The 60,948-nt window shown below is 34.3% G+C and overlaps 4 protein-coding genes across 7 annotated transcripts in view; all 4 read right to left on the bottom strand.

Annotated features, from left to right (window-relative positions):
• Window positions 1-902: 902 nt before the first annotated feature.
• Window positions 903-3,219, bottom strand: LOC141564852 (gamma-crystallin B). The gene is made up of 3 exons (XM_074307699.1): window positions 3,190-3,219; window positions 2,861-3,103; window positions 903-1,223 (listed from the first exon to the last, which is right to left on the bottom strand). Exons 1-3 carry the CDS (start codon window positions 3,196-3,198, stop codon window positions 948-950), a joined length of 528 nt encoding a protein of 175 aa, XP_074163800.1. The 5' UTR covers window positions 3,199-3,219; the 3' UTR covers window positions 903-947.
• An 8,361-nt stretch (window positions 3,220-11,580) lies between these two features.
• On the bottom strand, window positions 11,581-13,740 carry LOC141561883 (gamma-crystallin D-like). Its single transcript, XM_074301968.1, has 3 exons — window positions 13,732-13,740; window positions 13,399-13,641; window positions 11,581-11,856 (listed from the first exon to the last, which is right to left on the bottom strand). The coding sequence occupies exons 1-3, from the start codon at window positions 13,738-13,740 to the stop codon at window positions 11,581-11,583; spliced, it is 528 nt and encodes a 175-aa protein (XP_074158069.1).
• Window positions 13,741-21,207: 7,467 nt separating this feature from the next.
• On the bottom strand, window positions 21,208-24,582 carry LOC141564850 (gamma-crystallin D). Its single transcript, XM_074307698.1, has 3 exons — window positions 23,940-24,582; window positions 23,602-23,844; window positions 21,208-21,544 (listed from the first exon to the last, which is right to left on the bottom strand). The coding sequence occupies exons 1-3, from the start codon at window positions 24,075-24,077 to the stop codon at window positions 21,272-21,274; spliced, it is 654 nt and encodes a 217-aa protein (XP_074163799.1). The 5' UTR covers window positions 24,078-24,582; the 3' UTR covers window positions 21,208-21,271.
• Window positions 24,583-31,217: 6,635 nt separating this feature from the next.
• The window catches only part of C3H2orf80 (chromosome 3 C2orf80 homolog), a 32,217-nt gene continuing 2,486 nt past the window's right edge, over window positions 31,218-60,948 (bottom strand). For 2 of the 4 annotated variants that reach the window (XM_074298887.1, XM_074298888.1), the window contains exons 3-10: window positions 55,505-55,679; window positions 52,718-52,799; window positions 49,945-50,027; window positions 45,299-45,386; window positions 44,650-44,727; window positions 34,305-34,392; window positions 32,573-32,685; window positions 31,218-31,690 (exon numbers count right to left, since the gene is read on the bottom strand). In XM_074298887.1, the coding sequence (XP_074154988.1) occupies window positions 31,592-31,690; window positions 32,573-32,685; window positions 34,305-34,392; window positions 44,650-44,727; window positions 45,299-45,386; window positions 49,945-50,027; window positions 52,718-52,799; window positions 55,505-55,545 (672 nt within the window). In that variant the 5' untranslated portion in view covers window positions 55,546-55,679 and the 3' untranslated portion in view covers window positions 31,218-31,591. Of the gene's footprint in view, window positions 31,691-32,572; window positions 32,686-34,304; window positions 34,393-44,649; window positions 44,728-45,298; window positions 45,387-49,944; window positions 50,028-52,717; window positions 52,800-53,721; window positions 53,862-54,358; window positions 55,468-55,504; window positions 55,680-60,948 lie in introns of those variants that run through there. The other 2 variants (XM_074298890.1, XM_074298889.1) reach the window with 2 other exon arrangements.

Here is a 60,948-nt window from a genome sequence, read left to right as displayed (position 1 = left end):
TAGCAATTTTTCTCTGGATGGAGATAGTATCTTCCTTCATAGGTTTTTGTAGTTAATTTGTTTTTTTCTAATGGTCAAAATGATTTAGTCACTCAAAGTTGTTCTTAAAACCATTGTTGTGATTGCATACAACCTTCTCTTGGTTCTGCTCCTTTCAGTCTTAATTATTTTATGCTAGTCTATCCATGTTTTTTCTAATATCATCAAATTCATCATTTCTTATAACACAATAGTATTTCAACACAATCATATCCCACAACTCATTCAGGTATTCCCCACCTGATAGGCATCCTTGCAATTTCCAGTTCTTTGCCATAATAAAGAAAACTGCTTTAAATATTTTAGAGCATATGTGTTCTTTTCCTTTTCTGTGATCATCTTGGGAAATGGACCTACTATTGGTATTTCTGGGTCAAAAGATATGGGCAGTTTATTAACTCTTTGAACATAATTCCTGATTGCTCTCCAAAATGGTTGGAACAGTTTATAGTTCTATTAAGTGAATTAATGTCACAATTTCTTCCACATCCCCTCCAACATTTGTCACTTTCCCCTTCAATCATTTTAGCCAATCTGGTAGATGTTAAGTGATATTTTCAGATTGTTTTAATTTGCTTTCCTCTAATCAATATTGTTTTAGAACATAAAGAACTTTAAAAACAGAAAAATAATATGGCTTTAGTAACTAAACTTACACTAAACATTTCTTTAATCAAATATGTTTTTGTTATTATGACAGTGCTGGGAGCATTATCTCCTATTCCATTCATTCTACTCAAACACTTATTCCTATCATATGTGCATATTTTTAATGCTTAGCCAAATGTTATTCTTACAAATGAATAATTAATAAGATTGGAAAAAAGACAGGAATCATTTAGTGCTGGAAACACAAACTAAATATTTTATTAGATTTTAAAATGAAAAAAACTGAGAGTAACCATATCTCAGTAAAAATCCATGACCCGTCTAAAAGAACCAACTTTAGCATTCATGGCTCCCCAGTCCAAATATCTCCTGTACTCCCCAGGTCTCAGAAGGTACTGTCTTCCTCTGTAGCTGGGCATCTCATACATGATCCAGGAGCCATCTAACACATTGAGAGAGCGTATTTCATTCATATGGAAGCGGTCTTGAATAGACTGACAATCATCCATGAGTTCTATCATTTGTCCTTTGAAGTCATCTCTATCATAGAATCTCAACCTATAGGAGCCAGAGTGCTGTAATAATAGAAACAAGAAATAAATAATGAAACAGAAAGTAATCAAAAATTTCCTACTTAAAATCTTCTGGATTCCAATTTTATTAACAAGACAAACATTGTCTCCCCCACTTGCTGAATCTAGTCAGGAAGACCTGAGTTCAAATTTGGCCTCAGACATTAGCTGTGTGACTTTGGGTAAGTCATTTAACCCTGATTATTTCAGTTTCCTCATCTGTAAAATGACCTGGAGAAGGAAATGGTAAATCACTCCAGTATCTTTGCCAAGAAAACCACAATGATGTCACAAAGAGTAAGACAAGACTGAAAAAAAGACTGAACAACAACAATCTTCTAGTCGCATAATGATCCTTAAGCATGGCTAGGAATAGAGTCCAGTAGTCCCATGCATCCCTTATCAATTTGTCTTTTATGAAATAGCTTTCTTAAAGTAAGATTTACCACATCATTTTTATCCTTAGTATTAGAGGAAATTGCTATAAATGAATTACCATAAGTAAAGTGCTTTGCAAATCTTAAAGTGCTACATAAATATTAGATGAGGAAAGTGTGAACTGGAAAGCTAAGCATGATATATTTTCATTTTAAGATGAATCATCTTTAAACTATTTTCCCTAAGTCCAATTTTTATAAATTTTTCCAATCCTGGGATTCTTAAACCTTTATAGTCACATATATTCTCTTTTCTCTCCAGCCTTGTTCAGACCCAAACCACCTTGAACACAGGCTGTTCTATTGATTCCATTTCTAGAATTCTATGATTTCAACTGGAAAAAGCCTTAGAGATCTTTTCATTCAATATGTTCAATTTACAGATGAGAAATTGAGGCCAAGAGAGAGAAAATAATTTGTACAAGGTCACATTGATAGTAAATGAAAGAGTTACAATTTGAATTTAGCTCCTCTGATTCCAAATCCATCTACTACACCAAATGTGCTCTCTCTGTACAAGCTTATCATCTCCTTCTTATCCCACCCTCAGTAGCAAGAGATATTCTTTAAGCATTATTTTTATTATAATACATTATCTTTCCAGCAAAATATTCAATGACTCCCAGATACTTTCCCCAGAATCACAGAATATATCAAACGACTTTCTGACCATCTCCTCAATGTGCTACTGTACCAGCTTACCTCCTCTTCCTCCCCATTTTTTTCCTTCATTCTCTCACCACTAAGTATTAGTGGTATTAAGTATTAAATCTTCTGGAATGACTGATTGAATAGTGGGAAAACACAAAATACCTGAATACAATCAGAATTTCTAAATTAAATTTATGAAAATTTAATGTATTGGATTTAATTTTAACATGGACCAGAGCAGCTATTCTTTGATAAAACTTTTTAAGGCTAATTTTATAATCCTTCTGATTCCATGGTAGTTATTAACTCAAGAATCTTTGTACCTCCCTAATTTCTTTATTGCTTTTAAAATATTGACCCTGGAGTCCTATAACTAAAAGGCAACAGAACCAAAGAAAAATCAATAGATTGAGAGATTTTACCAGTCATCAGACTCCTGAGAGAAACACTTTGTTCTCTGAGGCAACCATTCACAGACTAGCTAGGTTTGATTTGAGAAAAGAATTAAGGTACTTGACTTTCCAACAAGGCTTCAAATGGGATGATGCTTACTTGAGGGATGATTCGGCAGGACCTGATGGAATCATTGAATCCCATCCACTGCTGGTAGTCTGGATACTCGCCCCTTCGTAGATAATACTGATGGCCCAAAAAATTGGGGCGCTCATAAACCATCCAGCAGCCGCTTTCTACCCGGATGGAGTTGCAACGGTTGAAGTAGGCCTGCAAGTTGGGGTAGTCGGTGCTGCATTCATAGGATCGGCCCTGAAAGCCGCGGTCCTCATAGAAGATGATCTGTAAAATGAAATATTGGGGAGGGTTGAGAAAACCATTCTCTTGTATAAATACACTGGTTCAGCGTTGCTTTCCTGTGGTCTTACCTTTCCCATTTTGGAGAGAGATTGAGTCGTTCACACAATGCTGTTTGCCGCGGTGGTGGAAGCTACTGTATATATAGCAACCCTTCCTGCTGCCTCCGCAGGAATAACACAGACGGAGCCCATTTTGGTGAGTAAGGGGATTTTCCGTGTTCTTTTCTTTTCTGTGATCGTGGTCAGGGGGAATCATTGAATGTTTCCCTTTCACTCTTTCTGGCGAGTTCGAATTGTCCTAATTCACTAACACTGTTGTTGCTTTTGAAGTGAGAGGGGTTTCCACTCAGAATAATTATATTTAGGAGAAGAGAAAGAATGAGATAGTTCTGTCCCATGACTTCCCTCTATGGAATATTCTGTACAACTAAATTTCTAACTGTGACTGAGCTAAGCAGATTATTTACCCTGGACTATGGAGTTTTTAATCATAATTTTAAAATGATCATAATATAATGTCCTGTAGGAGAGAGATTGAATAAGATCTCTGATTTGAAAAGTATGAGATTCTTTAATTCGTATAATTGCTATTATAATTACTATGACAATTATGTTTGCTATCAGAACTCATTTAGACAAATTTGCCAAGTTGATAAAAATTTATCTTTACTCTCTTTCTACCATGTTTTTTGCCCCCATCTCTCACTTCCTTCCCATTGCTTTCCACCAAGTTCCATACTATCTTTTGATGATTCAAAACCACTTTGGTATTCTGCTCATATCTTATCTCAACTAAAGAAATCTGCATTACATAACTCTTTCTCTTTCCTTCTGAATCCTTGCACCCCCTACATTAAAATTTCCAATTGAATGATGCTTTTAGCTAGATATTAAAACAAGATACTGAAAGGCAGTGTGGTGTAACGGAAAGACCACAAGGTTTATAGTCAAACGACCTAGCTTTGAGAACTAGCTCTGTTCCTTACTGTTTAAATGACTTGGACCAGTCCTCTCTGGGCCTCAGTTTCTCCATCTATAATATGATTCTGCTGGATGAGGTGATGCCTAAAGTCATATTCTGTATTAAATCAATAATTCTATGATTTAACTGTATGACCCTTGGCAAGTCACACATGAGGTTCAGTTTCTGCATTTAAAAAAGAATAAAATAAAATTTGTATTAGCTTCTTTACAGAGTTATTACAACCAGTTATATAAATGGATAATGATGACAATGATGATGAAGATGCTGATGATAATTAAAATATTTTAACAACCCTCACTATAGTGAGAGTGATTGAAAAATAAGTATAAAGAGAATAAATGCAAAATCATTAAATATAAGAAAAAGAGGGAAGGCACCAGCAGTTATGGAAATCAGAAAAGAAGTCAGGTAGAAAGTGGTTCACCAGCTTCACGTTGGAGGAAGAAATGAATTCTATTAAGTAGAATGTGCTCCAGATGTAAACAGCAGGTGTCACTGTGGACAGAAGAGTTTGTCTAAGGACTTTAATTTATTCCTAATGGAAAAAGAAGGAACAGATTGCCAGACTATTTCTATGTCTATCTCCTTCTTCAGCATAAGTTTTGGGCAGAGATTTCTCTTTGACCACTGCTTCTTTTTCATTTCATCCCTTCCCTTTCTCTGACCACCTCTAGGTGGTGATACTATTCCAGAATTAATGTGATTCAGGTTGCTGCAAACAAAAAGATTAACCCCCTATTTAAACTCAGAAGTAAATTTTGGCCCACAACCTAAATTGATTCTTTATTTTAAAGCTTATTAGATTATTAGTAAAAATTGTAGAAACACAGAACCCTCAAAGCTGTGACCCTTAGATGCCAGTAAAGATATAATCTCTCATCTATTAAATTCAGTGTATTCAAATAGTCACTGACTCCCCTGACCCTCCATCCATGCTTTCTATGCATGACATACATTAAGAAGGTAATTAAGGTTTGATCTTAACTTTTTCCTAAGCAAAAAAATTTAAAACTCTATCCAAACTACATGTAAATTATTTAAGAGAATAGAGAACACTTAAGACCATATGTAACAAAGCAGAGGAAGATAGTAAGTGAATTTGTCAACTCTCCAGTAGTGTCTTGGAGTAGGACAGTCAGTAAATTTTCAGACAATTTCTTAAGATTAGTGAAACAGGGAGCAAGTAACACTTCTGCTACTCAACTTTTAAAGTTGATTTCCATTTATAGAAACCTTCCATTTCTGTATTCTGTAATCATTCCCACATTGATCTTCATTCATTGGTTGCCCAGGCAAGTATAATCCTATTCATTCTGGTCCAAAGTACATGTGAGTGGCCATCTCTTCCTGAGTTGGTAAGAATGTACTATCTGAGAAACTGAACTACATTTCCCAGGGTGTTAATGCAGTTAAATCCTCAGAGATTCTCTCTGACTTCAGAGATTTTTTTTGCCCAAAGGCCCTATGCAACATGGGGAAGATTTAATACAAAGGTATGGAGATAGGAAATGAAGTTTCATGTGAGGAATGAAGGAAAGCCATTTGGGATGTATCAAAAAGATCTAGAAGAAAAATAATGTGTAATAATCTTGGAAAGAAATATTGGGGCCAGATTGTGAAAGGCTTTAAAAGGCAAACAGGGGAATTTATATTTTGTCTTAGAGAAAACAGAAAGAAATTTACTGAAAAAAGGTGAGTTCTGTACTTTTGAAAATTGCTTTGGCAGCAGTGTGGAAAATAGATTGCATGGGGGAAAACCTTTAAGAAAGGGAGACCAGTTTGGAAGTTACAGTTTTCCAAGCAAGAGTGGATTAGGACCTGAATTAATATGGTAACTGGGTGAGCACAGAGAAGATTGCTAGAAATCCACAATTAAAGCAGGTAAAAATAGAGAACACTAATCAAAACTAGCATTTCCTGGTCAAGTATGATTCAAGCCCAAAAATTTGTCAAGGGTCCAAAGAGGGAGTCCAAAGGAATTAGTAAAAGGTACTTTCAGTGTTATGGACATATTTTATCTCAAAGGCAACTCAGTTTATCTTAGATTTTTACAAAATCATCCAATCCTGGAGGCGATAATAGGAGCCTTTGATTCAACAGGAAAGGATATCCTCTCAAGGTTATGATCAAAGCATCTGGAAGACATTATTAGTTGACAATTAAGGACCAGGGGTTATCTTTGGGGCATCCATATCTTTGGAGGAAAAAAATAGTGAGATTTAATAGATGATTAGATATGTATGGTAAGAGAGAATGATGAATTAAGGATAATGCTGAAATTAAAAATCTGGGAGAGTGGGAGGATGTTGGTTCCTTTGACAGAAATTGAAGATGGTTAGATTTGTGGAAGAAAGAAAGTTTTCTGAGTTCTATTTTGACCTTGTTAAATTTGATATATGATGTTTTCTCCCTGTCCCATTCATTTCCTAGAGTTATTGGGAGGATCAAATGAGATATTTATTTGTAAGCACAGTGTCTGATACAATAGTAGAGTGAGGGACATAGAAGACCCTTACCCAAAATGACTACTCAGAGATCACTCAGTAGAAGGCAGAAGAGTTGTTTATTGAAAACCTCCGGAGGATGAGCCGTCCCATTGAGAGATAAGAAAGAGAAGGCTCGCAGTAGGAGGGCTAAAGAAGTAGTAAAGATACATAATTTTTATACAAGAAATTACATCACAAGTAAGAGAGCATTGAGAAGGGGAGGGGGAGGCATCTAATTGGTTGTTGCTAAGTTGAGAAATAGGTGCCCTCTCCCCTTAATTGAATGTTAGACATGGGTATCAACAGACCTTCAAAATTTAGATTACTAAGCTAACAACATTCAACTAATAGTCTAAATATTGATAACATTGAATAATGATAAATGTCATCATTTCAGGTCAAGTAAATATGATTATAGCTGGTCAAGGCTCAAGTAAATATGAACCTGCACATATTGTACAGGTCATAGAGGAAACACAGAAATAATGAAAATAAAATACAGAAAAAGAATTCACATATTCTTGTAAGTTCTTCACCTTATCGCTATTCCTCACAGTAGGCATAGATAAATGTTTGTTTCTTTTCTTCCTTTCCTAGGATATAGGCCAAGGAATGGGATCATCATATGAAGGTATATAAAGAACTTAGTGAATTTTTTTTTAAAAATGTAAGGTCCATATGAAGACCAGGGGGTTACTTAATCTCTCTGAGTCTTCTTTCACTTGGTACCTCATAGAATTGTGGGAAAAATTACTTTATTAACTTGTAGAGTTATATGAATGGCCAAGTGAGACTTGGGCACATGATTAAGCAATACAGGTGAGGTATATAATAATCAGGATTCCTCAGCATATTCCTTGTGCATGTGTTCATAACATCCAATTGTTCTGTTGTTTTTTGTTGTTTAGTTGTATCCAACTTTTCATGTTCCCATGGACAATAGGGTTCATAGGGTTTTCCCGCCAAAGATACTAGAGTGGGTGCCATTTCCTTCTCCAGTGGATTAAGGCAACAGGGGGTTAAGTGACTTGCCCAGGATCAAACAGGTAATATACGTCTAAGGCTGGATTTAAACACAGCTCTTCCTGATTCCTAGCCCAGTGCTCTACCCACGGAACCATTTAGCTGCCTCTCAATACCCAATATTTAAATATCCCATTGAGGAGTTATAACATCTAGCTCTGAAGTCAGAAAATGCTGTGTCCTTAAGGACAAACACTCTCTAAACTTTTTCCTTTTCCTAAGAATGTGCTTGTATAAATGCTAGTGCTAGTAGGACTTTCACCACCAGATGCTAGGGGATACTGATGTTCTTTTTATCAGAAAGATAGTCATAGGGTCCTATGGTTTTACATACATGCTGTCTAACTGTTTTTCTCTTTGAATTTCTGCACCAAGAGCTGAAAAAAGTAGCTCTGAAATAGATGGCAGTTAAAATTGGTGGGGAATTAGTTTCCCAACTGATAAGCATCTGCTATATTTCCAATGTTCACAAAAAAGATGCTGCCATGAATAATTTAATGAATTGTATAATTAAAAAAACATTTTAATTGAAGTGTGAATAAAAGCAAAGCATGGGAGAAGTTGAATACAGTAAAATAATTAGTGAGACATAATTTATCAGATTATCATTTATTCTTTTTTTAAAAATAGATTTAAATGATATTTTCTATTTTTTATAACATCATAGTTATCTCAAATATCTTTCCCCTGCCCTCCTCCCAGAGAGCCATACTATATGGCAAATAGTAGAGGGTAGCAATCACAGGAATCGTACTATTAAGTGGTTCTGTGGCCAGAGTTGTAAGGAACTGCAAGTATTCTTGATAGTCAGATGCTTGAAGCTCAAAGTTATGCCCATTTCCAGGAAGGATTATTTTTACTCTTAGTTAAGAAGTACAATCTAAATTAAAAATAAGTATTTTGGGTTATATACATTATCTTATTCTTATTGATAGTTCCTGTTTTTGCCTCGCTTTCATTTTTGAATGTATTGTCATTTCCTATAGGAAACCTTTCTTTATAACAAAAGTTAAAAACAAAATGAAAAAGGCAGTTCAGCAAAATAAGGCATAAACTGTGTCTAACACAGACTCATGGTTCTTTGCTTCTACAAAAAAGGGAATTCTTATTAAGCCAAGCTAGATCATTATAACTGCACAGAATTCACTTTCTTTTATTATTCTTTCTCTTTACATTGTTTTATTTTCTTTCTGTTTACATTGTTGCACCACTTATACACATTCTATTTCTGATTCTACTTTCTCCATGCTGCATTAGTTCATCTAACTTCTTGTTTCTCTGATTCTTCATATTTGTCATTATAATGTAGTAATATACCATTTATATAATTCTACAAGTTAATAAAGTGATTTCCCCCCCCCCCAATTCCATGAGGTGCAAGGTGAAAGAACTTCTGTGATCATTTCACAGATGGGAGAAAAGACTCAGAGAGGTTAACCATTTCATATGTTGTCATCTGTGCAGCCATTTCCCAATTGATAGGCATCTACTATGTTTCCAATGCTCACAAAAAAGTGCTGCTATGAATAATTTGGTGTATGTATTATTAAAGAAGCATTTTAATTAAAGTATGAATAAGATCTTTGGGAATAAGAACAAAGAATGGGAAAAGTTAAAAATAGTAAAATAATTAATGAAAAATAGTTTATCTGGTTATCATTAATTTCTTTTTAAAAAAAAATTTTAATTACATTTTCTTTCTTTTTTTATCACTATAGTTATCTCAAATATCTTTCCCCCCCCATACCATACAACAAATAATAACTTTTAGAGAGGAAAAAAAATCAGCAGAACTGATTGATACATTAAAAAAAAAACTGAAAAATGTGCAATGTGTAACATTTATGGACCTTCTATAAAGGAGTGGGTTGAGGTTATCTTCTCATATCTCCTCATTCGAATCTAGTTTAATCTTTATACTTTTGTGGTATTTATTTTTGTTTTTTGATATGATTATTTTTTCCATTTACATTGCTGTAGTAGGTGGCACAGTGGATAGCACACTGGACCTGTAATCAGAAAGAACTGAATTCAATTCTTGCCTCAGAAACTTACTAGTTGTGTGACCAGGGCAAGTCACTTAGCCTTGTTTACCTTAGTTTGTAAATCTGTAAAATGAGCTAGAGAAGAAAATGACAAACGACTCCAATATTTTTTGGCAGGAAATCCTGAAAAGGGATTCCATAAGAGTCAAAACAACAACAAAGTTCTATATATTCTTTTCTCGCTTCTGCTTGCTCTATATCATATCAATCTTCCCATGCTTCTCTGAATTAATCACACATTTCTTCCTTTCTTTCAGCAAGGCAATTGGGATTAAGTGAGTTGCCCAGCATTATTAAGTGTCATGTCTGAAATCGCATTTGAAGTCAGGATCTCTTGAATCCAAAGCTGGTGTTCTATCCACTGTGCCCACCTTGCTGCCCCCATACATGATTTCTTACAGGACAGTAATATTCCATTATATTCATATACTACAATTTGTTTAATTATTCTTCAGTTGATAGGTATCTACTTTATTTCTGATTCTTAACTATCACAAAAAGTGATGCTAGAACTAATTTGGAATATAAAGGGACTTTTTTCTTATTTCTTCCTTGAGGTATAAGCCCAATAATGGAGTTCAAGGAGTATGGACCTTTGAATCATTTTATTTGTATAATTCAAAATTTCTTTCCAAAATTGTTGTGCTGTTTCATAGCTCCACCAACAATGTATTAGTGTGTCTATCTTTCTACTCCAAAATTGATTGTTGCCATTTTGGGGGTCATTTTTGCTGATTTTCAGAGTGTAAGGTGAAACTGCAAGATTGTGTGTGTGTGTGTTACATTTTTTATTATTAGTAATTAGGAACATCATTAGTTCTAAATCTTCCTGTGTTTTTAAGTATTGCACAGTAATAACAATGATAATAGCATCTACATAGTGCTGTAAGTTTTGCAAAGCAAAGTACATGTTATCTCATTTGGTCCTGAGACAACTCTGTGAGGTAAGTGTTATTGTTATCTCATTTTTACAAATAATGAAACTGAGGCTGACAGAGGGTAAGTGACTTTTCCAGTTTCATATAGCTAGGAAATATTTGAGGGATATTTTGAACTTACATCTTCCTGACTTTAAGTTCTCTTGATTTAGCATTCTATCTTATAAAACATGACCATAGAAAAGAAAGCCATTCTTTCTGTCAGTTAATTATATTTATACTTAAAACTTGAAGGTTTAAACTTTGAGTCCACAACTCACTCAAGATCAATATATACTAATTAAATAAATTCAAATACAATGAACATTTGCTGAGGTCCTATTATATTCAAGGGACTAGGCTGGGTATCTCTGACTTCACTCTTCCCTTCCTTTCATTTCTCTAAGCAGTTGATTTTACAAATCAGTTACCCCTAAGTGAGGTCTCATCTTACACTAGTAAAATCCATGAAACCCTGCTTCTTCTGTTTAGCTACTCTTAAACCTATCAGTTTACACATGATTAGAAGTATAAAAGACATTGCCCAAGTCCTATATGATCAGAAAAGGTAATGGGGAAGCTATGTAGTGAGAATGACTTACAACAGAGAGACATCTCAAGTAGCATATTAATACCTAGCCCTGTGAGATGTTGAATAACAGGAAGGATTCTAATGCTTTGGATAAATTATCTGTGCAGGATTTATAGGAAATTTCTACCTAAGAGTTACCTAGAATGAGAAGATATAGAGAGATTGCTGTTTACATCAGTGGAGAGAGTAACTGCACAAATGAAATCACAGATTTACTGAAGGACAAGGGGATCTAAGTAATTTAGATGCCTAACAAAACTTCTGGGTTACAAAAATAAATATTCACGTAATTCCTTTAGACACTTTAAGAAAGCCTTAATCATATGAACAAAGCAAAAAAAGGTGAGCGAAGTGCCAGACATGCAAGGTAATTATTTTATTCACTCTGAAATAAATTTAGAGACATTGCATCTCAACAAAAATCCACAACTCTTTTAAATGAGCCCACTTTGGCATTCATGCTTCCCCAGTCTTGGAAGGTACGGTACTCTCCTGGTCTCAGCAGGTACTGTTTTCCCCGGTAGTTGGACATTTCATAGAGAATCCAGCAGCCCTCTAGCACGTTAAGGGAGTAGATTTCACTGCGATGGAATCGATCCTGGATGCAATGGCAATCATCGGTGAGCTCTGCTATTAGGCCTTTGTAGTTGTCTCTTTCATACAGCCTTATCCTGTGAGAACTGGTCAGCTGGTTTGATACACACAAGAGAATGGAAAAATAAATTATTAAACATCTTTCAGTTAGAACTATTTTATGCATTTCCTGGCCTTCCCAAATGGACACTGGCTTAATATACAATAAAATAGAGTCCATATTTGGACTATATATTCTATATATGCTTATATAGAATCCAGTGATCCTACAGAACAGTATTACATGTATTCAAGTTCAATGATAAAAAAAAACTCTGAAAATTAAAATATATATATATATAAAATAAAAGCATGACATAACTTAATTGGCCTATAGGCTAGGTGACTAGTTTAAAAATATCAACATTATATAGAATTATCCTCTCTATTTCTATAATCTTTTAAGCTCTCTAAGAGATGGTAAGTCACTAATCTTCTCTGTACTTCCTCATCTGCAAAATGAGAGGGTTAGACTTGGTAGACTCTAAGTTATATTTTTAGCTTTAAATTTATGACTCTATAACTATTTCACATTTGTCTTTGCATTACTTTGCATTATCTTTGCCTTGCACATAGCCAATACTAAATGAATGCTTTTGGAGTTGAATTAGATTCTTTCTCATATGGCTTGACTCAGAGGTTGATGTTTGTCTTTTGTTCTTGAAGAGGAACATGATATCAAGGAGGTGATGCTATGACATGCAAGTGAAATGACTTTAAATGGGAATGGACTGTGCAAGGTGATCTGCCTCACTTTCCTCGCCAGAGCCATCTGAGTCCAGTGGCAAGATATAGATCAGGATGACTGGAGATGGCTTGGATGCAATGGGAGACCTTGGCCTTTTTAAGCTAGAACTGCAACAACAGTGGCTGAGGCCACATCCAATTCAGTGATTAAAGCTAGGTAGCAATTAAGGTAAAAAAAAAATCTCCTCTTTCACATAATCCAAAAAAGAAAATAAATATATAAATAGATAGATAGATAAATAAATCTAGGAGGGGAAGACCCTCAGGTTTTATATATGTATACATTTTAAAATATGTACACATATACACATATATGTGTATATATATATATATATATATATATATATATATATATATATATACAAATATATATCTTCCACATGATTATTGGATTTTGCAATATAAATATACTACGATAGGATTATTCAAATATGGAAATTTTTTTGTCAGTTAAGCCTTTGGAAGTCCTCTAGTAAAGGCTAGAAAACCACTTATTAGGAATGAGATAGTAGGAATTATTTTCATATATAAATTGTATTATTTGGCCAATAGGTCCCTTCTAATTCTGAAATTCTGTGATTCTATGAATTGAATTCCTTCAAAAATGTATTTTTTTTTCCTCTAGGGTTCCCTATGGAATCATTTTGGTCCTTGAAGCCAGTCTGGCATAAACATGATTGATAAATATTTTCATATATCAGAACATGCTGACCTTGGAATTTGGTCTAAATTGTCAAATTTCTAATGATTATTTTACACTTTTGACTACTCAAGCAAATAGCCTATTACATATATTTATCTGTACCAACTGTATCTTTTTCTTTACAAATCAAGATGAGGTAGTACATACTTGAGGGATATTGCGACAAGATCTGATGGAGTCATTGAAGCCCATCCACTCTCGATAGTTAGGATACTCGCCCCTCCTCAGGTAGTACTGACAGCCTGAGTAATTGGGGTATTCATAGATCATCCAACTTCCACTGTCGACCCTCACAGAGTTGCAGCGGCTGAAGTAAGATTGAAGATTGGGGTGGTCACTGCTGCACTCATAGTAACGGCCCTGGAAATTTGGATCCTCATAGAAGATGATCTGCACCAAGAAAATGTCATTCAATAAAAAGAATCAATCAAAAAACACATTTCAATAAAGCAAGTTAACCGACCCATATTCTTCACTCACCTTTCCCATGTTTGATGCCCTGGAGATGCACAAATCAGTGAAGTAGTTGGCTGTGATGGGTCCTCCTATATATATACCCCACAGGGCTTTTGCTAGGTTTGCAATAGCAGCACAAAAGCCGCTGAATGTGGCCAGTAAGGGGATTTCTTCCCTTTTTTCCCCTCACTCTATATTATCAGTGCCATTCATTGTATGCATTGCTGCCATTCTCTCTGGTGCATTCGAGGCTTATATCATTGCAGACATAAGTGCTTTGGAGGTCATTGGAGATAGGTGGTATAGAAATGACAGGTTTAGAAAAGGGAATAGGACAAGGGAAATATTGTAGCTCTTATTGTATTACTTAAATAAAGAAATGGTGGGAATCAAAATTTTTTACTCTAAAAACTCTAAATTATTTTTTTTCTAAATTATTTTTAATGGTTAATTTTTGAGAGTTTATCAATCAAGAGGAATTTCTCCTATTTAGCCTACAAAGTAGTCAGTGCTTGATGTCCTACCAATGGAAGAAGAGAAATAAAAGAAGGAAAGAGGCCTACTATGTACCATGCATAGTTCTTAGTGCTTTACAAATATTATCTCATTTGATCCTCACCACAATCCTAAGCTATTATTATTATTTTCATTTCATAGTTGAGGAAATTAAGGCAGACAGAGGATAAGTGACTTGCCCTGGATATTACAACTAGTAAGTGTTGGAGGCAGGATTTGGATGCAGGTCTTCCTTAGTCCAGGTCCATCTCTCTAATTGCTATATCACCAAATTGCCTCTTCTGAAGGAATCTATTTCCCAGGATGCTCTCTGTGGTAGCAGCATATCTACTTGGGACCTTACTATGGAGACTAGACTAATTTTTTTTCTCTTAAAAGACAAGGAAATTATGTACCCAAGATTCAATCCAGGGGACTAAGGCTTGAGTTATTGGTGTGACTTCTTAGTTACTTAAGGATAGAAGAAAGGCCCATTAAATTTAGTGGAGGTCCTACTGTCTCATCATATTCTAATGCTTAGATGCATCTGTATGGAGAAAAGGGAGGTTGCATTTACCTGAATGAGCATTTTATTTGATTATTGATTATTGTTTATTGATTAGTTTGCTTTATCCTTTTAAAAAAAAAAAAAGCTTTTTATTTTTCAAAATACATGCAAAGTTGGTTTTCAACATACACCCTTGGAAAACCAAGTCTTCCAAAATTTTCTCTTTCCCTCCCCCTTCTCCTAGACAGCAAATAATCCAATGTAGATTAAACATATGTAATTCTTCTAAACATATTTTCACATTTATCATGCTAGTATGTTTTATCCTTAAAGAAGTCTCTTTTTATTAACTATTAAAGGCTTTAATTGTCTCATTTTTTCCTTTCAGTCTCCAACCTCAACGACCTGGCCTACAACTACCTTCTTATTCACTCTTTAATCTTCCTTAAACCTACCCAGCTTTTAAGGCCCAAGCCAAGTTCCTTCTCTTTCATGGTTTCTTCTGTTATTCCAATTCTGCATAAAATGATTATGGTGCTAATAGTCTATATGGCATCATTTAGTGCTTAATTATCAATTGTAGTGTATTGTATTGTTTGTTATCCTTTCATATGTGTTTTTCTTCTGTCATCAAATGAATTTTAAGCTACTTGAAGGCATGGATTACATCAGACTTACTTTATATTTTCCCACTCTACCTGACAAAGAGCTGAATATATAACAATTTCTCAATAAGAATTATTGGCTAATTAAATAGAAACTTGGATAATAGCAAAGAGATAAAAGAGGGAAAGAGTGCATGGAAAAATAAAATGAAATCCAGGGTGTGAAAGAAGAGTGAAATTTGATCTTAAAGACAACTATCTTATCTAATCTAATTCTGATTTTTCAGTTGAGAAACTGGATTCAGTGGGGAGGAATGACTTGCTCAAGTTCATAAAGTAAAAAGTAATAGAACCATGATCCAGTTCCATCCACTAAAATTGCAAATTCAGTTGTTCTTGTCATTGGATTATTCCCATTAGAGATTATTTTGGAAGATTAATTAAAAAAAAAAAAAAGGCTAAGTAAAGTAGTGTATAGGGAGCTACAATCAAGGAAAGTGGGCTCAATTCTATCTCTGACAAATAAATGTTATGTGACTCTGGGCAAGAAATTTAATCTCCATGTACCAAACAACTCCCTAGAAATTCCACCAACATCTCAATAGGATTTAAAATTGTGTGTGTGTGTGTGTGTGTGTGTGTGTGTGTGTGTGTGTGTGTGTGTATGTGTGGTCTTCAATTAGAGGTATTTTCATATCTAGACCCTTAAGTAATTATTATGGATATCTGCTTTTTTGGTACAGGCAAGTATACATTTTATGATTTCTGTTTTGTCATCAGTTTTTCATAAAACTTTATTCTATAATATTGTAAATGGTGTGAATACAAATAAGAAATCTACCTGCGTATAAAGAGAATACAATGAAAAAGTTGTCTTTTCCTGGTTTCCTAGGTGGGGGCAGTAAACTAAATAAAAATTCTGTTAAGAGTGACTGGGTCCCTCACGTCACAGGTGAATCAATGAAAAAAGGAATACTACTGCAGAATTTCCAGTCAAGTTTTGTTTAAGAGGAAGATTTCTTTAACTTAAGAATGCTTAAAACACACTACCACAAACTGTTCCTCTACACTGTTCCAAAGTCCTAGTATTGTCCTCATTGTCAGCAAATCTCTCAAATGTTGGGCTGGTCTTGTGATTTTCAGCATCTTTGGTTAATCGTTTACAATAGTCCTGCTGAAGCAGCAGGAACCCATGATAGTTTGGAGAGCAGTGTGTAGGATTGAACTCTGGTAACTCCTACAATCTATATTCATGCTTTACTTATACCATTTTGACTTGTTCTCAGAGCCTCCTTGTTTTATGTGTGGATCTTATCTAACTAGAATGAAGACCACTTCTGTCTTATTCTATTTTGTATTTTCTGCCCTTATTCATAATAACTCTTCACTAAATTTTTTGATCAATCATTTCAGTCTTTTCTGCCTCCTTCAGGGTTTTCTTGGCAAAGATGCTGGAGTAGTTTGCCATTTCCTTTTCCAACTCATTTTACAGAAGAGGAAACTGAGACAAATAGGGTTAAGTGTCCTAGGCCACATTTGCACTCAGGAAAATAAGTCTTCCCACTCCAGGCCCAGCAATCTATCCACTGTGCCAGCTAACTGCCATCCAATAAATACTAGATGATTGATTGCAGGCTAGTATACAACTATAGTTTCATTCATGTGGTTGTTAGACTGAGTGTTTTGGTTAACAATTAAAGTAATTTCTGGTTCTTAATTCATCTACTCATGATAGATTTTCCAAGGCAAAATCATCAGTATTTACTAGTTATATTAACAGCCAATATTTAGCCTTGAGTCAGAAACATTTTCCATAAGATAATTATTACAGAATCTAGATTTAGAACTGGAAATGACCTTTGACATTTTCCAGATGGAACTATTATCCAGAGAGATGAACTGATATAGGTAGTAAATAGTAGAGCTGGGATTTAAATCCAGGTCTTTGACTACACATTCAGCATTCTTTGTACATTGATCTCTAATACAGTTTTCTTGTTACACCTTTAAACATTACTATATGTAATTAAAAGGATAAAATTGGATAGGATAAAAAAAAGGACAAAATTTTTCTTTACCTTATGTCATGTCCAGCTTGATAAAATAAAATACAACTTCCCCCCTTCTTAGTTTTAAATAATATTTTATTATTTGTTAAGAGTGTGTAGAAATATATGTAAAAAGGTTAAATTAACTAAAATTATTTATTTTATTTTTAGTGGAAAAAATTTATTCTCTCTCCTTCCCACCTTTCCTTCATAAGAGTAAAAAATTTTAAAACACTTGTAAAATCTAAGCAAAACAAATTCCCATGTTGGCCCTGCCCAAAAGATGTATGTGTCTAAGGACTGAGTCAATATGGCAGAATAGCAGGGAAGAAGTGGAACCACATTCTCCACTACAACTCTTCTATAAAGAGCTAGCAAATGCACTAGATGTACAAAGTACTGACTGAGAAATCCAAGAAAACTCAGAAGCAGTCATTTTTCTGGTTCAGGTAAGCATAGGGAGACAGAATACAGTAGGCTGGGACAATAACCATGTCTAGCAAGGCACATATCACAAAGTATATTCCAAAGTAGGAACCAAAAAAGAACCAAGGCTATGAGCCAGGGCAAGAAGAAGTTCCACATGAATCAGCTCAACTTTGTGCAAGCTACAGGAAGAGATGTCAACTGGTAGTTCAATCACTCATTACCCAGTTCCAGAAACATGGACTGAGGGGGAAACTTATACTTTGGCTGGTGTTTTAGGATGAGGAGTGGTTTGGAGATCTATACTGAGGAGGATAAAGTTCACGAGTAAGCAGCAGCTGTGTGGCTGAAAACCTAGAACATTATTGAAAGTCCAAGTCAGGAAGTAGATAGGAAGTATGGTCAAACAAGAAAAGAACTTGATCATACAGAGCTGATGATGGGGACACTCAAGACACAAACCTGAAGAGAATGACTTTTAAACTTCTACCAACCAAGCTTCAATGAAAAAAAATGGTGGCTTGGACACAAGTTCAACTAGAATTCTTGGAAGAGATAAAGCAAAAGTGTAAGCAAATTTAAAATATTTTTAGAATTAAATGAGAATACTATAGGGAAAAAATGAGAAATAACATCAATGGAAGATGATTGGGTAGAGAATTAATAGCTTAGAACAAGAGGAACAAAACATGACCTAAGAAATAAATTCCCTGAAGATAATAACAGAACAAATAAAAATTACTGACTTCACAAGACATCAAGAAACTTATACAATATAATTCTTCTCCTTGTCCTCTTTTAAATCTTCTAAAGGAAGCTCATCCAATGTGTGCTGTACCTTCTAATAGATTTTTTGACAATATGTGAATACAACTGAAATATGTGGGGTGCTCAAGGATTATTCAACATATGGTTGATCTGCTTTCTAGTTTATTTTTACAGTCTTCTTTTATTTCATGGTTAAGTTTATCTCATTGACATACATAGCATTTATTGTTAATTTTGTACATTTCCTTCAACTAAATTCTTTCCCCCTGTCTATAAAGAAAAGAGTAATAAGAGAGGAGTGTGTACCCTACTCAAGCCCACCATATTTTTTTCCATTGTCTTTTGGGTGACCCACGACTTTATTCATAGACTGTAGTATTCCATGACTCAAAGAGAGTAAAATGGTATTATCAAAAATAATAGCATTACTGGAAAAAAATTCATACCAAGAATTCAGGCTTTTGATTCAGGGAGAAACCTAGAGTCATTAAGAGTAGCTTACATAATAGGTATATGCTACAAAAAAAGTCATTTATAGAAGAAAGTTTCTACAGTTATATGCAAAAAAACATTGATATTCCTTTCTAAAATTTTAAGTTCCAGATTCACTCCCTCTTCTCTCTCTCTCCACAAGGAAGATGCAAGCAACTGAATATAGGTTATATATGTGTAGTGCAAAACATTTACATTATTCATGCTGTTAAAAAAAAAAACAAACTTATACCAAAAAACCCCTCAAGAAAAACAAAGAATTTTATTCTTTATTTATTATTAAAGAAAATATTTATAAGATAAATATTTATTATTAAATAAAGGGGGAAAAGCATGCTTCAATTTGTATTGGATATGTGTAGTATTTTTCATCATGAATCCCTCACAGTTGTCTTAGATCATTATATTGCTGACAACAATAATCTCATTCACAACTGATCACCTTGCTATTCCTTTGTATACAGTACATGTCACTTTATAACAATTTATGGAAGTCTTTCCTGATTTTTCTGAGAGCATCCTGCTCATGATTTCTTATAGCACAATAGTATTCCATCACAATCACATATCACAGTTTATATAGCCATTCCCAGTAGATAGGCATTCCTATAATTTCTAATTCTTTGCCTCCAAAAAAGAGCTACTATAAGTAGTTTTGGTACATTTGGTCTTTTTTCTTTTTGTTTTTTAAAATCTCTTTTGGGATACATACCTGGTAGAATTTACCAAAATATTTATAGTAATACTTTTTGTGGTAGCAAAGAACTAGAAATAAAATAGATTCCTATTGATTTGGATAACTAAACAAATTGTGTTACATGAGTATAATGGGATGTTATTATGCTCTAAGAAATAATGAATATGATGAATACAAAGAAGCATGAAAAGAAATACATTAACAGAATGAAGTAAGTAGAACCAAGAAAACAAAATATATAATATCTAAAACAACTTAAATGGAAGGAACAATATCCATAAAAATTGAAAGCGAATGTTACATAAGTACAAAGAGAAGGGATGAAAAATCCAATCCATCCAATCCAATAAACATTTATTAAGCAACTACTATTACTTGTGTTAAGGATACAAGGAACACCAAGTTAAAAGAAAATGTTACTAATTTTTTTTTTTCAGAAAAGTGTAGTGTACAATTTAACAAAATGGAATCTAACCTTTTATCATGAGGGGTCCTGGAGTAATCTAAAGCTGACTGATTATGATGTTGAATAAAGTGTATTGTGACATTTTACTAACTTGGGTTTGATGTTAAAAGTCATTGTTGTTTTTTAATGCTTCCATATTTCATGAAACTTTGGATCTCATGGGATTCTGATCACTCATTAGTATATTTTAGTTATGATTAGTTATATAGCTGTTTTTATTGTTTTAGTAAAGTATATGTTTCCTTAATATTTTCATTTGTATGACGTACAGCTGGTGTAGTGTCTAGAACCCTGGGTTTGGAGATAGGAAATTAGCATTTGAGTCATACTTTATAAAAACACTAGTTTTGTGGTCATGAGCAAGTCACAACTTCTCAGTGCCTCACTCTCCTCTTCTATAAAATGAAGATAATAATACTTCTACTGCCTACCTCCCAGGTAGCACTTTGCAAATCTTGAAGTGCTATGGGAACATAAATTATCATATTTATCTTCTCTTCTTCTATTAAAGTCTATTTTTTTCCTAAAGATGCAGACTTTATCTTCTCCTTCCTCCCCTGTCCCTTCTTTTGCTTGTGGCTTAGTACAACAGTTTGTATGTTGTGAGTGCCCAATCAACACTGTTGCCCACCATGTATAATATACAATAAAATAAGATCTATAATAAATGTCTTTCACAGCTATGTTATCTTATGGTTGCAGACCAGTGAATTTTCCATTTATCTGGACTTATGCAGTCCACAAAAGTTCTATTCTAATGGCTTGTTGTGATATTGAGAAGACCATAAAGTCTTGATGTCTATGCTAATGAATTGAGAGTTCTAGGAGACTCTTGAAGCTGGTGATGCTTCATGTATGATCCTGCAGAGCTTGTATCTGAAGATCAAGAATAACACTACCTGAATTCATTACCAAAGGAATTGCCTTCTGGGTGATAATTTTCCCCCTTGGAGATCCATGAAATAATGCCATTAACAAAAGGACAAAAGTCAAGTAGTGCCAGTAATACAATCTACACATTTATTTTTTTATATCAGTGCTAACAAGAGACAAGTTGATTTAGTACATATCTATGACTCTTCTCAGAGAGCCCACTTTGGCGTTCATGGCTCCCCAATCCAAGTATCTCCTATACTCGCCAGGTCTCAACAGGAACTGCCTTCCTCTATAGTTGGGCATCTCATACAGGACCCAGCAGCCATCCAAGACATTAAGAGAGTATATTTCATTCATATGGAAGCGATCATGGACACAAGAGCAGTCATCAGTGAGCTCCATCATTTGACCTTTGTAGTCTTCTCTCTCATACAACCTCATCCTGTGGGAGCCAGTCTGTTGAAGGGGAAAACAGTAAGAGAAGATGAGAAATAAATTGAAAAGTGTAGTCTTGATTCAGGAAGGAGGCACATGATTAGCTTGTGCCTGCCTGCACATTATCTAAATACATTATCTTTTTTGCTCTCTGAAATTTTGCTTCCCTTCACATTATAATGTTGTTTTGCCTGAAGCTAGCATTAAAGATGGCAGTGGAGAGAATACAGGGCCTGGAATCAGGAAAACCTGACTTCAAATCCGGCCTTAGATTAGTAGCTGTGTGATCCTGGGCAAATCACTAAATTCTGGTTTGCCTCAGTTTCCTCATTTGTAAAATGACCTGGAGAAGGAAATGGCAAACCTCTCCAGTATATTTGCCCCAAATGGGGTTATGAAGAGTCAGACATGACTGAACAATAGCAATCTGTCTGATTAGGAACCATGATCACTCAGAAGACCTCTGTCTTAAAAGCTTTTCTTGATATAACAAAAACAAAAACACCCCCCCCCCCCAAAAAAAAACCCCACAAAAATACAAAAACAACCCATGAAATGCCTGGGCTAAATGCTTCTCTTTTTGCAGTATTGCCTGCTGTAACTACATATGCTGAGGGTTATAACCCACAGTTCCCTTGATTCAATTTAATGTTTATTAAGTCTTTTCTATGTAACAGGCAATGCAGTGTAACAGATAGCAAGCAAGCCTCAAAGCCAGGAAGGTCATGTGATTTTGGGCTAGTCATTTAATTTCTCAGTGTTCTGGGAAACTCTCTCTTGCAGAAATGACAACCTATATTAAAAAAGGCCGTTCCTCGTGGAAACTCCCTGCATCACAAAAATCACCAGTCTTGTCACTATCTCTTACAAGGGATCTGCTAGACTTCTTACATCCTATTTTTTTTACATTAAAATTCATGGTATTTATCTTTCCTATCCAAATGAATTATTTATATTTTTCTCTAGTCAACTTTCACCTATTTATATTAGCCCATTTTCTGACTTGAATTTTAATTTATTTCTCTAGTCTGTTGATACCTTCCATATAATCAGCAAATATAATGAGCATAAGCTTATTCTCATCAAAAAAAAAATGTTTTTAAAGTAACACTAGGGTGAGGCTCAAACTCTGTGGAACTCCAAATAAAAATAGATTTTTCTCCAGGCTGACACAATCCTTAATAACTACATCTTTAAAATAAACTCTTTACAGAATAATCCACTAAAGTCCAGACCTCTTGCATTTCTGCTACTTCATCTGAAACCCTGGTTTTATTTCTCTATCACAAATGGAAATTAGATGAATCTAGCATAACTTTTTCACCAAACCATAATGAACTTCACCTGTCACTCAGATGCCTTCTAGAGGCCTCTAAGTTTAACACTAAATTTTGTCATTGCGTGAGCTTCTAATGTTTTCTAGCCACTTATCTTTTCTGAACTCTGTCTCTTCATCAGCAAAATGAGGAGGCCTCTGAGATGTCCAGCTCTAGCTTGATATGAAGCTCATATTGGGTACTAAAAGGCTCTGCTAGCAGCACCCAAACTTCCACAGACATTCTGAGCTACAGAGACTTTGAGCAGAGACCCGAGAAGCTATCAAGATCAGCATCAAGGTCAGGAAGGTTGAATACCAGATGACTTCCTTTTTTATCATAGTAGTAACATGAAACTAAGACATGATGGAGTATATAATGCAGTTATGGAGGAAGCACCCACACCACTGAAACCATAATCTTTTGAGCATTTGAAATAAGAAGTATCATAATAGAATATTTATATATTTAGCTTAAAAATATCAGTATTTACTTAGTTATCATAGTTTTCTTTTTCAAATACTCAAGGACCTCAAGCAATTCATTTAATCTCTACGAGACTCAGTTTTCCTCTTTTTCAAATGAGGAGGGGACAGGTTCAATGCTCTCCAAAGCTTGTCAGCACTAAATCAATAATCCCAAATATTCTCACTACAGTTATAATCCCCTATAACTCCTTATTTTTCTCTAAATTTGAATAAAGAGATATCAAAATATGAACCCTTGACTAATGATATTAACCCAACATAAAATGAAACTCACATAAGGGATTGCTCGGCAGGACCTAATAGAGTCATTGAAGCCCATCCATTCCTGGTAGTCTGGATACTCTCCTCTTCTCAGGTAGTACTGGTGCCCAGAATAATTGGAGCGCTCATAAATCATCCAGCAGCCACTGTCCACCCGGATGGAGTTGCAGCGGCTGAAGTAAGACTGCAGGTTAGCATGGTCACTGCTACATTCATAGCAGCGGCCCTGGAAACCCCGGTCCTCAAAGAAGATGATCTACAAATGAACATCAAGGAGGTTATTGAACATTCTCTTGGGAATTGTTGTCTTCATTTAAGAACAACTTTATGACATCCTCCCGCTTTTCTCACCTTTCCCATGTTTAGCTGGCTAGGATGCAGAGCTCTGTGTAACAGTGGTGACCGCTTGTATATATAGAGCGGGTCTGTTGCTGCATCGGCAAGAACAACACAAAAGAGGCCCAGTGTGGATAGGGAGGGGATTTTCATGTTTTCTTTTTTTTTTCCTTCTAGTATCAGGGCAGGGGGTTCATTGGACAATTCCCTCTTGCTTTCTCTGGTACTTTCGAGTTGTCCTTGCTCTCCCCGTGAAAGCTATTGAAGTCAGCAGAGCCATTATGGTGTTAGGCACAATAGACCAGCTTCTCATCCTATGCAGCCATATAGAAACCCATGTTTTCATGAGTGAATTGACTTCATTTTGAGTTCTGTCCCTATAGAAACTGCTGAGGCTGAGCTATGTCTGCATTGAGGCTGAGTCAGGAGCAAAAGCACGTGAATGGACATATTCCTAAATAATTGGAGGGTTGACAGATGATAGGGAATCCCAGTGAGTTAACTCCTGAATTTGGAAAACTCCATTGTGATTCCTATGCTAAAGTTGTGTGATCTGGAGAACCCGGAAAGTGTCGCCTAAGCATATAGGAGATATGTAACATGAATTAGTAAGACCACAAAGGGAGATAAAATGCAAGGAGGAGAATGAATTGTGTAGTTTAAATTTTGAGTAGGATTTTTTGGACTTTAGGAAGGGAACTTGATATAGTAGATAGAAGAAAGGAGGAATTAGGTTCAAATTCTGCCAGGCAACTCTCTAAAATCATAAATTATAATATAACCTGCTTTGATAGAAGGAGTGGCCACCCTCCCCCACTACAACAAAATCATGAATTTGAATCTTTTATTCCCCAAACAAACTTATACTTTCAAATATCTAGAGGTTCCAAAGATGAGAGAGCATCAAGTCTAACCCCACTTACTATATACATTAAGAAACTGAGGCATTGAGAAATTATGACATAATCAGCATTAAATATAAGTATCTAAGGCAGGATATATCTTCCTGAATATATGTCTAGTAGTCCATTCTATCTATTCAATATCACCTTTAAAAAATAATTTATCATTTTATCCAATATCCTAATTGAAGTTCTAGTTTGAATTTGTCTATATAGGTAATGGAAATTCATCTATTCATTTGTTGATTTAACAAGCATTTATTAAACACCCATAATATGTTGGGCATTAGAGATATAAACCCCAAAATGAAATAAATAGTCCCTGACTTCAAGACACTGGCTCATTTTAATCAAAAACAACATGTACATAGTTAAGCTAATGAAAAAATAAATATAAAATGAGTTAGGGAGGAGGAAGGAGATTATTAGCTATAGCATTAGCTATAATATATTAGTATTACCTATGCAGACATAGTTCAGCCTCAGCAGTTTCTATAGCTATAGCTATATATCATGAGGGAAAGGGTAAGTTTAAAGTTTGCATAACAACTCTTTGGTAAGCAGCTGTGTGGCCCAGAGGATGGAACTCTGGGTAGGTATGAGGAAAATCTGAGTTCAAATTTGGCTTCAAATATGTATTAGCTGTATATATCTAAATAATGCTATTGGTACAACTTCTGTATGCTTTAATTTCTTTATCTATAAAATAAGGGCTAATAATGTCTACTTCCTAGGATTGTTGTGAGCATCAAATGAGTTAATATTTGTAAAGTGTTTTGTAAACCTTAAAATGATATATAAATGATACTTGTTATGACTATTAATATTTGATCTATTTTGACAGTTATCCTTCATAATTCAATTCTCTTCCTGCTATCCTGTCATACATAAAGCAATAGATTTTTTTTTACAAAAAGCAAGTTTTTAAAAATTGAATTATCTAAGTAGATCTGCTCTCAAATGTTCTTTTTCTAATATATCGGGCTCATCATAGGAACTTAATAAATGCTTATTGACTGGACAAACTCAGTCAGTCTCACTTCCTTTTAGATGGCATTACTTGCCAATGTAAAATATACATTGCCTTAAGACATCATTATTCATGTAAAGTCATTCTTGTTTCATAAAATAAAAATGAGGAAAAAATTCTCATTAATATATTAATTAAAATGTATTATATAGGCAACCTCTTACAATGATTAAACCTTCAGTTACAGCACTCAGTTAATTATATTCATGTTATGAATTTAACAATCCAGCAATTCAACCCTGCAAAGTACTGGGGCTATAAAGGTGAAGACCAAGTTCAGCCCTCAAGGATCTTAAAATCTAATAGAATTCTAATCTGAAATGTTTCATTGTTATAAGTTGGGCCTGACTCAGATTTATCTGGTGGTTTAGATTTGAAATAAGGAGAGACCATCTAGTGATTATGGGCCACCTAGAAATAAAAAAAAATTACTTAGCCATGGTATGGAAAGGATAATCAGGAAGGATATAGCATTGATTCATTTTAATATAGCTTTTCTGTCTCTGTTTTGGTCATAATGGAGTGTTACTCAAGCTTGAGGATGAGGATTATTCTTCCTTTTTCATGCATTGGCTTTTGCAATTACACTAATAAGAAGCTCCATGAATAGTTTAAGTTTTACTCCTTTGAATTAATTACTGTAAGTTTTTTTTTTAAATTTGCACATGAAACTACAAACCTATTGTGTATATCTTTCTTTCTTTTTAAATATAAAGTTATCAAGTAACTTTCTTTTATTCCATCCTTACCCCACCCTAGATCTACCATTAGACACACACACACACACACACATACGAAACATACCTCTATTTATCAGTTCTTTTTCTGGCTGCAGATAGTATGTACCTTCATAGGTCCTTTATAGTTAATTTGGATATTTATAATTGTCAAAACGACTTGATTCAGAAGAACTGAATGTTCTTCTTAAAATAATATTGCTGTTACTATATGCAATGTTCTATTGGTTATGCTTATTTTGTTCTTCATGATTCTGTGAAAATCTATTCATATTTTTCTAAGATCACTGAGTTCATTATTTCTTGTAACACAGAAGTATTGCATTATGATTATATACAACAACTTGTTTAGCCATTCCTTAATTAATGGACATCCCTGCAATTTCCAGTTCTTTGCCACCAAAAACAGAGCTGCTATAAATATTTTAGAACGTTTTCCTTTTTCCCTAATCATTTTGAAAAACAGATCTAGTAGTAGTATTGCTGGGTCAAAAGGTATAAGCAGTTTTATAACTCTGGGCATAATTCCAAATTACTCTCCAAAGTGGTTGGACCAGTTCACAGTTTCACTAACAGTGAATTATTTCCCAAGTTTCCCACATCCTCTCCAATATTTGTCACTTTTTCTTTCTATCATTTTATCCAATAGGTATAAAATGATATCTCAAGATAGGTATAAAAAACATAGTTATAAAATTATCTTGAGGTGATTTTAATTTGCATTTCTCTAATCAATAATGATTTATAACTTTTTTTTACAATTGCTTTGAAATAAATCGTTTTAATTTTCTCATCAGAAAACTGCCTGTTTATAATCTTTGACCATTTATAAATTAGGGAATGACTCATATTCTTATAGATTTGACAGTTATTTATATATCTGGGACATGAGACCTTTATCTGAGAAACTGTGTATAAAATTTTTCTCCAATTTTCTGCTTTCCTCCCCATCTTGGCCACATTAGTTTTATTGCACAAACCTTTTTCAACTTAATTTTTAAATTATCCACTTTACCTTTCATAATGCTCTCTATATATTGTTTATTCATAAATTATTCACCTATTTATTAGTCTAAAAAGTAGCATGTTCCATGTTCTTCATATTTTCTTATAATATTTCCCTTTATAGCTAGGTCATGTATCCATCTTGATAAATAAGATACTATAAATCTTAATAATTGCTTCAGTACTTTTTTTTAATCTATTCCCCCCCCCAATAAACACATTTTATTTTCTATTATTTCTGTCCTGTTGGGGAAGAAAAAGAAAAACAAACTCTTATAGCCAATATGTATGGTCAAGTAAAATAAATTTATGCATTGATCATTTTGGGGAAAAATGTATGTCTTCTGAATTTTACATCCATTATTTCTGTAAGGAGGTAGGTAGCTTGATTCACCATTGGTTCTTGGAAATAATGGTTGATTATTGGATAGATAAGAGTTCAGAAGTCCTTTAAAGCTGTTGTTTCAAAATCTTTTAGGAAAAATATAAAACTAGCCTAGATTATATGTTAAATATAGCTTCCACCACATATGTTCATAAATAATTATGAATGAATAATTATAGCAGAATAGGATAAGAATAGTGAAAAGTCTCAGACAAAATACTATAAGAAAATTATGGGATGGAATGATTATTTTTAGAAAGAAGGATCAGATAAGGATTCTTGGAAGACAAGAGTATGTACTTAAAGTAAAGAAAGATTTTGATAACTAGTATTTAGGGTTAAAGGAACAGAGACAGGAGAGATGAGAAGAGGAAAGATAATTAGTCTAGTATAGTTGGAAAGTATAAGTTAGAAGTCATGGAATTTGGGTCATCTAATTCGACCCCCTCATTTCATAGATGAGAAAATTGGGTCCACAGAGATTATATGAATTATAAATTAGTATTAGCTCTTTCTTCCACCATTAGAACCCATCTTCAAATTTCAAATCCAGGGGCAGCTAGGTGGTGCAGTGGATAGAGCACCAGCCCTGAGGACCCAAGTTCAAATATGGTCTCAGACACTTAACACTTCCTAGCTGTGTGACCCTGGGCAAATCACTTAACCCCAGCCTCAGAAAAAGAAAAAGAAAAGTTTCAAATCCAAGAATTTTCCCTCAGCAAATCTAAGGGGACTATGAGCATAGGAAGTCTGAATTGCTTTCAGATCTCATCATTGGTTCAGGAATGCAGCCTTCTCTCTATCTGTGAGAAAAGGGATGACATTAGAGAGTGCTGGAAAAGCATTCATCATAGGCAGCAAGATCACAAAGAAATGATTTTGCCGTTTGCCTCTCCTAAGAATACCCAGCTCCCAGGTTCAACTTGATGTATTGTTCCTTCTGCTGTTCACAGACCATATCCCAGGCTTTTGAACCACCAGCACCAACTATCTAGTGAAATAAAACACAGGACTTGTGGCTGATAGAAAATTCCAAGAGCTATCTCGTGCTGTAGGTATTTGTCTTTGCCATCAGGAAAGTTTTATCTGTTATTAATATTTTTTCTAATATGTGGCACTCATAATTGACCATGCCACTGTAGATTTAGTCTTGACCACACCAGTATGTAGTGCAATCATCATTTCTTTATTTCCAGAAATCTTGTCTCTTATAATGCAACTCAAGATCATATTAGCTTTTTTAGTTGCCATACTATTGAGTCACACTGGGTTTCTGTTTAAAATGATTGTAAAGGTATAACCTAAATCATATTGTTTGCTGTCTTAGGGAGTGGGAAGTCAAAGAAGAGAGGGAGCAAAAATTGAATCTAAATAAATGTTGAAAATTGTTTTTACATGAAATTGGAAAAATAAAATACTATTGAGTCACATTGAGTTAACAATACATTGAAATCCTAATATCTATTTTAAATGACTCGTATAGCCATATTTCCCACAATTTGTACATGTAAAGTTGATTTTTTTTCAATGCAATGCAAGATTTTATATTCGTTGCCATTAGATTTCATTTTAATAGATTTGTTTCTATGTTCCAGACTATTTTTGGTTTTGATTCTATTTTGTAGTTCATTAATCATTTGTTCTCAGCTTTGTGTCACTGACAAAAATGTTAATTATAATAGGGCCAAGCTTAGATCTCAGGGGTATTTCTCTCAAAAATCCCTTGAAAGTTTAAAAGTTAATCATTTTTGTCCATGTTCTTTAATTATTATGGAATCCATGACTTAAAATCCATTTGCACAAATCTCTTGTCTCTGGTGAAGATTTAGTATTTAATGTTCTCTTGCTGCATCAGAGACAGAATTGGTAAAAGCCTGAGAAAGAAGCAAGACCCTAGTCTAACTTTTAGATTTAAAAGGAGATGTCATTCCAGATACTCTTAAAGTAATAAGACCAACATTTTATTTAAACAGTTTTTAAACCATAGGTTTAAATTATAAGGATGGTAATAGTACCACCTATACACCTTTGGATCTATAGTTTTTTCTTAGGGCAGCATAGAAGCAAAGGAACAAAAGTACAAACAGAAGTAATTATAAGGAAATGCATTCGTGTGTACTGAGCAGTGCTGGAAAATGTACTAATTACATTTCTGTTAAGCCCACATTTGCCAGAATTTCTTAGCTGTTAATTTGTACTTTATTCCTACTTCTTCCTCTCTTGTCCTCTAAGTGTAGTTCACAGAAAAATAAGCAATGCTCCATTGTGTTCTGAGGTAGTCACACTCTGGTCAAAATGGATTCTAATAATATTTTCATCCATGACTATACAATGTCACTTTCAACAAAGTGCTAACTCCATAGATATATTTTTAATGTGCTACTGAAGTTTTTCAAGCAGCAAGAAACTGGTGGTCATTCAAGACTAACAGCTGGTGACCTGGACTCATCTCCAGTTTAATTCTTAAGGCATGGCTTTGTAGAGGGCATTAAAGAATGCAATTTATCAATAGAAAATAAAGATCCATAAAAAATAAATGATTTAAATTTTTTATAGAATTTAAATTTAAAAAAAAAAAAACTAAAAACAAAAAAAGTAAACAAAAATAAATTTAAAAATAAAAAATTTAAATCTTTTAGAAAATCCTCTTTAAAGAATATAATTAAATTTGTAGGGGTAAAAAGTTATTTTAATACTGGGGAACTACTTGATGGAAATACTCCCTTCATCAATTAAACCAGAATTAACTCTATAAATATGACATGATATATGAGTCCTAGGCAATTCACTGAGAAGCATAGAACTTCGGTAACTGACCTCTCCATCGCTTAGCAAAAATGACAAAATGAGATGTCCTTTGAAAATAAGACATTTTTATCCTTGATTCTATTATCAGTTCATGAGTCATCTTTCTCAGTTTTGCTTCATGATATTCATGTCTCATTGCAAGTCACTAAGAAAAAAAAAATTGATAATCAGCATAAAGACAAGCACAGATCCCAGGGACATCTCACTTATGGATTCTTTGCAAGTTGATTTTTTGGCCATTTGGCTAGTTTGGTACACCAGTTACATGTCTGTTCTCATTTGCTATAACTGTTCTTTTCTTAATACTAGAACTTTTTCTTTATAAAATGTTCTTGAAAAACACTCAAATATGTTGGATATGTACTTTATTATAAACAATCATTAAGTAAATATATCTACACTAAAACACACTAAAAGCAATAAAGGTTTGTTCTTTTCCTTTTGAAATTGTAACTTTTACTTAGGAAAATCAATTATCTTAACATGCAGAGGTTAGCATTTGAAGAACATTCCAAGGAGTTGAAATGTACTGAGACACCAAGCAAAGGGGAAAAGTACAGCCAGAAAGTAATTACAAGGAAAGCTATTCAATTGTACTTCACAGCACCAGAATATCTGCATAGAGCAGACTAGATCTATGCCTTGCCAATAGTTCTTGGGAAAACACTCAGCAGGGCCAGATCCACACCTATTTGAATAACCTGAGTCAGAAGAAGAACAGTTTTCTAAAAAACAACAAAACAGCAGAAAATACAAGAGTACAGCACAGAGGCAGGGCCAGTGTTACTTGGAGCTGGTATTTATGCGAAGAGGTGAGCACAAGGTTTTGTCTTCTCAGATGGTGCTTTTTGATTGTGTCTTGGGTTGCATTGATTCCAAGTTTCAACTTCCTTAGAGACCTGCAGAACATAAGGAACTTGTCTAGTGTAAAAGTACCAATTTGAGTGGTCAAGATGATTGTTTTAAATTTGCCTCTAGGTTATATGAACATAAGACATCAAACAGAAGATGGAAGGGCATCAAGAAGGGATATTGAGGGTGCCATTTCTTATGACTACCTTTCAATTCAATTCAACAAATTGGCAGAGGTGGGGAAGTGGATAGAAAACAGGCCTTGGAGTTAGATATATTAGAGTTCAAATCATGCATTTGATATAGGCTGACTGGACCACTTTACAAGTCACTTAACTTCTTTTGACCTCAGTTTTTTCATCTGTAAAATAGGGATAATAGCAACTACTTCATAGGGTTATTGTGACTTTCCAGTGATATAATAAATATATAAAGCACTTTGCAAATTTTAAAGGATAGAAACTGAAACCACTGATATAAGAACCTCTCTCTGCAATTGCAGATCTGCACCTTTACTTGCCATCTAGGGGAGTGGAGGGAAAGGAGGAAGAAAAATTTGAAACACTAGCTTTTGTTTTGTGTTTTTTTCTTCCAGAAGAGAAATTTAATCTAACACTAGCTTTTTAAAGAATGAATATTGAAAACTATTTTGCATATATTTTGAAAATTAAGGCTATTTTTTTTAAAAAGAAAGATGCCCAAGACACTGCAATATTGAGACCTGTCCACAGTTATACATCTGATAGTGAGAGTCAAAGAACTTAAATCTAAATCTTTCTGATTTTAAGCTCATAAATTTCTCTCTCTACTGTTCCACACTGACTCTCAAAAATACTTAAAAACAATGGGAATAAGTCTGCTTTTCTTCAACCATTTAGCAACAGCTTAATAACAGTTTAATAGCTTCCATTTTGGGTTTCTAGACTTACTTTTATCTTTGGCTGTTTTTCTGAGTTCTTTGCTGACTTTGGATCCATTGCCTTTGTTGTAATTGAGCTGTTGATAGCATTTCTATGGGCTATTCTCCTTCGTAACTTGATATCTAGGGACACACATAATGACGTAATTAATACATCTAAATCTTTACATTGTACTTCGTACATTAATACATCAAAAACTTGTGACTATATTGATGGGGGTGCTGCCTCCATTGACACAGAATTATTTCCAAATCTAAGGAAACAGTTTCATGAATGATGGTAGCTCAAATACTCATTACTTGGTTGTCAGTCCTTAAAACCTAAGCTGGTCCTATGTTAGGCTCAAAACCTTTCTAATTTAGTAGCATCTGCCAGTTATCTTTTCTGGTGTAGGCTTAAATAATCCAGGCTCATTTCCATGCCATGAGTAGGCATGAATATAGAGCTCTTTTGCAGGGCCTATATAGTACCTAATACTATCAGAAAGGGGCTATCTCACTCATCAAGATTGTCTTATTTCCATTTTCAGTAGCTCTGATAAATAATTTTTCTCTGGTACAGGTAATGAGAGAGACAGGTTAATCTTTGTGAATCTGACTGTATAAATCAACTAGGGTTAGTTAATGAAAACCTAATTGCCTACAAACTTTTACTCTAATTCATAAAACTATTATTACCCTATTTTCTTTTTAAGTAAAGTAAAAGAAGGAGCTAAATGATAAAAAGAATATCCCCATATTTAGCAAAATATTTATAGCAACACTTTTTGTGGTAGCAAAGAATGATGTCCATTGTCTAACCTATTGGAATACATCAATATATTGGTATATCACTGTGTAATTACTGTATAAGTAGTGACAAACATAATGGGTTCAGAGAAAAATGAGAAAACTCATATGAACTAATGCAAAATGAAATAAACAGAACTAGGAAAATATGCCTAAATAGTACAACAATGTAGATGGAAAGAACAAAACAAATGAAACTAGATGATATGAAATGTCAACGCCCAAGTATTGACAAGAGATATGAGAAGACATTTCTTTCTGTTTCTTTGAAAAGATGAGGGATAAGGCTTAGACTCCTGCATATAATAGCAGGGTTTTTTTAAAAATGTTAGTTTCTTTTAACTCTTTTTTATTCTTTGTTCAAACGAATGAATTTTTTAAAGGGAGAGACATTATGAAACGTAGATGGTATAAAAACAAAAGGTGGTCAATAAATCCCTTCCTGGCTGCAACTCCACAGAAGATGCCTCTGATAGGTTATACTCATGGCTACTAATCTTATCACCATAACCAACTAAAGCCTTGATTAACTCCTTTGGCTTCTCTCTCCTCTGTTTGAAGAACTGGAGGGTGAACTGTGAAACTTTTCTCACTATTTTTAAACAGAGCAGAAACTGGGCTTTTCAGCTCACTGTACACTACATCTACTGTTCTCCCTGTTTTCAACTTCAAAAGACAAAACTCCCCTGGACTAAATACCTCCTATTTTTCCATTGTTTTTCCAACTCCTTTTTTGTGGTGTATCCTTGTATTAAATCGAAAGCTCCCTGAGAGCAGAGACCATCTTTTTATTAATTGTATTTCTAGCACTTAGGAGAGTGCCTGACTCATTGTAGGTACTTAATAAATGTTTAATGAATATCAATAAAATCAAATAAATATCAAATAAAATTTTTAAAAAACAATAAAATTGATTTTTAAATTGAGAGTGAGTTGAAAATAAGTAAGCTTACTTTGTGTCTGAGCGTGTTCTACTGCCTTGGAAGCTGTTAGCATGGCAAAAGGATGTGTTGAAAGATGAATATTTTGGGCTCTAGGAACCTGGAAGAAAAACAGTTCAACTTTAAAATGATAAATGCATTTGTGTCTTGAAGAGAAGTTGCTCATTTGCTTTGACTTATTTAATCAATCAACAAACTAGTATTTATTAAGAGTCCACCATATGGGGCAGCTAGGTGGTACAATGGATAGAGCGCCATCCCTGAAGCCATGAGGACTTGAGTTCAAATCTGGCCTCAGACACTTCCTAGCTGTGTAACTCTGGCAAGTCACTTAACCCCAATTGCCTCAGGGAAAAAAAAAAAAAAGACTTCACCATATGCTGGATACTGTGCTAGGCACTAGGGATACTACCACAAAGAATGAAATGATTTTTGCTTGTATTTCAAAAGTTATTTCTCTTAGTTATTAGATATAACTAATGTTCCATTTTATATACTACATTTAATATTTCAACTTAAACTTCATTCCTATTCAGCTAAGTCCTATTCCTCCTCAAGTCTATTTTAATATGGTTGTCTCTTCTTCTCTCCCCCCCCCCCCCAGTTTTTAAGGCCACTAGAATCTCTTCTTTATGCTTAACAGACTTCCCTACCTGCATCTTTGAATGGCTCAATCCTTCCTAACAAAAGCTTGTTTTTTCATATTCCTTACCACCTTCTCCATTGGTTTTCTCTCCTGGAACTTCCTGACTTGCATCCTCAGGAAGAGTTGCCATATTCTTTCCAACCCATTGGTACTTCCAGACCATTCCCTTATTACAGGGGTGGGGAACATCCAGCCTATGGGGCATGTAAAGCTCATGAAATCATCTGCCAAGGCAACCACAGGCAATGATGAGTTGAAAGCTAGGTATAACAGCTTCCCACTGTTTGGGTTCTATAAGTTGACAGTTTGGTATGACCTGAGAATAATGTTATAAATATCCAAATGGCCCTTGGCATTAAAAAAAAAAGGCTTCCATACTTGCTTTATTGCCTCTAAAGTTGATGTGATTCATTTATTTTCAGTTCTTTTGGGTGTTACCTTTCAACCTCCAGGTCAGTTTCCCAAATTACAGATTTATCCTTATCCATAAGACTAATACTTTCAAAATCCTTCAATAACTTCCCATTGTCTAACAAATATAGTTCATGCTCCCTTAGCAGGGTATTCAAGAGACTCCACATTCTGATACTGAACTATTTATTCTACCCCCCTGCCCAATGCAGCTTGTGTTTTTTCCACATCTGTGTTTTTGCTTATGGTTTTTTTTTCTTTACGACTATAAAGACCTCTTCTCTCTCCACGCTTAAAGTTGGAATTTCTGTCCAATTTTAGAGCTCAAACTCAAAGAGCATCTTCCCTGATCCCTAAGTGATTAGATCTTTCTAGGAACTATTCACCTCTCTTAGAATCTTGCATATTATTTGGAATTACATTTATTTATGTGCCAGCATCCCCTTTTAGGCTGTAATTTCAATCCGGGGAGTAACAATATCTTATATAAACATTGAATTTTATTTAGAGTGCTCTGCACCAAAGAACTGAATGTCTTCAGATTGAATTGAAATATTTCCTAAGTCTGTGATTTCACTGAGTTTGGTCTTCCCCTCATTTGAAGATTGTCTTCTGCTAAGTTGCTAGGACCAAAACTAATTATCTGGGAGCCAATCTTTAAGAGCTGAGCCTCTAGAAGAATGTAGGCTAAAGGTCAAATACACAGGCTGTCAAAGTCTTTACTCAAAGCCTTTTCAGTTTGGAAAACTTTTCCAGCACTTGAATTTTGTTGTCATAATCTTAGAAAACTCAGGGCTGCATCTTTGTCACAAGCAAACATAAAGACAAAATTTTTGTAGAAAGCTGTATTATTTTTAATTGCCTTATAATTTTTCTTTATAATTTATATCACTCTTTATATAAGCTTTATTCCACTTTAGCCTATGATAGTTTTTAGCAGGATCTTGCCTCATCCTACCAGTGAGAAGGAGGTTAATTGCCAAAATGAAAATGATTAATGGCTGAAAAAGTTTAAGTATATCTTTGACAGACAATTTTTCTGCTTTCTCAATGTTCAGTCTCTATATGCACAGCATGTATCCTCTCACTCCAAATCTAGATTTCTTTTTACTGCACTATCCAAGGACAATAGGGAGAAAAACATTCAATTCCTAATCAAGTGCTTTCTCAGCTCTGTTCTTGGCAACATAGGCAAACACCTAATCTTTTACCTCCTACATATATAGTAATTCATCTTATAATGAATGCCTTGTGCAGAAGTCTACACAATAAGCCTTAAAGGTCAGAGATTTTCTTGGGAATAATTAGAAGTTGTCATGAATTTTAATCCATAGGCAGATTTATTTGCCCCCATACCTGGGTTAGAATTGATCAATTAATTTTCATTTGGAATGATGGATGACATTTTGTTATTTCTTCCATATCTTATCTTATTACAAATGATGGTTTCCACAGCTTCGTATCACAAGATTGTAGATTTTGAGCTAAAGTAATTTCGGAAGTCTTCTAGTCGATATCCTGCCTCCCCCCCATTTTGCAGATGAGAAAATTAATGCTCAGAGAGACTTGGTAGTCAATTTGTTCAAGGTCATAAGGATAATGAGTTGCAGAATTAGGATTTGAACTTAGATTTTGACTTCATGAACTATATTTTCCTCTGCTCCTCCTCCCCAATTTTCTCCATTTCCTTCCTATACATATATATACACATACACACAAACACATATGTGTATATATCTATGTATGTGTACGTATATGTGTATATATGTATACTCATATAGAATTCTATTTTATGTATTTTAACAGTCATTAATACATAATTACTTACATGATTTAATTTTAATTGAAATTAATGGTTAATTATTAAATTCTCAATTATTGCAGATAATGATTAATTATGTTAATTATTCTATGCTTCATGACAGTAGAAATTGCAGGCTTCCTCAGAGTACATAAAACAGAGACTCAAGGCCAACAATGTGAAATATTTGAACTCAATGGGACTAGATTATGAAGCAAGTGGTTTCCAATTGCTTCTGCCTGTCCTTTAATAAATATGCTTGTCTTAAAACTAAACTTAAGACTAAAGTCTTTTTCATATTTTAATTTCCCATATCTTGTTATTCAAATTTAAGCAATGATTGGCTATTACCTAAAACTAAAATGTACTGTAATTCAATGTTTATTGAGTATCTACTATGTGCAAAGCATTGTGCTAGGTTATTTGTGGGATATAAAGAAAAAAATCTGCATTCTACCTATAGGAAACTTAAATGATATACAAAATGTTCATAAATATAAAACTTTGTTATTGACAATAAGCAATGTAAGGCAAGATAAAAATTGGTGAGGCTTTCTTTTTTGTTTCTGTTCTTTTGTATTAACTAAACTGGATTTTTGCTGTCCGTGGTACTGAGAGCAAACTGAGTCCACTAGCTTGATATTAACCTCTGAACCATTAAGCCTAATTTTCAGAAAATCAGGGTGAACTTAAATAAATACTTGTTGTTTGACAGAAAATGATCTCAGTGATCCATCCAATTCCTTCAGTCTAAGCTACTGATAAATTTCTGGTCTTTATCAATGGAGAAAGTTCATACATTAGAAGATTCTAATGCTGATGAAATCAGAGGTTTAGCTCACCTCCTTCTGCCCCCACCCCAAAAGCATCTATCACAGTTTATATATTCCTACTTTTAAAAATTTTTGACAACAAATTTCTGGGTATCTTAAAAATTAAGTTGTCTCCAATATTAAGTTTTTCTGTACATATTTTGTCAAATCTTGCTACCTCTTACATTGAGTCACTGACACATCCTCCCAGAATATATGAATAAAGTTTAAAGTCTAAATGTGACAGTTCTATTCTCATCACTGATGTAAATAGATTGGCAGGTCTGTTCCATTTCATCTTTGTTACTTCCTTTTGGTTTCCTCTTCATATGTTCTTAGAATCAATTGACAAATTTAGATCTGATGTCATGTCCCTTACAAATTTTTTTTCCTTTCCATTGCTTTTTACTTTTTTTTTTTACGCAGTGACATTGCTCATAATCTTCCTTCTTTCTCTTCCCTATTGTTTTGTTCATATGTGTGTAGTCTATGTTACCTTTGCTGCCACATTTTAACACTTGCCAACTAAGATAGTTTAACCTGTCAACCTCTCTCAAATTGGAACTATTTTGCCTCAGGAAACTTCTCTAAGAAATAGTAATATAGTCAATGTCTTTTTCTTTTTTTTCAGTTCTCATTTTTTTCCTGGTCTTGACAGCATATCATGTTGGATGTCCTGTGGAAACATTCAGTGCTGTTGTCCCATTTTTATTTTTATTCTAGTTACATAGGGATTCCCTTTTCTTCTAATTTGATACAAAGATTTCAAATGTGGGACAACAGAAAGGATCTTAAATAGGATCAAGGTAGGGGTGAAGGCTGCAGAGAGAAAGGTCTGCTAGAAGAAGAATTTGGCATTCTAACTCATTCTAATTATTTTCCCCTTCTTTGCCTAGTATTCTCCATTTACCTCCCTCTTTTAGTTATCTTTTTATTTTTCTTCCTTCCCTTTTCATTTCTATTTTATTCCCCTGAACTATCAGTTTTATTCTCTCTACCTTAAATAACAATGACATGTAGCTTAAATATGGATATATTTCTCATAGTTCTTAAATTTTAAAATGAATGAACAGTTTAGCTTTACCTTCGCTTTCTTTTTTCAAATAAACCTAAAAGATATTTATTGAATTTATTTTTATTATTTATTTGAATCTCAGTTGCTCTTTTTTTTTTTAATTCTGTAGATGAGTAACCAGTAAAAATTGAGATAGAAACCCAATTCAATCTCAGTACATTACTGAGACTGAATTGTATTAATGCTATAGTTACACTAGATGGCAGTAAAGGTTAATAATAGGGACTATAAAGGTTATCCTGTACCTTCTACCAGTCTTGATCAAATAAGATGATATTTATAAAGTTCTTTGCAAACCTTAAATTACTATGCAAATGCTAGCTATATTGTAGTTCAAATACTGCTTATGAATTATTTAGAAGAATATAATTAAGGTTCAGTGAGGGGTAGCGTACTATGGGGTACAATGTTTTGCCCCCCAAATTATAATGCCAATCAACAAAATATGCAAATTATGTTGGAGCTCTCTGCCCTCTGCTAGATTATGTTTTAAGTTCCCAAAAATCTAAGTAATGAGAATACTGGTAATTTCCCATTGATCTTCACTGGATTTCAGTGGTTGGGAAATACTGTTCTAAAAAAATAATTAATCCTTTACATTCTCTAGCATTTCAAGATTTATAGCACATTCTTCACAAGCTGCCTTACCTGGTACATACCTGGTACAGGATAAGCAAAAAGGGGTTTCCTAAATACATACTCAGGTTACTTTGACTCTGCCACTTACTATCTATGAAACACTTGCTTAATTTCTCTGGCACTCAATTTCATTATCTGTAAGTTAGCAGAATGGACTAAAAGAGCTCTAAGTTCCTTTCTACATTTAAAATCTCATTTTCAGTCATTGCCCTTTAGCAGTTGGCTGGGTGACTCTTTATTTAAAAAAAAAAAGTCATAGTTATTCACACAAGTAGCTAATGATAAAAGGCTAGATCTAGAGTCACAAAAAGATCTGAAATCAAATCCAGCCTCAGACACTAGCTTTATGACTGTTGGTAGATCACTTCATTTCTACCTGCCTCAATTTCCTCATCTATAAAATGGGAAATGAAAAATGGCACCAACATTACAGGGTTGTTGTGAAGATGGGATGAGATAATATTTGTAAAATACTTCATAAACTTTAAAGAGTTATACAAATACCCACTATTTTATTACATAAAATCTAAGCAAAAACACAGTAGAATTGTCTTTTTAAAAAATAAGAATATTTCTATATGTAAAAGCATTAAAATAAACCTCTAATAAATCCTATAAGAGGTGATGGTCATTTTAATCTTAAATAAATAAGAAATGTCAAACGAATTTTTTTTAAATTTTCAAATAGTTTTTCATTTTCTATAAAAGGTATGATACCTAGTCAGTGTTTAATCTAATGAATAACTGCTATAAAAAAGAACTTATCTAGTTTCTGAGATGGCGGGTTCTAGTTAATCAATCAATAAAAAAGAACCTACTTTGTGTCAGGTACTGTGCTAAATCCGGGGATATCGAAAAGGCAAAAAATAACCCCTCAAAGAGTTTAAAATCCATGGGGGAAGTTATTATTAACTAATGTTCACCTTTTCATCCACTGTAGAAATTTGTTCTACAACACTCTTCATAGCTGATTTTTCAAAAACTATTTAAATATTTCCAGTAGGAAGGCGCTGACTAGTTTTCAAAGAAGTGTATCTCTCATAAGATCATAGAATCATAGCTTTATAGCGCTAAAGGATCTCAGAGATCATTTAAGTCTAACCTCTTTGCTTAATTATTTTACATAATAATCAACCAAGGAGTAGAAAAATTGTCACTTGTCCAATGTCACATGGCTAGTAAGTAACAAGAGCCAGAATTCAGATTCTCTCCATCTAATGTTCTGATTAGCTATCTGGAGATCTCAGGAACAGCCTTGGTTTCAGCAGAATAATCACCCTGAGAATAAGGAGGGATAAAGTCCAAAGTCTTTATTGTCTCCTTTAGTCTCCCAGTCTGCATCAGCAGTCTCACTCAGTCAGCTAGTTCAGTAGTCTGCACATCCAAATGTAATGTCCTGCTTTCTAGAGCCCCCAAGTTGGGGTGACAAAACTTACCATTGCTTTCTAGAGCCTCCACACCAGGGTGGATTAAAATATAGTGTCCAGACTAGCTCACTGGAGGATCTCGGGACCAGCCCAAGTCCTTGGTTTTAGTGGAGAAGTAATGAAGTCAGGAGAGCCATCATAAGGCTGGTCAAGCCTTCTTTTCTGTGGCTGAGTTTGTCCCCAGTTTATATGCTCTATTACAATTAAATCAATTCATCATACTGAGTATAAGCCAATCATTATACCACTAGGGAACCATTATTTATTGTAAAATTAAATCAATCATACTGAGCTAGAGAACTATTTATCACCATGCTAAACTAGACAACCATTATCATATCAATTCCACTGAGTTAACACTGTGTTGTAAGAATCCTTGCTTCAAGTACATTTCTCCAGAGTTGTTGCCTATTATACCTCCAAACTGAGGAAACTTTTCACTGAATCACAGATATCAAGGAGAAATATGCTCAATTAACTTATTCAACTTAGTTCTTTCTTCTAGAGCTATATAAAGTAAATCTATTCCATTTATCCACATAGGCCTTCAAATGATTGAAGATATCTTTTAATCTCTGGTCTTGTTCTTCTTCATTCCAGCCATTCTCAGTTTCAGAGTTTTTAGACTTATCATCATCCTCATTACATTCTTCAGTATACCTGCTTCTTTGATACCCAACAAAATAGGTATCTCAGAACAGCTAGATGGCACAGTGAATAGATCACCTGCCCTGGAATCACGAGGACCCGAATTCAAATATGACCTTAGACATTTAACACTTACTAGCTATGAGACCCTAAGCTAGTTATTTAACCACAAATACCTTGCCAAAAAAAGGAAGGAAGGAAGGAAGGAAAGATTTTTGCTCATCAATTGTGAAATTACTGAACAAGTTATATAGTAAATGAAAGTAATAGAATATTATTGTTCTATTAAAAAAATGACGAACTGGCTGATTTTAGAAAGGGCTGGAAAGATTTACATGAACTGATGCTGAGTGGAACAAGCAGAACCAACATAGTACATAGCAACAGCAAGATTATGTGATAATCAACAGTGACAGACTTGGTTTTTCTCAGCTGTTCAGTGATATAAGGCAATCCCAATAAACTTTACTTGGGAAATACCATTCACATCCACTGAGAGAATTATAGAGACTGAATGTAACTCAACACATGTTGTATTCATTTTTTTCACTTTTTCTTCTATTTTTTTTTTCTCTTGTGGTTTTTCCCTTTTGTTCTGATTTGTCTCTCCCAGCCTGACACATAAGTAAATATGTAAAAAAAAAAAAAAAAAAAAGAATGTACATATATAACCAAAAATAAAAAAAAATTAGTTATTTCAAACTGATTGCAAGATTTTAGTTTTAGTCTGGGAACTACTTGAGGATTAATGCAACCTAAAATTGCATAAATTTTTTTTTTGAGTAGTTGGATCACACTGTTGGCTTTTAATGATTTAATCAACTAACTCTCTAAATCTTGTCCATACAAATTGCTATTAAGCCAACTCTCCCACAGTCTGTACTTATGTAATTGTTTAAAAAAAATTTTTAAAGGAATATATCTTCTAGTCTGCCCACACTGAAGTACAAGGTTTACTCATGGGCCTAATCCCACTCTGATCAGTATTGGAACTTTAATTTATTTCTGATATGGGCTGATTGCCCCTCTTTTGACAAGCTGGTGGCCTCCACTATTGCAGAGCCTTATCATACCAAAACTGAAATTAAACTACACAGCAAACAAATGCTATACATCAAGCTTGAATTATTTTTATTTATTTTGGGAAGGCAATTAGGGTTAAGTAACTTGCCTAGGATCACACTGCTAGAAAGTTTAAGAACCTGAGGACAAATTTGAACTCAAGTCCTCCTGACTTCAGGGCCAGTACTTTGACTCCATCTATCAGCTCCTTGATTTATTGTTTTATTGATTGCCCAGACTTAAGAAGTTAATATAAATAAGTGAACAATGCAAACTAAACTTTAAAGTGTATCATGGGTATATTTCCCCCCTCCAGAGAGCCTGTTGTTAAATATTTACCAGCATAGCCCTATATAAAAGCCATCCTCAAAAATTAGTATTAGTGGAAAATTATATAGATCAAGTGTGTAATGAGAGTGAAGGAGAACAGATAGAGAACTGTGGTGCTAGAGGAAGACTTTTGAGAGTCTTTTGAACAGCAAGGAGATCAAATAAGTCATTACTTAAAAGAATTTAATTCAGTCTACTCATTGGAAAGAAAAATACTGAAGCTGAAGCTTAAATATTTTGTCTGCATAATGAGAAGATAGAACTCTTTGGAAATGACCTACATTCCCTACATTCCCTACATTAGTAGGGAAAGATTGAAGGCAAAAGGAAAAGAGAATATAGATGATGAAATGGATGGATAGCGATATGGAAGCAGCAAAAATGAGCTTGAACGTCTTTGAGAGAGTAAAGTGTAGTAAAGATAATGGAGAATAGAAGAATCTGCTGTGCTATGGTCTATGGAGGGAGGAAGAGTTGGATACAGTTGAATTAATGAACAGCAGTCCAATAGAAAGAATGGTCTAATTCAATGGAGAGAACATTGGGACTGGAGTCAAAGAACAAAGAACCTTGCTTCAACTCTTGTTTCTGTGAGACCCTGGGAAAGTTATTTCACTTCTCATTGGGGTTTAAGTTTTTCTTCTCTTAAAAAATAAGATTTCACTAAGATAACTCTAAAGTCTCTTTGTCTACAACTATGATAAAATGATTACTACTTACCAAGATGGCTGTATTGTGTCCTATCTTTCATGATTGAAATGCATCTCTTCCTCAGTTTCAGCTATTGGAATTTTCTTTCTTCCTAGTCTTTAGGAATCCCTTTTCACCATGAGACTTCTTTTGAACCATCATCCCTCCTGACTCTCTCTTGCTCACTATTAACCGAAGGCTATCTCTACTTCCTTAGACATCTTCCTCAGGCTCTCATTTTGTCAATGCTACATTCCCCTTTATACCGTGCAAGTCTTGTCTATCCTTCCTCTATATCTCCTTAAATTGTAAGCTGTTTGTTTTTCATCTTTGTATATATAGTGTTTAGCACTCTACCCTGTACATAGTAGACAGTGATTAAATACTTGTTGAATTAAATTGAATTTCTCTCATTCCATTTATTGACTCTTCTCTTCATAGCCTTCTATGCCTTTCTATTTCTTTCTTTCAAATTCACATAAACAAAAGCTCTTTGGGGTCCTCAATAACTTTAAGAGTATAAAGGGGGTTGAAACCAAAACATTTGAGAACTGCTGATCTAGGCTAACCTCCTCCTTTAAAAGACCAGGCATCTAAGACCTAGAAATATTCAGTTCTTTGTTTAGATAATATAGCTGGTGAATGGCAGAATTGGGATCAGAATCCAGGTTTTCCCCTGTGTTCTTCTATTCTATTACTTATTTCAAAGCTCTCAACAGAGATGTTCCACCATTCACAAAATCATTTTAAATAAGTGACCATCCCATGAGATATTTTTTTAAAGAAAGATGGATAGGCAATTTGTTAATGACTTACCTTCTTAGCACCAGGCCAGTTCTTTGCAGAGGGACGATTATCATAAATTTCAAAGATTTCTTCAATTGGGAGACTGTTCTATTAAATAAATTCATGTGTCAGGTTCCTCTGCATCTCAAACAGATATTATGTCCCTAATTAATATCAAGAGTCTTTTATGTTTCTTAATCATTAGGTTTAGAGTATTAATTACCTCAAAATGATACTTTAGCTATGATGTTTTTTACACTTTACCTTTCAAATAAATGTTGCTAAAGTTCCCTATTAATAATTTTTAAACAGTTTTCTTAAATAATAGGAAAACAGAACTTAGAATCACTGAATCATGAGATTAAATTAGTAAAGGATCTTGGAGATAATCTAAACCAGTTCCTACCCATCGAGTTCCCCTCTCTGCCAATCCGTCCTCCTTTCCTCTCCAATTGTGGATAATAAAACTGGGATCAGAAAGTTTGATTTTCAAAAGATTATTTAGCTACAGGAGGGTCTGAATTTGAATCCAGGTCATAAAACCTCCCCAATATAATGCTTTTTCCATTACACCAAATTCTTTAACTTTGCTTTTAAAAGTGTCATGTGTGTGTGTGTAAATTAGAAATCAACAAACAATAGGAGTAAACATTTCATAAAATTCCATTTCCTCCCTTACCATCAGAATCCCAGCATAAAATGATAATATAATAGCTTCTCGTTCAAGGCGGTTTGGAAATACATGCCTGCAACGGAATGGTATCTTCCTGGAAAGAAAAACATATAAATAAGTTTGTCTATATGACCCCAGATTGAAGATGATCACTTATAAAGTATTTATATGCTGCTCAATTTGCATAGCAAGATAATATGATTCATTTGACCCACCATCAGTGAGTAGGTCATATATTAAGCTCTTTCCCATTATTCCCATTCCTAGTACCTATGATAGATTTATACTGATTTATCATAGGCTTTCCACTCTGTCTTCACTGTTTCTAATAATAGTGGCCTTCCACAATAAAGTTGCCCAGTTTGAGACCATGAAAGAAATTGGCTACAGGAACTTTTATCTGTGACCAAAATTTTATTAAGGTGATACTCTAACCTAATGATTGCCAAAATGGGGGCTTTCTGATCACATAGAGAATTGTGACCTGACCTTAAAGGATGTGGGATCAACCAGTCATAGGCTAGGAAGATCATTTTCCCCACAACAATCCGTTGTTGGTCTTATCTCCAATACAAACAAATCCACTCTTACCTCCTAAAATGACATCTTTCCTCCACTGTTCAAGCTTCAACCTCCCCATATTAGGGTATCAGCTACTCTGGGCAGTTTTAACCTAAGGACAATCTCAAACTCACAGCAGCTGCTGAGCAGACTCATCGGGAAAACTCTCTTCCCTCTAACACCCAATTATCTGCCTTCCACCAATCTCCTGAACATACCCATCTCCCATCCTCAGATCACCTTGTGGCTATCGAATGCTCTGTTTAGAGAGCAAACCATGTGATCTGGAGGTGATAATTAGAAAGACCCCCCCCCTCATTTTTCTCCTTTTGAGTGGGAAAAAGTGAGTAAGACAGGAAAAGAAGGCCACAAACATAGATCGCAAACCTAAAACTGGGAGGGGCCTCATAAACTATCTAGTACAACTCCATCATTTTTCAAAGTAGAAAATGGAATTCCAGGGAGGATCAAATGAGATACCATATGTGAAATGCTTTGCAAACCTTAAAAAAGCCATTATTCCTATTATTATTATTGTGCAGATAATAGTTGGATTATGGTCTGCGTTACAGATCTTAGCACATTATCTTTGTCCCCAAATCTTCCTTTCTTCCACACTTCCCAATTACTGTCAAGAACATTGCCATTCTTGGGGCAGCTAGGTGGTGAAGTGGATAGAGCACCAGCCTTGAATTCAGGAGAACCTGAGTTCAAATCTGGTCTCAGATACTTAACACTTCCTAGCTGTGTGACCCTGGACAAGTCACTTAACCCAAGCCTAAAATTAAAAAAAAAAAAATACATAAAAAAAGAACATTGCCATTTTTCCAAGACACCCTAAAACACAATCATGGGGTCATACTTGAGTCTTCACAAATCCCACACATACAATTAATTGTCAAATATTGTCATGTCTCCCCTACAAGATCTCTATGTATTTATTCCCTTCTTTCTACTTAAACAGCGATCACTCTAGTTCAGATTCTCCTCTCATCTGATTTGTTGCAGTAACCCCTCAATTAGTCTCTGCACCCCCAGTTCTGTTTTTGCCAATCCATCTTATATGCAGATGCCAAAGTGATTTTCTTTAACTGCAGGTCTAATTGTGTAATTACTGTACTCTAAGGCACCCTACTGACTAGGATCAATACTTCATCGTTTTAAAATTTCTTCATTTGAAAATTGTAAGCATCAACCTTTTGTGTAAGTTTTAAAACATATATGTGTGTGAGAAATGCTGAAATGTTGGATTTCACAGTGTTGCAAGCTTTGAGGTAGTGTGGGATAGTGAGTACCACTGACCAAGAGGTTTTCAGAATGTAAGAGGTTAAGGAAAGTTAAGATTCCACAGAACAATTAAGTGATCCTTAGAAGCCTTAAGCAAACAAGGAAGTGGAGAACCAGGAAGACATAGGTGGATTCAGCCAATCAGAAAGAATCTTGTGGTTTTGAGAAAACCACAAACTTAAGATAATAGCCCATCCAGCCCAAACTAACTGGGGTCAATGACCTGACTTAAACACTACATCTTATAGAAGGAATTTTCTGCCATTTTTGAACATGGGATGTATGATGAGGGAGGGGGGACATGTTTATACATATTTAGGGGGATACATGTAGTGGGCATATCAGAAAGATTGTAACCTGGAAAAAAAATGGACCAATCTGTTCTCTGAAGGGAGGGACTGTGCCAAGCTAACAATTATAAAGTTTCTTCCACTTCTGCCCTCAGTGCTCCTTCTTCTGGTTGAAGAGTGGGGTCCTGCTTCTGGTCAGAAACATTAAGATGATTCCTTAAGAGTCTTCTTTAGTAAGGCCAGCTAGATGGTGCAGGTCCTGAAGTCAGGAGGACCTGAGTTCAAATCTGATTTCAGACACTTTACCTTCCTAGCTGTGTGACCTGGGCAAGTCACTTAACCCCAAATACCCCAGCCAAAAAAAAAAAAACGAGAGAGAAAGATTCTTTAATAAATTTTCCTTAATATCTGATTTTCAGTGTCAAGAATATATTTCTAACACACATACACACACACACACATATATGTGGGGAATAGAGCGAGATAAGGTGAAGAATGTACAAGAATATGTGAATTCTTTTTCTGTATTTTATTTTCATTATTTCTGTTTCCCCTATGACCTGTATAATATGTGCAGGCCCATATTTTCTTGAGCCTTGGCCAGCTATAATCATATTTACTTGACCTGAAATGATGACATTTATCATTATTTAATGTTATCAATATTTAGACTCTTACTTGAATGCTGTTAGCTTAGTAATCTAAATTTTGAAGGTCTGTTGGCACCCATGTCTAACATTCAATTAAGGGGAGAGGGCACCTATTTCTCAATGCTCCCAAGTTTATGATGTAATCCTTTGTAATAGAAACCTTCCATTCCAATCTCTCCGAATAGCAACAACCAATTGCCTTCCCCTCCCCTTTTCAATTCTTTCTTACTTGTGATGTAATTTCTTGTATAAAAGCTATGTATCTTTACTACTTAAAGAAGCTTTTTCTTATCTCATGATGGGACGGCTCATCCTCAGGAGGTTTTCAATAAACAATTTTTTTGTCTTCTACTGAGTGATCTCTGAGTAGTCATTTTGGGTAAGGATCTTCTACATCCCTCACATATATATACATACATAATTGCTTGCATGGTAGCTATATGATTTTAAAGTAACCAAATATACTGGTAGTAGTATAGATACTCAAAATTATTTACTAATGAAGTACACAATCAGAAAACTTTGAAGGCCACTGCTCTAAATAACTGAGTCATTTTAGACTAATAAACTAAGACACTAATAATTTTGAAAAGGAACTTCCATGAGCCAAACTGTGGGTTGGTACACATATATATGTACCTAGAGTCAGGAGAACCTGAAGTAGAGTGATAATTGTATAAGTAGAGAAAAGGGAACAGATACCAAGTCTTTAGAGCCTTTTATTAATGATCCTTAGGAAACTAATGCTGTTATTGTAAAAAAAGAAAAAAAAGAAAAAAAAAAGAAAAAAAAGTCATAGCCACTAAAAGTCAGGGATTTTTGAATCATAAAAGGTATTCCAAGTTTCATCATATTTTTGAGATAGGGTATTCTAGTTGTTATGATTTGATTTGGCTATTTTTCCCAGTGGAAAATTAATTATTAGTGATGTTCAAGACATAAATTTAGTCATTTCCCAAGTCAATGGCAATATGAATTACTTCCAGTTTTGTAGAACTAGGAGCTGTAAATGATATTAGAACTTATCTAGCTCTAACTTCATCATAACTTCTTGTAGATAAGGGCTACTTTGTGGGCCCAAAAAGGTTTAAGTGATTTGTTGAAGTTCACTTAGTATAAGACTATGGGTAGGATTCAAACTCAAGTCTTCTGATTGCCAGCTAGTATTCATTCCACTCCAATCCACTGCTTCTTAATCATAGTATCATAGAATGATAAGGCCCACATCTAGGGAGTTGGGAGAAGAAGGGGAAAATTTGGAACATAAGGCTATGCAAGGGTCAGTGTTGAAAAATTTTCCATGTATATATATATATATATATATATATATATATATATATATATATATATATAATATATGTATGTATGTATTTATGGAACACACACAGATACATATACTTTTCATATGGACAGCTTACAAAGTAATAACAATAAGATCATTCAATTTGCTGCAGTGTTTCTCAAACCATGCATATATTTTGAAAATAAAAAGCTTTAAAAAAAAAAGAGAGAGAAATGCTTTAAAGCATTTGATAAGAGAAATACAAATAAAAAAACTATTGATGTATCAAAAAAAAAAAAGAAAGAAAGAATTGTTGTGAGAATAAAAGAATAATAAGTTTAAGGATTTTGAAACATAAAAAAATACCTTGCCCAAAATAAAATGTTATGAAATACATATGCATATATATGTAAAATATATGTATATATGTTTATATGGATGTGTAGAAATAATATATTACATAGAAAAAAGAAAAAGAATCATAACACTCAGAAAAACCCTTAAGATCTACAACAGGAAAGTGATTTTCAAACTCAGGGGTTCTCTTGAACCTCTGAAGCAAAAAGGACTCAAGATACTCACACTTTCTCCCAATCCAAATGTATCTGATCTTCTTTGTAACCAAGCCATTGTAAGGCAACACTGATGGTCAAATCATAATGAGCCTAAAAGCAAAGATATTTTGCACGAAAAGAAAATAACAGTGGTCAGAGACTAGCTATAACACCAATTTTGCAAACTGTCAAGATGTCTATATTTGTCAAATACTAAATATAAGCAAAGGATAACCATATTTCTTATCTATATTACAAACAACTTACATTGGGCCCTATACTTATTGAACTGATGCCTGGAAAGGATCTTAGAGTTCATCTCCTTCATCTTTGATGAGGAAATGAAGGCCTAGGGTATTTAGTGGCACAAGTAGTGTCAAAAAACCTCAAACACAGCATGAAAGAGAGTGAAATTAATTGGCTACATTTAAAAATCTAATATTTTGTTTTTAGTATGAAAAAAAAAAACCTTTCTGTTTTGTGAGGCAATTGGGGTTAAGTGACTTGTTCAGGTCACACAGCTAGGAAGTATTAGGTGTCTGAGGTCAGATTTGAATTTAGTCTTCCTGATTTTAGGGCTGGTCCTCTATCCACTACACCACCTAGCTGCCCCCAAAAGCCTTTTTCTGGAAGCCTTAATCATCATTTGAAATTTTAGAAGCCATAATAAAGGACAGAAAGTGCATATCATAATGTTTACAAAATACTTTGAAATGTGCAAAGTGGACTAGGTATAGTAATGTCTTCAAATGTCCTCGGTATTAATATATTCTTAGCCTATTATTCCTTAATGCTTCTTTACATTTTTGGATCATGGATTTTTATCTAAAATGGACAAAAATAAGCATATTCTCTTCAGATCATCTCAAAGGGAGAATTATCTGGAGAAATAACAGTGTTATTTACTTAGAATTCCCTTCTACTGGAGGAATTGAGACTAGTGGATTGCTTGGATTAAGAAATTCTGAGTTAAAACAGAGTTAAATCAGTCAAGTATTCACACCAAGTCTAGCACTAATATGGTGAGCACCCTTCCAAAAGAAGGGTGAATTACACAGACTAGAGTTGAGGAGAACGGGGAGGGGGGGGGGAGGAAAGGAATAATTTAAAGTTTCCAGGTTGATCAATGTCAGAATTGTATCTGTGAGTGGCACTGTGCTTCCAGCCTGGGTGAAATAATGAGATAGTTTCAAAAAATCAAATATAGTTTGCGAAGTATTTTTATACATTACTTTGTTTGGTTTGCAACAGTGCTGTAAAACAGATGTGTTATTCTCATTTTAGAGCTAAGAAAACTTAGGCTTAATGAGACAAAATGATTTAGCCACAGTTACTCAACTGGTAAACATAAGACTTGGGATTTGAATTCATGTCTTCCAGACTCCAATTCCAGCACTGATGTTTGCCCTTTGATGAACAACTTCCCTCCCCTTCCATTGTCATTTGGCTCAAAGATTATTTCAACATTTAAAAATTTGCTGTTTCCTCCACTAGGCAATTAAGAGTTGACTATATTTAAGAGAAAACAGTATTTTTTCATTATTTTTTAAAAAATAAGAGAAAAAGTATGACAATAGGAAATGAAATGATTTAGGAGTCAGAAGATCTGGGTCCAAATTTCAACATTGCCACTTACTACCTGTGGAACCTTCCTCTTCCTAAAGCTTTTGTAGGCTTTAGTTTTTCATATGTAAAATCAGAGGTTTAGACTTGACCTATAAGGCTTCTTTTACGCTAAATTTATGATCCTATTATTTATTAATATAGTGAAGAGCATGAGTATAAATGAATCCCCATATACTTAACCCTGATCCCACAAGAGTTATTCTCCCCTACCACTAACCCCATGCCAACAAATTAGTGATGATAATAGGCTGATGGCATCTTGGGTAGGTCATTGTCCTAAGAGGCAGGAGAAATGAAGTTGGAATCTTGCTTAGACATTCTTGTATAAGTAACAACTTCTCTCAGATTCAGTTTCTCCATCATAAATGGAAATAGTAAAGCATTTATCTTACAGATTTATCATGATAATCAACTGAAAGTCTATATATAAAATCTTTTCGCATTTACTGCTACTTATTGTTATTATTATTTTATCATCTTGTTTTCAATTTTCCTTCTGCACAGAATGGTCACAATGAATTAAAATGAAGGCTGGTCCTGTGATAGGAAAAGAGAAGTTTCTTTAACTAGTAACTAGGATTTACATGTGCAAAGAACTTTACAAATATTATTTTACTTTATTCCCATAATAACCCTAGGAAATAGTGTGATGATCAACTCTGATGGACTTGGCTCTTTTCAAAATGAGGTGATTCAAGGCAATTCCAATGGATTTGTGATTTAAAAAAAAAAAAAATAGCCATTCACAGCCAGAAAGAGAATTATGGAGATTGAATGTGGATTTACCTTTTGTTGTTGTTGTTGCTTGTTTGGTTGTTTTTTTTTTTTTTTTTTTTTTTTTTTTGCATTCATGACAAATGTAAAAATATATTTAAAAGAATTGCACATATTTAACCTATATCAGGTTCCATCTTGGAAAAGAGGAAGGGAAGAAGGAGAAAAGTTTGGAATACAAGGTTTTGCAAAGCTGAATGTTTAAAAACTATCTTTGCATGTATTTGGAAAAATAAAAGACTTAAAATTTTAAAAATCTTAATAAGAAATGTAGCTTACATTGAAAAAAGGGATTAAGATCAGAGCTCTATCATATCTTTCATTGTCTCATCTACCATATTCTATTAATAACACATAATGAATAGCATAAAAATGATTAATATAAATGTTTTTTTCTTTACCATTTCATCTAGATAGGTGAGTTGCCTTCTTCCCTTTGGGTCAAATTCATTTTCCCGAAGTCTGATGCCCACATAATCACACCTTAAAAAGAGAGTATTGTTAAGCCATTGTACAAGAGTAAATCCTGTTTTCATTCTCCTCTTTCCCCCAAGATTTAAGAGGGCTCAATCACAAATATATTTAAATTTTGAATTGGTCCTTGATTTTTATAGGATCACAGGAGTATAGATTTAAAGCTGGAAGGAATCTTAGAAGCTATCCAGTCCAACCCTTTCCTTTCATAGAAGCATAGAGTTTATGTAGCTTGCCTAAGGTCATATACCTAATAAGAGGCAGAGGCAGAATTTGAACCCAGGTCCTCAGAGTCCAAATCTAGCATAATTTCCATTGTACTACAGATCTAAAAGAGTGAATTTTGGTACACTGAAACATATCCCAAGGGATATTGTGAAATTCTCTGAATCCTGTAAAAATAGGTTCCTTAAGTCTCAACTGAAATCCCAATTTAGCTTAAAAAAGTTCTTCCCAATTCTTCTGGGGTGTCCTCTCTCTGTTAATTATCTCTTAGTTTATCCTTCATATAGCTTATTTGTATATATTTGTTTGTATGTTGTCCTTCCCATTAGATTATGAACTATTTGAGGGTAGGAAATGTCTTTTGTCTCTTTTTGCATCCCAAACTCTTAGCAGAATGATATATAGTAGGCATTTAATAAACATTGAAACATTGATTTTTTTTAATTGATCTAAATATATGGGATAGAAACAAATATTGAGAAATCTTAGTAGGGGAGGGAGAGAAGAAAGGAGTAAGACACTCAGAAGCAAATGAGCATTACCATTTACTCCAGTAAAGTTGAGACTCACCAGTCTAAAAAAATATATCACCTTCTCATCCATTTAAAATTGAAAAATATTAAGAACAGAACTGCCAAAACCTGAACTCCCACAATCCAACATTCATTCCCCTAGCTTTTGGAGAGCAGAAACAAGTGAAGCCTACCTGTATCCTTTTCAGATCCCTTCTGGAGAGCAGATTTTGGCAGCAGAAAGGTGCCCATGCTGGAGGTGGACCTCTTTAAGTGGGATCTTGGGACACTGAAGTCAATAGGTTGGAAGTGCAGAAAGAGGAAGCTAGGGCCCCTAAAGAAAACATTTGCCTACTTTCATAATTTAGCTTAAGGCTAATCCTGCTTATGAAAATATAAATTGTGCCAAGAAAGTTAGGCCAAATAATTCCGTGGGAGTAGATTTATTATGAGCTCTGAAAGACTGATTTGTATCATAAGATCTGAAGGCTCAAGTAACTATTGCGGATTAATGGATCTGGAACATTTTTTTTTCACACTCTTTGAATCCAGGTTGTTTTAGTCCAAGTAAAATGAACATTTATCATAAAAACAAACTTATTTGGTGTTAAGGTTCGTAAATAATTTTCCCCAAACAACCTTTGAAGTAGATAATGTTATAATCATTCCCATTTTGTAGATGGGAAAACTGAGGTAAAAAGAGATTAAATAAATTGTCTGGGTTCACACAAATGGTAAATGTTGAACCCAAGATTCCCAACTTTAATTCTAGCATTCTCTCCACTGTATGCTTTAGATTATATAAATAAAATAGCTGACATAAATGCTTACTTTTTGCTTCTGATTGCTTGAGTGTAATTTATACAACTCCTTGCTCCTATTTTCATTGCTAGAGGCATAACTACTGCCCAAATGGCCTCTGAAATTTTTGGGAGTCCAGTTATTCATTCAACAATCATTATTAAGATATAAAGACAAAAAACAAATAGTTCTTGTCTTCCAGGAGCTTAAGTTCTATTGGAAAGACAAGAAGAGTCCCTAGAGTACAAGGAAAGGACATAGTTTGCCTTAAGGTTCATTCCCAACACTATCTTTTCCTGATCTCCCCAACTCCTTGAGGATTTTTGTTTTTGTGTCCCTAAGATTTAACATAATGTAGGTGTCTTTAATAAATGCTGATTATTTGACAGTGGGCTAGAAAAGAGAATCTTAGCAACTTGTCACTGATATGCATTGTTGCTTTATGAAATAATAATATTGGCTTCCCTACTCCTCAACCAATACCTCTAAGTCTTTCTCCCCTTATCACCTCCAATCTCTTGGCCAGAAAATTTATCAGAGAAAAAGTATTTGAAGAAACAAATTATCAGCTAGGGAAAACCTGATTTTATCCCAGTCATTTTGTTTCTGGATGTGGAAAGCAGAGACCATATGAAAATTTTTAAAAAATAATTGATAAAATATAAACTTCTTGAAGAAAGGGACTGTTTCATTTTTTTATTGTCTCTTTTGTAACTTTGGCATATGATAAACTTGAATAAATTGCTTGTTGACTAATTGTTGTTCAGTCAATAAGTTTGAGTATAAGAAAATCAGTGATTAGAGTTTAATCCTGGACCTTTGGAAATAATCTTCAAAACCGTCTCCTTTATTTTTGCTAATTTCAAACTCAAGATATTCCAAGTTGAGAGAGGTCCCATGATTCCCACTAATGAACAAACAGTGCAGTTTTTGTGTCTGGAAGGAGGGTAAAGAATGAGAAAGTTAAGACTCAGAAGAGATGGGTTGTCCAGCTGCTAAATGAACCTTCCTGATGGAAATGTGAAGCCTTCTGCCTCTGCAGGAAATGCCAAAACTTTTGATTATCACATGAACAGATTTCTACCCTTAAGTGTTTTATAAACAATCAGATTGTTAGTCATAAAACCCCCCAAATTCAGAATGAAAAATATACATTTTTTCCAAATTCATACTTACAGAAGTTTTTTAATTTCTCTTTTCAAAAGTCTTCTTTCCATGAGTAAAGATTTATCTTAATTAGAAAGATATTGCTTCTACTGTACTGGGATACTTTGTGTAGAAATAGCAGAGAATAGCAGATTTACTCCTCAAGTCAGTCATGGAATCCAGACCTTTTGGATTTGAAAGGGATCTGAAAATATACAGAATTCATGAAGAGTGTTAGAGATTCTAGACAGTGTCTTCACCTGAATCAACCAGCGAGGGATATTTTCAGGCATTGGTTATTCTATGAAGGTTACATCTTATATTTACATGGCCCTTTGTCCAAACACTTTGTATGTATTAGATAATTGGATAAAACAAATTAAGGCACATGGGAGACATGCTAGTGTTGTATTGTAACTACAAATTCAACATTACGAAGTTCTTGCTTTCTTCCCCTCCCTTCTCCTTCCTTTTTGGAACATGTTTAGTCACTATTCTTGGTAAGTTCAGGGAAACTCGAGTATACAAATATCCTTTCCCTGCCTCAAGCTATGAATGACACCTCTAGATTCAGTCTATCTTTGATTGCTGAACTACAACTTCTGGTGTGTGCTAAAGAAGTACTTCCTCTTCTCTAGCTCCTAAATATGAGGACTATTTTGGATTTGTGCTAGGAAGAGTCAGCTAAAGGGATGGTAGAAGTTTTTTTTTTCCTTCCTTCCTTCCTTTCTTCCTCTTTCTTTCCCAAAAGAGTTTACTTATTCTTCTTCATGGAGAAGCATGATAATTAACACATTCTTTTTAATATAATAATATCTTTTTATTTTTAAACACATGCAAAGATAGTTTCCTACATACACCCCATATATTCCAGATTTTTCTTCTTCCCTCTCCCCCCTCTGAAGACTCAAAGTAATCCAACATAGGCTAAACATGTGTAATTTTTCTTTTTTTTTTTTTTTTTTAATTTTAAAGTTTTTAATTTTATTTTATAATTATAACATTTTTTGACAGTACATATGCATGGGTAATTTTTTACAACATTATCCCTTGCACTTACTTCTATTCAGATTTTTTCCCTTCCTCCCCCAACCCCCTCCCCCAGATGGCAAGCAGTCTTATATATGTTAAATATATTACAGTATAATTTAGATACAATATATGTGTGTAGAACCGAATTTTTTGTTGCACAGGAAGAATTGGATTCAGAAGGTAAAAATAACAGTTTACATTCATTTCCCAGTCCTTTTCTGGATGTAGCTGGTTCTGTCCATCATTAATCAATTGGAATTGGATTAGCTCTTCTCTATGTTGAAGAAATCCACTTCCATCAGCATACATCCTCGTACAGTATCATTGTTGAAGTGTATAATGATCTTCTGGTTCTGCTCGTTTCACTCAGCATCAGTTGATGTAAGTCTCTCCAAGCCTCTCTGTATTTCTCCTGTTGGTCATTTCTTATAGAACAGTAATATTCCATAACATTCATATACCATAGTTTACCCAACCATTCTCCAATTGATGGACATCCATTCATCTTCCAGCTTCTAGCCACTATGAAAAGGGCTGCCACAAACATTTTGGCACATACAGGACCCTTTCCCTTCTCTAGTAGTTCCTTGGGGTATAAGCCCAGTAGTAGTATGGCTGGGTCAAAGGGTATGCACATTTTGATAACTTTTTGGGCATAATTCCAGATTGCTCTCCAGAATGGTTGGATTCTTTCACAACTCCACCAACAATGCATCAGTGTCCCAGTTTTCCCACAACCCCTCCAACATTCATCGTTATTTGTTCCTGTCATTTTAGCCAATCTGACAGGTGTGTAATGATACCTCAGAGTTGTCTTAATTTGCATTTCTCTGATCAATAGTGATTTGGAAGTAATTTTTCTAAACATATTTCAACATTTATCAGACTGCAAAAGAAAAATCAGATGAAAAGGGAAAAAATGAGAAAGAAAAAACAAACAAGCAAGCAAACAACAACAACAATAAAAATGGTGAAAATATTATATTGTGATCCATATTCAATCCTCATAGCTCTCTCTCTGGACGCAGATGGCTCTCTCCATCACAAGTCTGTTAGGATTGCCTTAAATCAATTCATTGATAAAAAGAGCCAAGCCCATTACAATTGATCATCACATATTTTTCTTGTTGCTGTGTACAATGTTCTTTTGATTCTACTCACTTCACTTAGCATCAGTTCATGCAAATCTCTCCAGACCTCTCTGAAATCATCTTGTTGATTGTTTCTTATAGAACAATAATATTCCATTACATTCATATATCATAACTTCTTCAGCCATTCCCCAACCGATGAACATCTACTCAATTTGCAGGGCTGCCATATTTTTGCACATGTGGATCTTTTCCCTTTTTTAAGGATTTCTTTGGGATATAAGCCTAGTAGACATCACTGGATCAATGGATATGCCCATTTGATAGCCCATTGGGTATAATTTCAAAATTTTCTCCAGAATGTTTAGATCAGTTCACAACTCCACCAACAATGTATTAGTGTCTCAGTTTTCCTACATTCCCTTCAATATTTATAAGTGATATCTCAGAATTGTCTTAATTTGCATTTCTCTAATTAATAGTGCTTTGAAGCATTTTTCATATAATTAGAAATGGCTTTAATTTCTTCATCTGAAAATTATCTGTTTATATCCTTTGATCATTTATCAACTAGAGTAGGACTTGTGTTCTTATAAGTTTGAATCAATTCCCCATATATTTTAGAAATGAAGCCTTTATCATAGACCTTGAATGTAAAAATTTCCCCCAATTTTTGGAGAAGTTTTATTTTCTATCTGGTTCCATATAGCTATGGGACCTACCCAGGCCAGCCTTGTATCTGGGATAGAAATACCTTTTTTTCCCCTCTCCCTAACTACATACTTAAGCAACAACCCAGAGAAGTATGAATTCAAGTGATTTTGTAAATTTCAGAAAGAAATCATATCCTGCAATATCTCACAGGTGATCAATTTTAGTTGCTATGGTAGCAGAGTGGATCAGTGCCAAATCAGCATTAGAGGGAGAAGGCCAAACATAAAGAGCATGCTTAAGTCACACTTGGAATTTGATCAGACTGTTCTCAATTGAGATGGAAATTGAGATGTGAAATAGCTAATTAGAATTGCCAAACCATATTATGTCTTAATGAGGTTTACTGCCAGACTCCTAGCAGACTGTAACCCCATTGTAAACTGATTTTCTGAACTCTGTTTAAATCATTCTGTTAATGTACACTGTGAGTCTCTTTTGCTTATTATTGCTTTCTATATGGGAATAAAACAAACTATCCTACACCAATGTTTTGAATACTTTCTTTACTCCCCCCTTTCTTTTGAGAGGAAATCCTAGACTACTGACAAATAAAACTATCCCCAGAATACCTATGTATTCAATCATTTTTTACTCATGTCTGACTCTCTGTGAGTCTATTTAGTGTTTTCTTGGCAAAGACACTGGAGTGGTTTGCCATTTCCTTCTCCAGCTCATTTTACAGATGAGGAAGCAGAGGCAAACAGAATTAAATGACTTGCCCAGAGTCATGTGACTAGTAAGTATCTGAGGCCATTTTTTGGACTCAAATCTTCCGGACTGCAGGGCCAACACTCTTATCTACTTCACCGCCTAAATTGCCCTAAGAATAATTGGGGTAAAGGTAATAAGCTAAATGAGAATGTCAATTAGGGAACCTATTTTTCTGGTTGAGAAATTTGGCTTCCTCAAAGAAAAACTTTAAATAAAATATAATGGCAGGAAAAGATAAGATTTGTTATTATATATGTATATATGTGTGTGTGTGTGTGTGTATAAAACAAAACCTAATAAATGTAGGTTTCTGTAATCTCAAATAAGCTGTGCCTACTAGCCACTGTGACAAATTTATCTATTTTTTTCAGTTGGTCTCAGGGTCTCCAAATGTTCAGATTGATAATCATTGGGAAACCCTTAGTTATACCATTTTTCAGATGTCTTATGGAAATATTTGTGTACTGCACCAAGAAATATGTCGGTCTCTTTTTTGAATTTGTGTGAACTCTTCTGTGTGCACTCACAAATAATTCAGGAAGAAAACACTGTGGTAGTGATGGTGGTAGTAACAGTAGTAGTAATTGTAATGAGAAGCACTATGGCATAAGTGAATAGAGAGCCAGACCCCAGTCAGGAAAACCTAGAATTGCATTTCTTCTCTTTATTTATTTGCTATAAGACACTGAGGTAAAATGTTTGATCCCTTAAAGTCCGAGGTAATTTTTTAAAGCTATAAGTTGCAGAGAAGATGTTGACCTGCTTTAATAGATGAGTATTTCCTCATTGGTATTTATCTCTACCAATGAAATCCCAGCCTTGTCTTCTTCACTACTTTCTCAACCCTCAATAAACAACTTTCATTTTTATAATGTTTTAAAGTTTGTAAAATACTTGACTTCACATATGTTTTCTTATTTCAGCTTCAAAGTAACCCTTTGGAAATATTAAAGAAGGGAAAGGGACCTATATGTGCTAAAATGTTTGTGGCAGCCCTTTTCATAGTGGCTAGAAACTGGAAAATGAATGGATGTCTATCAATTGGAGAATGGTTGGGTAAATTATGGTATATGAATGTTATGGAATATTATTGTTTTGTAAGAAATGACCAGCAGGAGGAATACAGAGAGGCTTGGAGAGACTTACATCAACTGATGCTGAGTGAAACGAGCAGAACTAGGGGATCATTATACACTTCAACAATGATACTGTATGAGGATGTATTCTGATGGAAGTGGATATCTTCAACATAGAGAAGAGCTAATCCAATTCCAATTGATCAATGATAGACAGAATCAGCTACATCCAGAAAAGGAACACTGGGAAATGAGTGTAAACTGTGAGCATTTTTTGTTTTTCTCCCCAGGTTATTTTTACCTTCCGAATCCAATTCTTCCTTTGCAACAACAACAAAATTTGGTTCTGCACATATATATTGTACCTAGGATATACTATAACATATTTAATATGTATGGGAATGCCTGCCATCTAAGGGAGGGGGTGGAGGGAAGGAGGGGAAAAATTCGGAACAGAAGGGAGTACAAGGGATAATGTTGTAAAAAATTACCTATGCATATGTACTGTCAAAAAAATGTTATAATTATAAAATTAATAAAAAAAACCCAAAGTAACCCTTTTAAATAGCTGTTACAATGATTGCTATCATCATCATCAATATTAATGTTTTCGAGATGTATTGGCAACCTGAGACTCAGAGAGAGACTCAGTTGTTTGATTCTTAGGTGTAATAGTGCACAGCAAATGATATAGAGAAGTATTTCAAGGTAACTTCATACCCGTGTACAATGATTGCTATTATCATCATCTCATTATTAATGTTTGACATATATATGTGCAACCTGGATCTCAGAGAGAGAGAATCTAAGAGACTTTACCCATGGTCCCACAGCTTATAAATATGTCAGA

This window comes from Sminthopsis crassicaudata, chromosome 3 (genome assembly GCF_048593235.1).
Source record: "Sminthopsis crassicaudata isolate SCR6 chromosome 3, ASM4859323v1, whole genome shotgun sequence".
NCBI lineage: Eukaryota > Metazoa > Chordata > Mammalia > Dasyuromorphia > Dasyuridae > Sminthopsis > Sminthopsis crassicaudata.
The sequence above is the reverse complement of the archived record's forward strand: the minus strand, read 5'-3'. Positions and strand labels throughout refer to the sequence as shown.

Coding starts and splice junctions, on each gene's coding strand:
- LOC141564852 (XM_074307699.1), bottom strand. Junction 1,224..2,860: donor CCTGCCGAATCATCCCTCAA/GTAAGCATCATC, acceptor CTATTATTACAG/CACTCTGGCTCCTATAGGTT.
- LOC141561883 (XM_074301968.1), bottom strand. Junction 11,857..13,398: donor CTTGTCGCAATATCCCTCAA/GTATGTACTACC, acceptor GTATCAAACCAG/CTGACCAGTTCTCACAGGAT.
- LOC141564850 (XM_074307698.1), bottom strand. CDS start 24,077: ATGAAAATCCCCTCCCTATCCACACTGGGCCTCTTTTGTGTTGTTCTT. Junction 23,845..23,939: donor GCCAGCTAAACATGGGAAAG/GTGAGAAAAGCG, acceptor GTTCATTTGTAG/ATCATCTTCTTTGAGGACCG. Junction 21,545..23,601: donor CCTGCCGAGCAATCCCTTAT/GTGAGTTTCATT, acceptor CCCCTTCAACAG/ACTGGCTCCCACAGGATGAG.